General features: G+C 41.7%; 4 protein-coding genes and 1 non-coding gene across 9 annotated transcripts in view; 3 read left to right on the forward strand and 2 right to left on the reverse strand.

The window, feature by feature from the left end:
* The window catches only part of LOC139411380 (B-cadherin-like), a 21020-nt gene extending 16947 nt beyond the window's left edge, over positions 1-4073 (forward strand). Inside the window, exons 17-21 of one of the 2 annotated variants that reach the window (XM_071157665.1) lie at positions 1599-1843; positions 1973-2115; positions 2219-2443; positions 2530-2726; positions 3675-4073. In XM_071157665.1, the coding sequence (XP_071013766.1) occupies positions 1599-1843; positions 1973-2115; positions 2219-2443; positions 2530-2708 (792 nt within the window). In that variant the 3' untranslated portion in view covers positions 2709-2726; positions 3675-4073. The remainder of the gene's footprint in view (positions 1-1598; positions 1844-1972; positions 2116-2218; positions 2444-2529; positions 2727-3674) is intronic. The other variant, XM_071157664.1, reaches the window with a different exon arrangement.
* A 23070-nt stretch (positions 4074-27143) lies between these two features.
* trnam-cau (transfer RNA methionine (anticodon CAU)) lies at positions 27144-27215 on the reverse strand. The gene has a single exon. It is a non-coding gene; the product is annotated as a tRNA-Met (tRNA).
* A 310-nt stretch (positions 27216-27525) lies between these two features.
* LOC139411392 (cytosolic iron-sulfur assembly component 2B-like) lies at positions 27526-30236 on the reverse strand. Of its 2 annotated transcripts, XM_071157697.1 has the most exons (6): positions 30118-30236; positions 29142-29470; positions 28929-28998; positions 28671-28796; positions 28501-28546; positions 27526-28080 (listed from the first exon to the last, which is right to left on the reverse strand). In XM_071157697.1, exons 2-6 carry the CDS (start codon positions 29186-29188, stop codon positions 27974-27976), a joined length of 396 nt encoding a protein of 131 aa, XP_071013798.1. In that variant the 5' UTR covers positions 29189-29470; positions 30118-30236; the 3' UTR covers positions 27526-27973. The 2 variants fall into 2 exon arrangements, with proteins under 2 accessions (XP_071013798.1, XP_071013797.1); XM_071157696.1 differs by lacking the exon at positions 30118-30236 and having other exon boundaries at positions 28929-29007; positions 29152-29424.
* A 4519-nt stretch (positions 30237-34755) lies between these two features.
* On the forward strand, positions 34756-56859 carry LOC139411381 (B-cadherin-like). 3 transcript variants are annotated; one of them, XM_071157666.1, is made up of 17 exons: positions 34756-36950; positions 37348-37612; positions 38021-38132; positions 49301-49542; positions 49763-49903; positions 50002-50157; positions 50254-50398; positions 50498-50670; positions 50781-50909; positions 51022-51207; positions 52687-52931; positions 53059-53201; positions 53305-53529; positions 53616-53834; positions 53966-54096; positions 55615-55755; positions 55938-56859. In XM_071157666.1, exons 2-17 carry the CDS (start codon positions 37562-37564, stop codon positions 56142-56144), a joined length of 2646 nt encoding a protein of 881 aa, XP_071013767.1. In that variant the 5' UTR covers positions 34756-36950; positions 37348-37561; the 3' UTR covers positions 56145-56859. The 3 variants fall into 3 exon arrangements, with proteins under 3 accessions (XP_071013767.1, XP_071013768.1, XP_071013769.1); XM_071157667.1 differs by having other exon boundaries at positions 36758-36852; XM_071157668.1 differs by lacking the exon at positions 34756-36950 and having other exon boundaries at positions 37328-37612.
* Positions 56860-57967: 1108 nt separating this feature from the next.
* LOC139411388 (zinc finger protein SNAI2-like) lies at positions 57968-60424 on the forward strand. Its single transcript, XM_071157685.1, has 3 exons — positions 57968-58186; positions 59073-59684; positions 59819-60424. The coding sequence occupies exons 1-3, from the start codon at positions 58099-58101 to the stop codon at positions 59998-60000; spliced, it is 882 nt and encodes a 293-aa protein (XP_071013786.1). The 5' UTR covers positions 57968-58098; the 3' UTR covers positions 60001-60424.
* The last annotated feature ends 524 nt before the right edge of the window (positions 60425-60948 follow it).

The raw sequence follows: 60948 nt of genomic DNA on the forward strand, positions 1-60948 counted from the left end.
CAGTTGTTAGCTACAATGCTAACGCTTATTGATATAGACTGTAGCAAAAGCTAGCCAAAGAGCCATTTTACTGGTTGAAGTTTTAAGTGTTTTAAAAAAAAGTATAATGCAGTTGATTTGCGATGATGACACAAACATATTAAGCAGGAATTCCTACGAGTCCAATTATAATCCAAAAGTAGTGTGAATTGCACTCGTAAGCAACATGTAGAGACGCTTTTCTTTTTCTGTCGTTCGATAAGAACTCCCCCTTGTTCTGCCACCAATTTGCACGCATCGCGCTTGTGCAAAAATGTTTGCAAACACAGAGAGGGAAAGGGGGATACTAGTCAGTTGTACAACTGAATGCATTCAACAGAAATGTGTCTTCCGCATTTAACCCAACCCCTCTGAATCAGAGAGGTGCGGAGGGCTGCCTTAATCAACATCCATGTCTTCGGTGCCTGGGGAACAGTGAATAAACTCCCTTGCTCAGGTGCAGAACAGCAGATTTTTACCTTGTCAGCTCAGGGATTCAACCTTTTGGTTACTGGCCCAACGCTCTAACCACTAGGCTGCCTGACGCCCGAAAGGGTCTATTGAAATGAATGGTAAGTAATGTATTGTCATTTGGGAGTCTATTTTATTGTAAATGAGAATAGAACGCTTCTACATTAACGTGGATGGTACCATTATTGTGGATAATCATGACTAAATCTTGAATCACGTTGAGTGAGAGTTTGATATCATACCCCTCACACTCCCCTCAAAAAAAGTATAACCTCCCCTGTTATTATTGGTAATGGTGAGACGTTAAAGAATAGAAAGGAAAAGGGGGATGCCGAGTCAGGTTAGAATGTTTTGGGGGTATGATCTTTATGTTTCTCACTCATATCATTATTCACGATTCATTCAGGATTATCCGTAATCATGGTAGCATCCACATGAATGTAAAATTGTTCAGAAACATTTTTATTTACAATAAAAGTGATTCTCATTGACCATTAACTTATATTGGGCACAACATAATCCAAAACAAAACCAACACTGAAAATGCATCCAACAAGTTTGTAGTCGCAAGCTTGATGTAGTCATTGCGTGCTAGGAAATACTACCAAATAGGAAATACTACCAAATAGGAAATACTACCAAATAGGAAATACTACCAAATAGGAAATACTACCAAATAGGAAATACTACCAAATAGGAAATACTACCAAATAGGAAATACTACCAAATAGGAAATACTACCAAATAGGAAATACTACCAAATAGGAAATGCTACCAAATACTATACATTTGACAAGTTTTATACACTGTGAATTTGTCCTTACACCTATGACACCTTCAATTGGGGGGACTAGATACATGAAGTGCTTACATTTTATAAACGGTAAAACATATTTATGGAAAGACACTAAAATAAAAGTTACAGTATGTACTGTCGCTTCATATGAAACATTTGATCTAAAATGCTGGAGTGTAGAGCAAAATAAAGTTTTGGCTACGCTGTCCAAATGTGTAGGGGGAGAGTATGCTTGTAGATATAAACGCAATTATCCTGATTCTATGTCTGAAGGATTCCAATGCTGATGGGCTTTTCTGTTCTTTCAACACAGCCGCTTGACTTTGAGAAGAAGAACAAGTACACTCTGCTGGTCACTGTGCAGAATGAAGTCCCATTCGCAATCAGCCTGCCCACCTCCACTGCTACTGTTGTAGTGAATGTGGAGGATGTGAATGAAGCTCCAGTCTTCACCCCAGTGGAGAAGATTATCAGGAAACCTGAGGACCTCCCTGTTGACAGTGACCTGGTTCTGTACACCGCCACAGACCCAGACACTGCAAGGCATCAGAAAGTCACGTAAGATTAGAACTTAATTTACAATTTATTATGTTTGTAAGATTTGAAGAGGAAAACATTTTTCAAATGACGACTGTACAGGTTGTAAGCAATGTTTTTTTAAATTTATTTTTTACATTTACTACACAGATACAAGATACGCAATGATCCTGCTGGATGGCTAAGTATCAACAAAGACACTGGGTTGATCAAAGTCAAGAGCCTCATGGACAGAGAATCCACTTTTGTCCAAGACAACAAATACTCTGTTGTTGTTCTGGGCATCGACAACGGTATTTAAATGTTCCCTTTTTCTAATGTTAATATTTAACATTTTGTAAATGACCACACCCTAAACTTGACCCTGAGTGACAGTGCTCTAATTTGGATATGCAGATGAAATCCCGGCAACTGGCACTGGCACCCTTATCATAGAGCTGGAGGATGTGAATGATAATGCTCCAACCATCGACCAGAGTGTGATCAGGGTCTGCAACAAGGAGTCCTCCCCACAGCTGCTGTCAGTCACTGATAAAGACAGCGCGGGCTTTGCTGCTCCATACACCGTACAGCTTCAGGGGTCGTCCCATTCTAACTGGACTGCCAGAATGAACGACACAAGTATGTATTGATTTTTCCCAGAACTACAGTACTTTCCCCCCTTTAAAACAATTGCGTTGTTAAATGTTACCCGTTTTCCATTTCAGAGACGGGCATTATCCTGACACTGAAGACTGTGTTGGACAGTGGAGATTACATGGTTGTCCTGAGAGTTTCTGACAACCAGGGCCTGCACCATGACAGCACCATCCAGGCCTCCGTGTGTGACTGCAAAGGAGCGGATGTTCAGTGCACCGATAAAGCTGTAACAGGCTTCGGCCTCTAGCAGTCTTACTACTCCTATGTAAGTTGTTCATTTGTTTAACCCGGCACTAAAGTGTTTAGTCAGTGCTGTCCTCGACGCGTACATATGTAATTGTTAATACACAGTGATGTACTAGTGTGTTAAGGCCCTGTGTTTAAATCAAATCAAATCAAATTTTATTTGTCACATACACATGGTTAGCAGATGTTAATGCGAGTGTAGCGAAATGCTTGTGCTTCTAGTTCCGACAATGCAGTAATAACCAACAAGTAATCTAACTAACAATTCCAAAACTACTGTCTTGTACACAGTGTGAGGGGATAAAGAATATGTACATAAGGATATATGAATGAGTGATGGTACAGAGCAGCATAGGCAGATACAGTAGATGGTATCGAGTACAGTATATACATATGAGATGAGTATGTAAACAAAGTGGCATAGTTAAAGTGGCTAGTGATACATGTATTACATAAGGATACAGTCGATGATATAGAGTACAGTATATACGTATGCATATGAGATGAATAATGTAGGGTAAGTAACATTATATAAGGTAGCATTGTTTAAAGTGGCTAGTGATATATTTACATAATTTCCCATCAATTCCCATTATTAAAGTGGCTGGAGTTGAGTCAGTGTCAGTGTGTTGGCAGCAGCCACTCAATGTTAGTGGTGGCTGTTTAACAGTCTGATAGCCTTGAGATAGAAGCTGTTTTTCAGTCTCTCGGTCCCAGCTTTGATGCACCTGTACTGACCTCGCCTTCTGGATGATAGCGGGGTGAACAGGCAGTGGCTCGGGTGGTTGATGTCCTTGATGATCTTTATGGCCTTCCTGTGACATCGGGTGGTGTAGGTGTCCTGGAGGGCAGGTAGTTTGCACCCAATGATGTGTTGTGCAGACCTCACTACCCTCTGGAGAGCCTTACGGTTGAGGGCGGAGCAGTTCCAATGTTGTCTCTTCTGCTGCTCATGTTCCTGCGAAAGAGAAGTGGTGAGAAGGAGCCTCAGGAGGACGATGTCATCTACTACTATGACGAGGAGGGAGGTGGTGAGGATGACCAGGTGAAAGGGACTCACCAGACTAGCTCAGAACAAGCCCATTAGGTTCTCCCTATAAAGACTATCCTTAAGCATGACCTTTATTTTACTGAAAGCCTAATCAGCCTTAGGATTTTTTTTGTTAAATGAGATTAATTAACAAGCTCAATAATTGCTTTTAAAAATGTTTGATAAACATCTAAGTTTGGGTATTTTTTATTATAATCAAATTGTTTTTCCTTTCTTGCTTCTGAAGAGTGAATTATGTATAAAGGATATCCCTTTAGTACAATGATGGACATGTGATGGGTTGTCATTTATTTAATAAAACTAACATTTATTCACTGCTGAGGTACTAGATGGCGATGATTGACTGGAAGAGGTCTGGGTCGATGAATGATGGCATTTCCTCATACCCACAGAACAGATTGTACAAGCTGTAGTTAAGCAATAAGGCCTGAGGGGGTGTGGTATATGGCCAATATACCGCGGCTAAGGGCTGTTCTAGACCTCAGCTGAATCTGGCGGTGAATGGTGTGGCTGTTGAACAAGTTGAGGAGACTAAATCACTTGGCGTTCGCTTAGATTGTAAACTGTCATGGTCAAAACATATGGTTGTAAAGATGGGGAGAGGTCTGTCTGTAATAAAGAGATGCTCTGCTTTTTTTGACACCACACTCCAAAAAGCAAGTTCTGCAGGCTCTAGTTTTGTCTAATCTTGATTACTGTCAGGTTGCGTGGTCGAGTGCTGCAAGGAAAGACAGCTAAGCTACAGTTGGCCCAGAACAGAGCTGCGTGTCTTGCTCTTCAATGTAATCAGAGGGCTGATATAAATACTATGCCAGTCTCTCTTGGCTAAGAGTTGAGGAGAGACGGACTGCATCACTTCTTCTTTTTATAAGAAACATGAATGTGTTGAAAATCCCAAGTTGTTTTGCGTAGTCAACTTACACACAGCTCTGACACACACACGTACCCCATCAGACATGCCACCAGGGTTCTTTTCACAGTCCCCAAATCCAGAACAAATTCAAGAAAGGATACAGAATTATATAGAGCCATTATTGCATGGAACTCTGTTCCATCTCATGTTGCTCAAATAAACAGCAAATCTGGTTTCAAAAAACAGAACGCAAAACCTCACGGCACAATGACTCTTCCCTATTTGATCTAGATAGCAATACATACAAACTGTGTGTGCATTTAAAAAAATCTATGTATGTAGTTCTGTTGTCTATTAATGTTCTGTGTTGTCATGTTTTGTGTGGGCACAAATATAAGTAGCTACTGCTTTTGCAACAGCTAATGGGGATCCTAATAAAATACCAATCAGCGGGGCTCGAACCATCCAGTTTATAATGGAGATTATAGGTTACGTTTAGACTCGTGCATGGCACAATATGCAATTTGTTTAGTCTTACACTGTCCCATGGGGCAGGGCTTTGGTACCACCGATCCCTGGGGTGTTGCTGGGGGATCTTAGTGGAGACTGGCAGATGCATTTCTCAACATATCCTGGCTGGAGCCGTCTCGGCCCATCCTTCACCTTTCTGATACACTCAATTTATACCAACAGAATTCTTTAGCAGCAGGACACCATGGACCCGGTCAACCATGGACAACTTCTACAACTACTTACATTGTGGAGATCAATATGAATGTAACCGTTTCAGAGGTTTGGTAGAAACGTTGACCTGACCAGCCTTTACTGGACAGACCCAGAGGATGAGGATGGTAGACAAACACAAGGCTCGGCTCCAGACGTGATCTTGACCTCTGTCGCCGTTCTCCATGACGTGTGCGTCAGCTGACGCCGCAGCAGCTCCTAACTATAGCCACTGTGACACCACAAAAGACTCCTCTCACCCTATAAATACCCTGTAGCCAGAGCAAGAGAGGCATGGACCTGATACCCATACAGCAGCAGACAGGTCAAAAATAGAGGCAGTGGGGCTATTTCTGACCCAGTGTGAATTGGCCCTGGCCAAACTCTAGCTCCTGGGTTGGGCTGACGAGGGCCTACAGCCCCTATCAAATCAAACCTTATTTGTCACATGCGCTGAATACAACAAGTGTAGACTTTCGCGTGAAATGCTTACTTACAAGCCCAGAACCAACAGTGCAGTTCAAGAAGAAGAAAATATTTACCAAGTAGACTAAAATAAAAAGTAATAATAAAACGTATGTCTGCGCGAGTGAGTTGGTTTTCTCCAATTCCATAGAGCTGTGCCTCTCTATTTCCCTTTGGAACAATCCCTGGGTCTGATCCAGGGATTCACCTGCCATTAATCCTCCCTTAAATATAAGAATGAGTGTGAGTTGTTGTCTCAACCTGGCTCGTGGGAAGAGACAAAGAGCTCTTATAGGACCAGGGCACAAATAATAATATAATAATAATCAATCATTTTGCTCTGTATTTAGCCATCTTACATATAAAACCTTATTTGTTCATCAAAAATGGTTAATACCTTTATTTAACTAGGTAAGTCAGTTAAGAACAAATTCTTATTTTCAATGAAGGCCTAGGAACATTGGGTTAACTGCCTTGTTCAGGGGCAGAACGACAGCTCGGAGATTCGATCTTGCAACCTTTCAGTTACTAGTCCAATGCTCTAACCACTAGGCTACCTACCTCACCACAGATTAATGAGAAGGGTGTGCTTGAAAGGATGCACATAACTCTGCAATGTTTGGTTGTATTGGAGAGAGTCTCAGTCATTTTCCACACACAGTCTGTGCCTGTATTTAGTTTTCATGCTAGCAAGGGCCGAGAATCCACTCTCACATAGGTACGTGGTTGCAAAGGGCATCAGTGTCTTAACAGCCGATTTACCAAGGCAGGATACTCTGAGCGCAGCCCTATCCAGAATTCTGGCAACAGCTTCTGATTAAATTCAATTGTCATAGAACCGCTTGTTGCAATTTCGATGAGGTTCTCTTGTTCACATATCGGTAAGTGGACTGGAGGCATGGCATGAAAGGGATAACAAATCCAGTTGTTTGTGTCGTTCGTTTCGGGAAAGTACCTGCGTAATTGCGCACCCAGCCAGGTCAGGTGCTTCGCTATATCACATTTGACATTGTCCGTAAGCTTGTTCATTTGCATACAAAAAATCATACAATGATGGAAAGACCTGTGTGTTGCCCTTGTTAATGCAGACAGAGAAGAGCTCCAACTTCTTAATCATAGTCTCAATTTTGTCAAGATTCAGATCATTCAGGCGAGAAAAAATGTCACCCAGATAGTCCAGACATGTGAGAAACTTGTCATCATGCAAGCGGTCAGACAAGTGAAAATGATGGTCAGTAAAGAAAATTTAAGCTCATCTCTCAATTTAAAAAAATGTGTCAATACTTTGCCCCTTGATAACCAGCGTGCTCCTGTATGTTGTAAAGGCATTACATGGTCGCTGCCCATATCATTGCATAATGCAGAAAATACAATAGAATTCAGGGGCCTTGCTATAACAAAGTTAACCATTTTCACTGTAGTGTCCAAAACACCTTTGAAGTTGTCAGGCTTCCCTTGGCAGCCTCTCGTGGATGCTGCAGTGTACCCAAGTGGTGTCAGGAGCAACTGCTTGCACGCGCGTTACCACTCTACCATGTCTCCCTGTCATGGTTTTTGTGCCATCAGTACAGATACCAACATATCTTTACCACCAAAGTCCATTTGATGTCACAAAGATGTCTAGTACTTAAAAAATATCCTTACCTGTTGTCCTGGTTTCCAGTGGTTGGCAGAAGAGGTTGTCTTCCTTAATTGACCCCCCATAAACGTAACGAACATATACCAGGAGCTGGTATAAGCCACATCTGTTGACTCATCCAGCTGTAATGCATATAATTCACTGGCTTGTATGTGAAGCAGTAATTGTTTCAAAACATCTGCCATGATACTGATACGTCGTGAAACAGTGATGTTTGATGAAGACATTGTCTATAGTTTTTTGGGGCCTTTCCCCCCAGCATTGACCCAGCCATATCCGCGGCAGCATAAAGAATTAAGTCCTCCACAATAGTATGGGGCTTGCCTGTCCTAGCCACTCGGTAGCTCACCATATATGACACTTCTAGCCCATTCTTTTTAAGGGTATATGTTGCTTTTATACATGTCCTACTACTCAAAAGTCATCTTAATTCTCGCTCAAAAAACTCCTGAGGCTCATTTTTCAAATTGGCATGTTTCGTTTCTAAATGTCTGCGCAAGAGTGATGGAAGGTTTCATCGATTTGTGAGATAGTTATTTTGCACATATAACACACTGTGGCTTAGGAAAGGCACTACTCCCAATATAAGTGAACCCCCAAATCAATGTAGTTCTCAACATACAGTATTTGCGCCTCTTCGATGGTCCAACGTCCCTGTCTGTTGTTCGGTGCTTTCCCAGGTAAGGGGGCAGTAGCTCATCGGCTGCATCAGATTCACAACTGTCAGTGTCCATGCTAGCCGGGCTAGCAACAAATGTAGAATTACTAATGCTAGCATTGGATGTGCTCATGGAAGCAGAACAACTTGTGTCATCGACAGGTGCAGGTGTAGTACTGCTGGTAGCAGCAGTTCGAGCAAACGGAATGAGCAGCTATGTTTGGCTACATACCGACGGTTAGTGGAATTCCAGCTAGAGAAAACGGTTAATGTGATTGGATGTTAATTATTTGACTAGGCTACCTGTATTTGACATTGTGTTATTTCGCTGAACACTAGATGGTTTAATTTGATTTTTGGCAGTGAAAAGAGGATACTCAGGTGAGAAAAAAACAATACCCAAATGTATAGCCCTGTTGGAAAATCTAAATGGACTGTGAAAATGTGAATCACATTTTTATTTGGCGTACCCATAGGAAAGGAATACACTTTTTGGCCTAAATGCAAAGCCTTTTGGGCCAATTCAACGCATCAGTGAGTAACTGCCTCATTATTTTCAAGCATGGTGGTGGCGGCGACATGGTATGGGTATGCTTGACATCAGAAAATACTGGAGTTGGTCAGGATTAAAAAAAAACAGGATGGAGAGAAGCACAGGAAACAGCCTAGAGGAAAACTGCTTCAGTCTGCTTTACACCAGATACTGGGAGATGAATTCACCTGTCAGCCAGACAATAACCTACAACACAAGGCCAAATCTACACTGGAGTTGCTTACCAAGAAGGCAGTGAATGTTCCTGAGTAGCCAAGGTACAGTTTTGACTTAAATCTGCGATAAAATCTATGGCAAGACTTGAGTTGCTGCCATGATCCCCAACATCTTGACATAGCTTGAGAATTGTTTAACAAATAATGGGCAAGTATTGCACAACCCAGCTGTGCAAAGCTCTTAGAGACTAACCCAAGAAGACTCACAGCTGTAATCAATGCCAATTGTGTTTCTAATGTATTGACTCAGGGAGCTGAATACTTATGCAACAACTATATTTTAGTTATTTAATTTGTCTGAATCTTTAAAAGAATATTTGAATTCTTCTTCCACATTGACATTAGAGTATTTTGTGTAGATTGTTGACAAAAAAAGAAAATTCAATAAATTTTAACCCCATTTTGTAACACATTAAAATGTAAGGAAATCCAAGGGATCTGAATAGGCACTGTATCTATCTATTTTCAAACTGGTTTCCAATAGGCCGATGTGGCATGGGGTCATACAGTATCAGTCTATTGGAAAATCTGTATCAATGAAAAGTGTTAAAGACCATCTGGTAATAGATCCATTTAGAATAGCACTGTACATTAGGGATAGTACCCACAGCCTTTAGACAAAAGAGGAATCCTGTATCGGCACCAGATTTAAGATTAGTGAGTTGGTCAAAGTTGACATTTTTCCAGTGTATGTTGGCCTATCAGCGCGTCATGGACATACCCCGACTACCTACACCCACATGCCGCCATGGCAACATTGTCAAAGCATGAGTGCATGCAAGCTCAGCTTGACTTATCCAGCCGGGTTGGGATATCCAGCCGGGTCATGTCTATATGGATATTAATACAAACGTTTAGGCCTATAAATACTGGCTAACCTGTTTATAATAAGCATGCCACTACTCCATTGCTAGTATCATAGTAATACAATCCCATTTGCCACTTATAGCCCCTGTGAAGACAAAGTGGGGCTATTTTTAGTCTATCCAGCGGATGCAATCTGGCCTGGTGGGATATTTTTATGAACGACCTCAGCACAGCCTTGCACCGATTCAGATTTGTAGAATATTTTCCACAGTGAGTGTTTATAAATATATCTTGCTCCTGTAGCTCCCTGACACACTGCGTATGAATGCTATGTGTTGCACTTGATACCAAAACCCTGCCACTATGCTGCTGTGGATTAGGGTGGAAGGATTCAGGGGGGTAATTATATCTGTCCACTTGTTGTGGGAAAAAAAAGCCCTGAAGTCCTCGAAAGATGCAGCTTGGTAAGATGTAGAGGCCCATCAAAATCAGCCAAAGCCCCCGTCCTATTTTCTATCTGTTATCTGAGATTGTTTTCAACCAAAGGGACTTGCTTGTTCACCACATTCACATTCCATGCCCTGACCTTTAACCCCAAAGTACAAGTTGTCCCATTATTTAAAGGAGTCCATCTTCAGAGTGATAGTAACTGTGAAACACCTACATCATTTTCAACATTTGATTAATGACCAGCCAACAGTAAAGTTCATGAGGTTCCAAAATCATATGGCTTGCCATGCTAATTCTATTGTACTTACAAAACATTTTTATTTGTGCCTGAAAATTATACATTAACATGATCTGAAATATAGTATCATTGCTAAAGATTGAGTATGTGTGCACTTTTGATGATAATCAAATGCAGCTTTGTTCAAATTCATTGTTCCATATGAAAGCTCACCAGACAGAAGGGTATTTCTGCATGATCCCTCACCATACCCTCCATTTAGCCTGTTTCTTTTTTTAAATGTCACCTTTATTTAACCAGGTAGGCCAGTTGAGAACAAGTTCTCACTTACAACTGCGACCTGGCCAAGACAAAGCAAAGCAGTGTGACACAAACAACACAGAGTTACACATGGAATAAACAAACATACAGTCAATAACACAATAGAAAAAAAAGTATATATACAGTGTGTGCAAATGAGGTAAGATAAGGGAGGTAAGGCAATAAATAGGCCATAGTGGCAAAATAATTACAATTTAGCAATTAAACACAGGAGTGATATATGTGCAGAAGATGAATGTGCAAGTAGAGATACCTGGGTGCAAAGGAGAAGAAAAAAAATAACAGTATGGGGATGAGGTAGTTGGATGGGCTATTTACATATGGGCTATGTTCAGGTGCAGTGATCTGTGAGCTGCTCTGTCAACTGGTGCTTAAAGTTAGTGAGGGGGATATGATTCTCCAGCTTCAGTGATTTTTGCAATTCGTTCCAGTCATTGGCAGCAGAGAACTGGAAGGAATGGCGGCCAAAGGAGGAATTGGCTTTGGGGGTGACCAGTGAAATGCACCTGCTGGAGCACGTGCTACGGGTGGGTGCTGCTATGGTGACCAGTGAGCTGAGATAAGGCGGGGCTTTACCTAGCAAAGACTTATAGATGACCTGGAGCCAGGGGGTTTGGCGACAAATATGAAGCGGGGGCCAGCCAACGAGAGCATACAGGTCGCAGTGGTGTGTAGTATATGGGGCTTTGGTGACAAAACGGATGGCAATGCGATAGACTGCATCCAATTTGCTGAGTAGAGTGTTTGAGGCTATTTTGTAAATGACATTGCCGAAGTCAAGGATCGGTAGGATAGTCAGTTTTACAGTTTTATGTTTGACAGCATGAGTGAAGGATGCTTTGTTACGAAGTAGGATGCCGATTCTAGATTTGATTGTGGCTTGGAGATGCTTAATGTGAGTCTGGAAGGAGAGTTTACAGTCTAACCAGACACCTAGGTATTTGCAGATGTCCACATATTCTAAGTCAGAACCGTCCAGAATAGTGATGCTAGACGGGCGGGCAGGTGCTGGTAGCGATCGGTTGAAGAGCGTGCATTTAGTTTTACTTGCATTTAAGAGCAGTTGAAGGCCACGGAAGGAGAGTTGTATGGCAATGAAGCTCTGTAACGGCTGTTGGAAGGAGAGGACCAAAGCGCAGCGTGGTAAGTGTCCATGTTAAATTTATTGACTGAAACACAAAGTAAACAAAAGAACAACCGAAACAGTCCTGTCTGGTAGAGACACAGAGACAGAAAACAACGACCCACAACTCAAGTGGGAAAAACAGGCTGCCTAAGTATGGTTCTCAATCAGAGACAACGAATGCCAGCTGCCTCTGATTGGGAACCATACCAGGCCAAACATATAGAAATAGAAGACATAGAACACAAAACATAGAATGCCCACCCCAACTCACGCCTGACCAAACTAACATAGAGACATAAAAAAGGAACCAAGATCAGGACGTGACAGTACCCCCCCCCCCCAAAACCTAAACCCATAGGGCATCTCTGTCCGAGGTGGTGGCTCTGGCGCGGGACGTGGACCCCACTCCACCATAGTCTTGGCCCACTTAAGTGGCGCCTTTGGAGCGGTGACCCTCGCTGCCGACCTCGGACTGGGGACCCTTGCAGCGGGCCCCGAATAGACCGGAGTGAAGGGCGACTCTGGCAGCGCCGGAGTGACGGGCGGGAGACTCTGGCAGCGCCGGTGTGACGGGAGGGAGACTCTGGCAGCGCCGTGTGACGGGAGGGAGACTCTGGCAGCGCCGGAGTGACGGGAGGGAGACTCTGGCAGCGCCGGAGTGACGGGAGGGAGACTCTGGCAGCGCCGGAGTGACGGGAGGGAGACTCTGGCAGCGCCGGAGTGACGGGAGGGAGACTCTGGCAGCGCCGGAGTGACGGGAGGGAGACTCTGGCAGCGCCGGAGTGACGGGAGGGAGACTCTGGCAGCGCCGGAGTGACGGGAGGGAGACTCTGGCAGCGCCGGAGTGACGGGAGGGAGACTCTGGCAGCGCCGGAGTGACGGGAGGGAGACTCTGGCAGCGCCGGAGTGACGGGAGGGAGACTCTGGCAGCGCCGGAGTGACGGGAGGGAGACTCTGGCAGCGCCGGAGTGACGGGAGGGAGACTCTGGCAGCGCCGGAGTGACGGGAGGGAGACTCTGGCAGCGCCGGAGTGACGGGAGGGAGACTCTGGCAGCGCCGGAGTGACGGGAGGGAGACTCTGGCAGCGCCGGAGTGACGGGAGGGAGACTCTGGCAGCGCCGGAGTGACGGGAGGGAGACTCTGGCAGCGCCGGACAGGAGGGAGACTCTGGCAGCGCCGGACAGGAGGGAGACTCTGGCAGCGCCGGACAGGAGGGAGACTCTGGCAGCGCCGGACAGGAGGGAGACTCTGGAGGGAGGAGACGGAGAGACAGCCTGGGCCTCGGAGGAGGCATAGGATAGACCGGGCCGTGGAGGCGCACTGGAGGTCTCAAACTAAGGGCCTGCACAACCCGTCCTGGCTGGATGGTGATTTTACCCCGGCAGATGCGGGGAGCTGGGATGTAGCGCACTTGGCTAAGAATGCGTACTGGGGACACCGTGCGCTCCACCGTGCGCTCCATAATTAGATAGGTTGATTTTGCAAATACACCAAAGCCTTCTTTCTTCATTATAAGAAAGGTTACTGTAGTGTCACTTGTCATTTCTTTCTCTTGGGGTGAGTGAAGTGTTTTTTCTTGACTGTTTTCACACACTATGACCCCAGTCACCTTTAAACCTGCAGAGGGGAAACACAAACAGAGGATCTTAGAGATGACAACGGGTCATGAGGAGAATGTTTTCAACCAGTCAACCACTGTGTGTGGAGTTTGAAAGGTCTTTATAACTTTGAGATATGCTTTGAGATATGCAGTGCATTCATGTTACTAGGATATTATAGTGACAGTACTAGGATATTACAGTCACATTATTGGCAACAGAACTGCTCTAGTTCTATCTAAAGAGACTGCCTTTGTGGTGCTTGCAACATCGCCCAATTAAATTGTGTTTTGGAATGTGGTAAAAACAACAACCTTGAAAACCGAGAAAAGACACAAGATATGCTGTTCTGTGTTCACCCGTGTGTTCCAGGTGGTCACTATGGACGTCACAAAATGTGATCAGAGTACTCTTCCTCAGACTCTTCCTAGTAACTCAGTGCTTCTAGTACATGTTGGGAGTGGGACCTCTGGCTGAGTTGTTCACAGACCCTCCAGACAGAAAGACCCTCCCGACAGACAGACCCTGCAGACAGAGAGTTTCACGTGACTTGATAAAAATAGAGGCACTGAAAGGGAGGGAATGAACCGATTCCGCTTTGAAAAGCTAATTAACTGCCTTTAAAATTCAACTCACATGACAAATATAACTTATTGCTTTCTTCATTCACACCTGGACTGGAGGTTAGGACAATAGAATAATATATTTTTCCAAAACATGGCCAAACCCCCATTACACATTATTCATGTCCTCATTATCATGGCCAAAGTACAAGTACCCAGTTTCAGGTAAAAATGACTGCAGGTGACAGAATGAAGTGAAATCTCTCATAGTGGAATGCAGTGACTCACTCAGGTTGATCCAGTGAACGGTACGGATCCCCATATTTATCTAGTAGCCGAGCGACTGACGTCACCATGGGGCAGGGTTTGCCTCCGAGTTGGCCTGACAAGGTTTCCATGCTTTGTGATGGCATGCGACAAAATTCATCTGGACAGGTGAGGTGTTCCCAGCCATTCGCAAGGTTTACCATTTTCAATCAATCTTTTAAATAACACAATGTGTTTGTAATTGATAAGTTACCTCCTACACTTTGTGAAATAAAATTGTATTTGTCGCATACTCCGAATTCACCCTACAGTGAAATGCTTACTTATAAGCCCCTAACCAACAATGCAGTTAAAAAAAATACAAATAAGAATAAGAAATAAAAGGAACAAGTAATTAAAGAGCAGCAGTAAAGTAACAATAGAGAGACTATATACAGGGTCATTGTCCTGCTGCAAGGTGAATCTCCATCCCAGTCTCAAATCTCTGGAAGACTGAAACAGGTTTCCCTCAAGAATTCCCCTGTATTTAGCCCCATCCATCATTCCTTAAATTCTGAACAGTTTCCCAGTCCCTGCTGATGAAAAACATCCCCACAGCATGATGCTGCCACCACCATGCTTCACTGGGGTGATGAGGTGTTGGGTTTGCGCCAGACATAGCGTTCTCCTTGATGGCCAAAAAGCTCAATTTTAGGCTCATCTGACCAGAGTACCCTTTTCATATGTTTGGGGAGTCTCCCAAATAGCCTTTAGGCGAACACCAAACGTGATTGCTTATTTTTTTCTTAAATCATCATTGGCTTTTTTTCTGGCCACTCTTCCATAATCCCAGCTCTGTAGAGTGTATGGTTTAAAGTGGTCCTATGGACAGATATTCCAATCTCCACTGTGGAGCTTTGCAGCTCCTTCAGGGTTATCTTTGGTCTCTTTGTTGCCTCTCTGATTAATGCCCTCCTTGCCTGGTCTGTGAGTTTTGGTGGGCAGTCCTCTCTTGGCAGGGTTGTTGTGGTGCCATATCCTTTCCATTTTTTTTAAATCATGGATTTAATGGTGTTCCTTGGGATGTTCAAAGTTTCTGAATTTATTTTCAAAACCCAACCCTGATTTGTACTTCTCCACAACTTTGTCCCTGACCTGTTTGGAAAGCTCCTTGGTCTTCATGGTGCCGCTTGTGTCACGTTCGTCATATTGATGAGACCAAGGCGCAGTGTGATAAGCATACATTCTTCTTTTAATTAACAAATAAACACTTAACAAACTAACAAATAAACAAAACGACGTGACACTATATAACACGAGTGCTGACAGGCAACTACACATAGACAATAACCCACAAAACCTAAATGGAAAATGGCAACCTAAATAGGATCCCCAATCAGAGACAACGATAAACAGATGCCTCTAATTGGGAACCAATTCAGGCCACCATAGACCTACATTTACCTAGACAAACCAAAACCCCATAGATATACAAAAAACCCTAGACAAGACAAAAACACACATACCACCCTCGTCACACCCTGACCTAACCAAAATAATAAGGAAAACAAAGATAGAAGATGCTGAGTGATGTTGCAGACTCTGGGAGTTTACATACACCTTAGCCAAACACATTTAAACTCAGTTTTTCACAATTCCTGACATTTAATCCTAGTAAAAATTCCCTGTCTTAGGTCAGTTAGGATCACCACTTTATTTTAAGAATGTGAAATGTCAGAATAATAGTAGAGAGAATGATTTTTTCAGCTTGTATTTCTTTCATCACATTCCCAGTGGGTCAGAAGTTTACATACACTCAATTAGTATTTGGTAGCATTGCCTTTAAATTGTTTAACTTGGGTCAAACGTTTCGGGTAGCCTTCCACAAGCTTCCCACAATAAGTTGGGTGAATTTTGGCCCATTCCTCCTGACAGAGCTGGTGCAACTGAGTCAGGTTTGTAGGCCTCCTTGCTAGCACAAGCTTTTTCAGTTCTGCCCACATATTTTCTACAGGATTGATGTCAGGGCTTTGTGATGGCCACTCCAATACCTTGACTTTGTTGTCTTTAATCCATTTTGCAACAACTGGAAGTATGCTTAGGGTCATTGTCCATTTGGAAGACCCATTTGCGACCAAGCTTTAATTTCCTGACTGAGGTCTTGAGATGTTGCTTCAATATATCCATATAATTTTCCTTCCTCATGAAGCCATCTATTTTGTGAAGTGCACCAGTCCCTCCTGCAGCAAAGCACCCCCACAACATGATGCTGCCACCCCCGGTGGGATGGTGTTCTTCGGCTTGCAAGCCTCCCCCTTTTTCCTCCAAACATAACGAAGGTCATTATGGCCAAACAGTTCTATTTTTGTTTCATCAGACCAAAGGACATTTCTACAAAATGTATGATCTTTGTCCCCATGTGCAGCTGCAAACTGTTTTGGAACAGTGGCTTCTTCCTTGCTGAGCGGCCTTTCAGGTTATGTCGATATAGGACTCGCTTTACTGTGGATACAGATACTTTTGTACCTGTTTCTCCAGCATCTTCACAAGGTCCTTTGCTATTGTTCTGGGATTGATTTGCACTTTTCGCACCGAAGTACAATCATCTCTAGGAGACAGAACCTCCTTCCTGAACGGCCTGGTCCCATGGTGTTTATACTTGCGTACTATTGGAAGCAAAGAGGCACTGAGTTTGAAGGTAGGCCTTGAAATACATCCACAGGTACACCTCCAATTGACTCAAATTATGTCAATTTGCCTATCAGAAGCGTCTAAAGCCATGACGTCATTTTCTGGAATTTTCCAAGCTGTTTAAAGGCACAGTCAATTTAGTGTATGTAAACTTCTGGAATTGTGATACAGTGAATTATAAGTGAAATAATCTGTCTGTAAACAATTGTTGGAAAAATTACTTGTGTCATGCACAAAGTAGATGTCCTAACCGACTTGCCAAAACTATAGTTTGTTAACAAGAAATTTGTGGCGTGGTTGAAAAACAAGTTTTAATGACTCCAACCTAAGTGTACATATGTAAACCTCCGACTTCAACTGTATATAGGTGGACAGGTTTATGTAAGTAATTATGTGACTTATGAAGGTAATTGGTTGCACCAGATCTTATTTAGGGTCTTCATAGCAAAGGGGGTGAATACACTTTTAAGTTCTTTATTTTTTTGCATTTTTTTAAACAAGTAAGTTTTTTCATTTCACTTCACCAATTTGGACTATTTTGTGTATGTCCATTACATGAAATTCAAATAAAAATACATTTAAATTACAGTTTGTGATGCAACAAAATAGGAAAAACGCCAAGGGGATGAATACTTTTTCAAGGCACTGTAAACTTCTTTCACAACTCCACACACATAATAACGTTATGCATCAAATTCTACTGATAAGACATGTTATCCTCAAATAATCCAAAGTCATGATATCCTCGTTCCCAACGAGACATGCTAATCTCGACGTTAACGAGACATGTTATCCTCGTTACTAACGAGACATGTTATCCTCTGAAACATGTTAGCCTTCTGATTATTGAGACATGTTATCCTGTACTGTAGAACCAATGGCGGTGTCGGAAAAACCCTAGATAACATTACAGAACTGGTTGGGGCATTCATTCACCTCTTTCACACATGAGCTGCATCCTCAACAATTCTCTCTTTGGGGTAACTTGTTTTTTTACTTATTGTGTTCATAGTGTTGCTGCTACTGTCTCTTATGACCGAAAATAACTTCTGGACATCAGAAAAGCGATTACTCACCACGGACTGGAAGAAACTTTTTCCTTTAACGAGTCAGACAAGAAGGATATCCTGCTTTCACTGGAACAGGCCCGTGTCACGGATCCCCCCGGTACTGATGCTCATTCTGTTCACCAGTTCCGGAGGTCTACGTCACCGGCTTTCTAGGCTTCACTGAACGGGATTCATTATCATCAACCCCGGACTTTCTTGTCTGATTACACACACCTGGTTCCCATTTCCCCTGATTAGTATGTTATATATGTGCCCTCTGTTCCCTCTCTCCGTTATCGTTTCCACGTCCGTTGGTGGTGCGAGTACCTATGCGTTGGTGCAGCTGTTATGCTGCGTGCTATATATATATACAGTGCCTTGCGAAAGTATTCGGCCCCCTTGAACTTTGCGACCTTTTGCCACATTTCAGGCTTCAAACATAAAGATATAAAACTGTATTTTTTTGTGAAGAATCAACAACAAGTGGGACACAATCATGAAGTGGAACGACATTTATTGGATATTTCAAACTTTTTTAACAAATCAAAAACTGAAAAATTGGGCGTGCAAAATTATTCAGCCCCTTTACTTTCAGTGCAGCAAACTCTCTAGAAGTTCAGTGAGGATCTCTGAATGATCCAATGTTGACCTAAATGACTAATGATGATAAATACAATCCACCTGTGTGTAATCAAGTCTCTGTATAAATGCACCTGCACTGTGATAGTCTCAGAGGTCCGTTAAAAACACAGAGAGCATCATGAAGAACAAGGAACACACCAGGCAGGTCCGAGATACTGTTGTGAAGAAGTTTAAAGCCGGATTTGGATACAAAAAGATTTCCCAAGCTTTAAACATCCCAAGGAGCACTGTGCAAGCGATAATATTGAAATGGAAGGAGTATCAGACCACTGCAAATCTACCAAGACCTGGCCGTCCCTCTAAACTTTCAGCTCATACAAGGAGAAGACTGATCAGAGATGCAGCCAAGAGGCCCATGATCACTCTGGATGAACTGCAGAGATCTACAGCTGAGGTGGGACAACAATCAGTCGTATATTGCACAAATCTGGCCTTTATGGAAGAGTGGCAAGAAGAAAGCCATTTCTTAAAGATATCCATAAAAAGTGTTGTTTAAAGTTTGCCACAAGCCACCTGGGAGACACACCAAACATGTGGAAGAAGGTGCTCTGGTCAGATGAAACCAAAATTGAACTTTTTGGCAACAATGCAAAACGTTATGTTTCGCGTAAAAGCAACACAGCTGAACACACCATCCCCACTGTCAAACATGGTGGTGGCAGCATCATGGTTTGGGCCTGCTTTTCTTCAGCAGGGATATGGAAGATGGTTAAAATTGATGGGAAGATGGATGGAGCCAAATACAGGACCATTCTGGAAGAAAACCTGATGGAGTCTGCAAAAGACCTGAGACTGGGACGGAGATTTGTCTTCCAACAAGACAATGATCCAAAACATAAAGCAAAATCTACAATGGAATGGTTCAAAAATAAACATATCCAGGTGTTAGAATGGCCAAGTCAAAGTCCAGACCTAAATCCAATCGAGAATCTGTGGAAAGAACTGAAAACTGCTGTTCACAAATGCTCTCCATCCAACCTCACTGAGCTCGAGCTATTTTGCAAGGAGGAATGGGAAAAAATGTCAGTCTCTCGATGTGCAAAACTGATAGAGACATACCCCAAGCGACTTACAGCTGTAATCGCAGCAAAAGGTGGCGCTACAAAGTATTAACTTAAGGGGGCTGAATAAATTTGCACGCCCAATTTTTCAGTTTTTGATTTGTTAAAAAAGTTTGAAATATCCAATAAATGTCGTTCCACTTCATGATTGTGTCCCACTTGTTGTTGATTCTTCACAAAAAAATACAGTTTTATATCTTTATGTTTGAAGCCTGAAATGTGGCAAAAGGTCGCAAAGTTCAAGGGGGCCGAATACTTTCGCAAGGCACTGTATATTGTGTATTACGGGAATCGTCCCATGGCGTTCAACAAGGTTTACCCTCGCTCTTTTGTTTGGGTACAGCCCAGTGTTTTTGAATACGTGTTTGTTTTGGGTGTATTAAAAACCCCTATTGTGTAATCCTGCGCCTGTCTCCAAAATCATTTATTCCGGCGTGACACCCAGATCCACGCCTTTTGTGTGAAGAAAAGACGCCAGAAACTAAACCGCATATCGGGCACCCTTATGAGAATCCGGAGTAAACTTCCATTGCCTTCCATTCTTCTTTCTAACGTGCAATCATTGGAAAATATGATAGTGCACGATGTCTAATATTACATTAAGATTATCCTACCAGCGGGACATTAAAAACTTTAGCATCTTATGTTTCACAGAGACATGGCTGATCGAAGATACGGACAATATAGAGCTGGTGGGATTTTCCATGCACCGGCAGAACAGAGATGCTACCTCTGGTAACAAGAGGGATGGGGGTGTGTGTCTTTTTGTCAATAACAACTAGTGCACGATGTCTAATATTAAAGAAGTTTCAAGATATTGCTCACCTGGGGTAGAGTACCTTATGATACGCTGTAGACCACACTATCTACCAAGAGAGTCCTCATCTGTATTATTCATATCCGTCTATTTACCACCATAAAGCGAAGCTGGCACTAAGACCACTCTCAACCAACTCTATAAGGCCATAAGCAAAGAAGAAAATGCTCACCAGAAGCGGTGAGCATTCTGGACTTTAATGCAGGCAAACTTAAGTTTTACCAAATTTTTACCAGCATGTCACATGTGCAACCAGGGGGGGAAAAAAATCCTAGACCACCTTTACGCCACACACAGAGATGCATACAAAGCTCTCCCCCCTCCCTCCATTTGGCAAATCAGACCATAATTCTATCCTCCTGATTCCTGCTTACAAGCAAAAACTAAAGCAGGAAGTAACAGTGACTTGCTCAATATGGAAGTGGATAGATGATGCGGATGCTACACTACAGGACTGTTTTGCTAGCACAGACTGGAATATGTAGATTCATCCAATGGCATTGAGTAATACAGTCAGTCATCGGCTTCATCAATAAGTGCATCGATGACATCATCCCCACAGTGACTGTATGTACATATCCCAACCAGAAGCCATGGATTATAGGCAACATCTGCATCGAGCTAAAGTCTAGAGCTGCCGCTTTCAAGGAGCGGGAGCCTAATCCGGAGGCTTATACGAAATCCAACTATGCCCTCACACACACCATCAAACAAGCAAAGCGTCAATAAAGGATTAAGATTGATTCCTACTACACCTTCATCAAGTTCTGACGACACAACAGTGGTAGGATCACAGACACCGATGAGACGGCCTATAGGTAGGAGGTCAGAGAACTGGCAGTGTGGTGCTAGGACAACAACCTCTCCCTCAATGTGAGCAAGACTAAGGAGATGATCGTGGACTACAGGAAAAGGCGGACCGAACAGGCCCCCATTAACATCGATGGAGCTGTAGTGGAGCGGGTCGAGAGTTTCAAGTTCCTTGGTGTCCGCATCCCTAACAAAATATCATGGTCCAAACATACCAAGACAGTCAGGGCACCACAAAACCTTTTCCCCCTCAGGAGACTGAAAAGATTTGGCATGGGTCACCCAAATCCTCAAAAGGTTCTAGAGCTGCACCATCGAGAGCATCCTGACCGGTTGCATCACCGCCTATTATGGCAACTGCTTGGCATCTGACCGTAAAGCGCTACAGAGGGTAGTGCGAACGGCCCAGTACATCACTGGGGCCAAGCTTCCTGCCATCCAGGACCTATATAATAGGCAGTGTCAGAGGAATGCCCATAAAATTGTCAGACTCAAGTCACCCAAGTTAAAGACTGTTTTCTCTGCTACCGCATGACAAGCAGTACCGGAGCGACAAGTCTAGGACCAAAAGGCTCCTCAACAGCTTCTAGCCCCCAAGCCATTAGACCGCCGAACAATTCATAAAATCGCCACCGGACAATTTATATTGACCTCCCCTCCCCGCATCCCTTTTGTACACTGCTGCTACTCGCTGTTTGCTTGTTACCTATGCAGTCACTTCGCTCACCTACATATACAGATGACCTCAATTAGCCTGTGCCCTCGCACACTGACTCGGTACCGGTGCCCCCTGTATATAGCCTCGTTATTGTTCTTCTTATTGTTACTTTTTTATTATTACTTTTCATTTTAGTCTAATTGGTAAATATTTTCTTCTTATTGAACCGCACTGTTGGTTAAGGGCTTGTAAGTAAGCATTTCCCGGTAAAGTCTACACTTGTTGTATTCGGCGCATGTGACAAATAAAGTTTGATTTGAAATGTAATTTTAATGGTAAAATTCTTGAATGCAAAATTCTCTTAACATTAGCTGTAAATGTGGAAATGGAAAACAAAGTGGTAATGGAAATGAAAAGGCCTTATGGTTGCGCTTGAGGAAAGGTCAAGTGGTCACCAAATCAATAGGTTTCTTCCACTTGGGGTATTGATTGTGCACAACAAATTTGATAGAAATCCAGCCATTACTTTGAGATAGATCTTGTTCTCAGCCTGTGGGCATCATGTATGCAGTGATCCAATATCCATAGCCATTCAAAAGTTATAACTGGCCCTTGCTCAGCCTTACTCACCAAGAGCCCAGCGCCGAGCCTTCTTGCTAGGAAAGTCACTGATCAAGTGTTTGAAGTTCAGCTTTCTAGCTAACTGACTTTCAATGGACAGCATGGCAAGACTGCAAAGCCTTTCCTGGGACATAGTGGACCTCAAATCGTTTTTTTTAATCAGTTTTAGCTTACTGAAAGCTCTCTCGCCACCAGCACCAGTCACAGGTTGTGTACAAAATATACATAATGCAATGCACACTTCTCCAAAAATGCTTTGCAGCTGCATCTTACCAATTGCATTCAGCAGACCAAGAGGGGAGGAAAGTAGCAGCATATACAGTGTTCAGGTGTCTTACTTCATTTTGAAACTCAGGTGTGAGATCTCTGTAATACTTCATGATCAGTGGTTGGCATACAGAAGGGACTTTTATCCTCACTAATCTGCCCAACATTCAGAACAACAGAAAATTATTCTACAACTTTTGCAGTGGTGTGGAACCTGGTGTCCAAGTCACTTATGATATTGTACATATCAGTAAAAAACACTGTTCCGAAACACCGTTGCTACACTGTCCTGAGCTGTCTCCTCTTGAGAGGTCTCATCATGGAATCTCTTCCTTTTCCTCTGGCGGCTGTGTTTCTTGCTATATTGAGATACAACATCCATTTGCGTAGCAATCAGTGTTGCCTCAGACAAGAGAAACTCCCATCCATCTCTAAGAGTCTGCATATTTCCTTTAAGGCTCTGATATTGGCTGCCTCTGTGTCAAGTGAGATTTTTCCTGACTGGAGAATCACATTCCTTTAATCAACACATCGCAGTACCTGCAATTATGCCAACTGACATGCCATTCAACACAATGCTGCTCATCTCCTTCTTCAGTTGGGAGTAGAGCTGGTTCAGGGGGATGGGTAGAGAGGGCTGTTGAGCCTGAAGCTGCATCTGTTGGGCCTGGGACAACTGATTTAGTATGAATAGCTTGCTAAAAGTTTGCCTGCATTGATTAAATGTCAGCTAAAAGATAAGCAAAATATTAAGGGCGCAAAAGTAGCCTATTTCACTATGGACTAAGCTAACAGGTTCATTTCCACCACTCGCAGACTACACCCACCTTCCTTTGTGAATAATTGGGTAACATACCGTTGCCCTTTATTTTCTCTCTCCTGTCTTCTTCTCGTTGGAAGACAGATTTTTCTTTAGGAAGCAGAGACATGATGCTCCACTGGCACTCCTTACTCACAATTCACTGCTTGCAAGTACCGTTCGCGCCTGGTTTGGGGGCAGGACCGATTAAACTAAAGCTGATTAAACAGCATGATCATAACACAGGTACACCTTGTGCTGGGGACAATAAAAAGCATCTCTAAAATGTACAGTTTTGTCACACAACACAATGCCAGATATGTCTCAAATAGAAGCGTGCAATTGGCATGCTGACTGCAAGAATGTCCACCAGTACTTATGGGCAGGCATAAACTACAGACAAGGAACAGAATTGCATTTTATTGATGGCAATTTGTATGCACAGAGATGCCGTGACAAGATCCTGAGGCCCATTGTCGTGCCATTCATCCTCCGCCATCACTTCATGTTTCAGCATGATAATGCAGGGTCCCATGTAACAAGGATCTGTATACCATTCCTGGAAGCTGAAAATGTCCCAGTTCTTCCATGTCCTGCATACTCACCAGACATGTCAACCATTGAGCATGTTTGGGATGCTCTGGATCGACGTGTCCGACAGCCTGTTCCAGTTCCCGCCAATATCCAGCAACTTCACACAGCCAGTGAAGAGGAGTGGGACAACATTCCACGGGCCACAATCAACAGCCTGATCAACTCTATGTAAAGGAGATGTGTTGCGCTGCATGAGGCAAATGATGGTCATACTGACAGGTTTTCTGATCCACGCCCCTACTTTTTTTTTTTTAAAGGTATCTGTAATGCTCCGGGTGTCGTGGGTGTGGAGTCAAATGCAGGAGACAGAGAGTTCAATGCTGCGCGTCTTTTAATCGCACCAACGCACCACAGGGTGCTCACAAAAACGTTACGTTCCCAAAACACAGGGAATCAAAATGTACAATGGGAAACAATCCCGACCGGACACTAACACGTGCCTATACCACAGAGCCGAAGGTTACATAGAAATAATCCCGCACAACAACCAGGCGGGCCGGCTGTCTAATAAAGACAAACTAATTAAACATCCACAGGTGCTACCACTCAACATACAAGGAGGGGAAGGAAAAACAATCAGTGGCAGCTAATAGGCCGGTGACGACGACCGCCGAGCGCCACCTGCCCGGGAAAGGGAAACACCCTCGGTCGGACTCGTGACAGTATCTGTATTCCCAGTCATGTGAAATCCATAGATTAGGGCCTAATGAATTATTTTCAATTGACTAACTTCCTTATATGTAACTCAGTAAAATCTTTGAAATATATTTTGGTTCAGTGTAGTTTATACAATGGAGCATGAATTGATTAAAATTTAATTAGAGCATCCAGATAAGGGCTTTTGTGCTCAGAGTGAACTAAGAGGAAGGGGAGAATGCTGTTGAGTAATACATCAATGTAAAATGATGCTGTATGAGCTTGAAAAATAGTAATACAGTTAAATAAACACCACAGAGCGACAAACAAATTGAAAACAAATAATTACAATGATATATAATTAAGTGTAATTAAGTGTAATTAATTGTTTAGGCTACAAATGTTTCATCACAAATGAAATGTGTAAAGTAGTAAGTGACAAGACATGTCGCTAGTTTTGCTAGACATTTTATAGATTAAAGGATAAGTAGCATATTGTTTTAAAATATGTGCGTGCTGTTCTCCTCCCAGTAAACAACAGCTGATTCAAAGGAGGTGTGGCAGATCTCAAAACTCTTCCGCAAAGGACTCCGGTAGGATAATCTTGTGCTCCCTCTCCGAGCAGAGGCTATCAAGCAGGCGAGGACACTCCTCCATTCGCCTAACTAATTGGTCTTTTCTCATCTCTCCTGCGTATTCTCTCCCCTCATTTTGAAAAAGGCCAAACGTAATCGAGGAGAAGCGACAAGGAGAGTCAACTTGGATGAAAATGCGCTTATATGAAATAACAAGCTCCTTTTCCACTCGCGTGTCATCAGAAAATTTACGTTTACAGTGTTGGATCCCAAAATAAATGTGTAAAGTCATGACAACAAATTAAGTCAGTTGTGTAAATCAAATTGGAATTAGTAACATCATACGTTTTGCAAAATCTTAACATATTGTACATTTTGCTAATTCGTAACATCATACGAATTGTAATTCATAACATATCAAACGAAATGGATAATGGACATCCACAAATAAAACATACACCATTTAGTATATGTTACATTTCATATTCTATCTTTGATATAATTACTGAATAATATGAAATGCTCTGAGACCAGGTTGGGTCACAGACGAAGGATAGAGGAGTTGAGGATGGTATTTTGTCCAAACGAGAATCTTCCTACAATCTCTCCACACCAGATTTTCTCTTTGAACCTGGGATTCAAACCAGCAACACTGTTTTCTGGCTTCAGTTAGAACTGTCTAAGAGTGCCTGCCGAAACCAGGGACCTTTAGATCTTTGGACACTGTGTTAACTAACCTCCAGACGAGCTTCAATGCCATACAAGTCTCCTTCCGTGGCCTCCAACTGCTCTTAAATGCAAGTAAAACTAAATGCATGCTCTTCAACTGATCGCTGCACGCCCGTCCAGCATCACTAGTCTGGACGGTTCCGACTCAGAGTATGTGGACAACTACAAATATCTAGATGTCTGGCCTGACTGTAAACTCTCCTTCCAGACTCACATTAAGCATCTCCAATCCAAAATGTAATCTAGAATCGGCTTCCTATTTCGCAACAAAGCATCCTTCACGCATGCTGCCAAACATACCCTCGTATGGCTTGTTCTCAACTAGCCTACCTGGTTAAATAAAGGTGAAATAAATAAAAAAAATCAGTCTAACGCTCTCCCAACTGAGCTATTTCGGCTGCATTTGTTAAACTGGCCCCATATCAATTACTCATACTTTTCTAAGGTCTTGGATTGGCTGCCAGGACGATTAATGTTTTCTACTCATTTTTCTCCAACAGGGTGACAAATGCCCCCCGCTAGAAAGACAATGCTGCCAGCTGCTGGTCCCCTGGCAAACTCACACATATCTCGTGTTAGAATTTGTATACTTACTACAGGTACAAAAAGGAGCCTCAGTTGATCTGGAGTCATCTTGCTAACATACACAGGGTCTCAATGTGTAATGGAAGTTCGAGGACTACTAGATGTTATTTTATCCATTGTCCATGAGAGGGTGGTGGTAGTGAACACATCAAATTTGCACTTACCCTTCGGGATGACGCAATATTCATGTCGTCTATAACTCACCCATTCATTCTGTATAGCTGATATATTATATAAGTTAAAGTATTGCTTACAAACACCATTTTAACGCATTCATTGTAACAATGCTCTCCTTTTATTTTGTCTAACCATAACTGTATGTAGGTATCATTTCTACTGCATAAAGGCATTTTACAATAAAAAAAATTCTGCTGAATTGTCGAAATGTAAAAGACATAGCAGAGGATGGTTTCGATCCATCGACCTCTGGGTTATGGGCCCAGCACGCTTCCGCTGCGCCACTCTGCTGACTGTTTCAATGTGGAGGAAGTGTAGCCTTTAACCCTGTGGGACCAACTCGTTGCATATGCAATGAAGATCTGAGGCTCTCTGATGAGAATTTGAAAAGAACAATACTTATTTCACTGCCATAGTAAAATAAGTATAGACAAATCTAACGAAAAAATGCATATCATTAAACTTATTAAATTTATATCAAGTCATTTATTTACAACCACATTTAAGTGAGAAAAACAACTCAAATGCTATTTCACATATTTTATACTATTTTGGACAAATATAAAATAAGGCATCTGATGGAATTTTTTTTTTTTAAATTCCAGACGTATGTTATAAACAATGGCCTTTCTTATTCAGTGTCAGGGCCACTTCCCCAGTCATTAGGTTTACATTTGATTTGAGAAACATTTTCTCTGTTCTCTTTGCAAATGCCATTAATATCAGGTATACTTTCAATGAAATAAGATATGACCTTGTGTTTTATTGCTTTACTTGTATAATAAATGATACAATGCTTGTTTATTATAGTGCAAAACTGAAGATCTAGTGAAGATATAACTAGTGTGTGTTTAGTATTTCTGCCTACAACACAGACTCAAACATGATACAAGGGATTTCTGTTAGATGAAAATACAATGGCAGCATAGGAGATACATTTGCCATTTACTCAACATAAACAGAACAACCAGTCCAGTTAATATGTCAGGAGAGAAACATTAAGCCTACTCCTAGACTAAGGAGAACGTTCTATTGATCCATCAGGACGGTCAGCTTGTCCTTGCATTGGATATCAGACACTGGTTGACCACCTCCAGAAGCTGCGAGTTCTCGAGTGCAGCGGCCACTCTCTCTTTGTCTGCCAGCTGTTTGTTGACTGGAACAAAAGCAAAAACAAAGGGTTTAGTTCGGGGCAATTCCACAATAACTGAGTGATGCTGACACTCAGATATTTCACTTTAAAATATGTAAAACAAGCCTCCCGGGTGGCACAGTGGTTAAGGGCGCTGTACTGCAGCGCCAGCTGTGCCATAACAAAATGACAGCATAAAGCACAAACTGTCATTCGCCGGGAGGTCCGTGGGGCGACGCACAATTGGCCTAGCGTCTGCTTAACTTTGCATTCATTGGTTTTTGTTTGACATGGTTTAAAGTGAAAATTCAGTCTCAGTATCACCGTTACTGTGGAATTGATATTAGGGCTTCTCAAAAGGGGTAGTCTACAATAGTCGTCTTGAAGGCGTGATTGTTTGTCTCAGCCTCAATGTTGAGTTACTTCAGAGGCATGTCACTTTACCTGCATCTTCTGAGGTATGAGTCCCAGGAGTGATGTGCACATCAATCTGCAGAGATATGATTAGGCATAGACGGTACATGACCCACTATATTAATGTTAAATGTTCAGACAATTAAATAATATTAAAGCTTGCTCTCACAGCTCACAAGCACTTAAATTCTTTCACCCACCTTAAACCTTTCTGGTAGGGATCGCAGCAGCTTGACTTTGATGGACAGGCCTATGAGAGTTGCCATGCTGCAGTGGGGTATAGTGGGGGTGAACTCCACACCCACAGTGTTCTCTTGGTCATCTACCTGTAAGGAAAAATAAAGTTGGTTTTATTAGGCTAACACAGTATAGGCTATCTGCTTTCCTTAGTAGCTACACAGGTATGTCTGTGTCGAACTTCTACCTGGGGGAAAAGTTGTGAAAGAAGTTTAACTCACGCGCACTCGCACTTGTTCCACGACATTCAATTCTTCGAGGGACAGTGGGTGTTCAGGATCATTAATGGATCTGATGAGATGTAGCACGGGTTAAGGTGAAATCTGACAACACAATGTTGAGTAATTAGCTTTAATAAAGAATGAAGCATCATATGCCAAGTTGATTGGTATGACATTGAAATCTCAATGGATGTATATTTTAACTAGCTACACCGAAAGGATTTCAAATATTTCTCTGTCGTCGATGGGATCAGCAACATCTTCGTCCTCGTCCTTTGCGGTCTGAAGTCTCTCGCCTGTTCGTTGAAAAATCAAGGGATTTGCGTTCTCTAAACGGGTCCCCACTGACATTTGTGATGTTGCAATTACAGAAATACGGTATACTTGTTTGCGCTATCGTTTTTTACTCTGGACCACGGGAGTGAACGATCGACTTCCGGAAACGGTAGACGTCAAAACGTACGCAGGCGCATCCCTGCAATTTAGTGTCATCTTGGATTTCCAGATGTATCCAGCAGATGGCAGTATTCTCATCTTAAATTCTGTATTGCGTGAACTATAAGGTTAATTTATAAATGGTAAAGTTACACAGAAGCAAGAAAATAATGATCCAAGTAAAACAATGTTCATACTAAAATGTTTCATAAATAACAGTAATTCAATTAGCCCTCTTACACGTGTATTGTGAATCCCAGGAAAGCAGCTTTTTACCATAGACTCAAATGTTAAGCTCTAGGTAATATCTTTAGTAGCAGTATACATAACATATGACTCAGAATACCAACTGCAATGCACCATTTCAAAGTCAAGCCTAACCCATAATTGTACAATTAATCACCTGTGTCTGTGTGCGTTGGAACATGTTTGAAAATGTTTAAAGTCCAGTTTAAACTGTACTTTCACTATGTATGTTTATAGTATTAATAGCAGTCGACAAATTGAATGTTGTTATGTCCAGATTTGGAGTGATACATGGCATAAATTACCGTCTTGGGTGATTCCTTTTACTGTGCCAAATAATCTAAATAGCTTAAAGACATTAGCTCTTAGAAATAGTGGGCACACTATTGAAATACCCCAAACCCATTTGTTGAGTGTCACCAATGCAAACAATAACATTGAAAACCACTACTGAAAAACCTTGGTAATATATCACTAAGGACTTCCTTTAATCTGAATGCAAACTGACCTTCTCTCTGTCCATCTTGTCAACAGTTGTTGAAAAAAACTTTCTGGTTTGCTAGCTCCAGTAGACAATGAGCCTCCCTTGTACCCTAAAGCCTGTCTCAGGCTGAAATACCTGTTTAGATGGAACCTGATAACACACCTTCCTTATATAATTTGCATGAACCCAGCTTGGCTGTGAGCTCATAGGAGGCAGCAGTATCTTGTTGAACTTTATTCAACCCCTGTAAATGATTATATTGTATCCTAAACCAACAAAACACGTTCACCTGAATTACAAGAACTGTGATTATGCAAGTATTTCAGTATCAAAGCCTGTAAAGTAAAAGTACAGTCTACTAACTTACATTCTCAAGCTAGTCCTCATCCCCTTTTGTATTTAAGTTACTCATTCATCAGCAGTGTCAGAGGGATTAGTTCAGTGAGACAGTTAGCTGAACAACCCACATTGTGTCAACAATAACAATTAAGGTAAAGGCAGGCAGGAGTCTTGGGTGTGGTTAGTTTGCTCTAGGCTAAGTGCTGGGCTGCTAGCCATTCCTCCAGGGACACTTATCAGCATGCTATCCTTGCCCTAGTCTTTGCTGACCCAGGCAATACTATGTACAAGTAACTTTTCACCTTATGCAAAGAAAGAGAGGAGTCAGGAGACTGCCAAAAAGGTGTGCCATCTCTCTACAGGTGGAAGGAAGGCCAAGACAGACAGAGAGGATAAAATCCTTTTAGCCCTAGAATGTGGGGTCAGGTAGCATGTGAGGGATTTTTTTTCATCCCACTGAACCCACCCTTTCAGTAGGTAAAGAGAGACTTTCAACACAGTTTCTGCATGACACTCCACAGTGACATCACAGCAGCTTTGAGAACTGGTTGAGAGTGCCTCGGGGCTGAAACACCTGTGAGCCTGGAGTCCTGCAATTGAGACAGCGTGGGTCCTGTCTGGGTGCACTGTTGCAAGAGTGCCATTTCATCTCAATACTCCGTGTGGAGCAGAGTAGATTCACAGACACCGTCATCATGCCTGAAGCAGTGAAGCTTAATGTAGCTCTCCTGGAGACAGGAGGTCCCATCCACACATTCCAGGAAAACAAAAACCCGGGCACAACACAATACACGTCTGGTCTATCCCCGGCCCTGGCCGTTGCTCTAGACAAATCTGAAAATTCTGTAAAGCTTGGGGCTGGTTAATCCGGGAAATAAAAGGATGGCTAGCTATTTAGAAACATGATTCCATAACCTAATGCGATTGTGGAGGTTATGCATAAACATTTTATAGAGTCTAAAAGCCTCACTCTGCGTTGATGGGCTTTTAAGGGCCAATGGTGTAGAGAGGAAGTCAATCACTAGACAATGGAGGGATATTGGCTGATCACAGCATTTAAATTGATGTACACTGACTACTTTAAGTCAATGGGTGAGCTCATTAGGAATGTACAGTATACAATTGCCAGAGTACTGCGCGTAGGCCTACACTGAAAAAGTGTCATATCTCCATAGAGCATTTCTCTTTAATCTTGATCTAAGGTGTGAGGGGGTTGAATAAGGCTATTATCATGCTATATCTTTGATGTGAATGAGCACAGAGACAGATGAGCATGTTGGCTGCTACCTTGGAGACTAAATACAGGAAGTGGTTGTAATACCGAACCAGTTGCTCTTTGAACATATACCCCTTCCCCATCGCCCTGAGCCTCACCTTGTTAATTTTTTTTGTATTTAACTACGCAAGTCAGTTAAAAACAAATTCTTATTTACAATGACGGTTAACTGCTGTCGCCCAACAGGCTCTATCAGCTATCTTTCTAAAACCACAAAACACAACAACCCATAACATGTATAATTCATGATCAACACACTGTAGCTAGTTTGCTCTCTAGCTTTCAGGGTTGAACTGAAATGCGGATAACAAATGCTTAAAACGTTGCTGTTATATTAACCCTAAGTATATATTAACCCTAAGTGCCAAACATATCCCATTAGACGGATGGATAATCATTGAAGATACAGTGCCTTGCGAAAGTATTCGGCCCCCTTGAACTTTGCGACCTTTCGCCACATTTCAGGCTTCAAACATAAAGATATAAAACTGTATTTTTTTGTGAAGAATCAACAACAAGTGGGACACAATCATGAAGTGGAACGACATTTATTGGATATTTCAAACTTTAACAAATCAAAAACTGAAAAATTGGGCATGCAAAATTATTCAGCCCCCTAAAGTTAATACTTTGTAGCGCCACCTTTTGCTGCGATTACAGCTGTAAGTCGCTTGGGGTATGTCTCTATTAGTTTTGCACATCGAGAGACTGAAATTTCTTCCCATTCCTCCTTGCAAAACAGCTCGAGCTCAGTGAGGTTGGATGGAGAGCATTTGTGAACAGCAGTTTTCAGTTCTTTCCACAGATTCTCGATTGGATTCAGGTCTGGACTTTGACTTGGCCATTCTAACACCTGGATATGTTTATTTTTGAACCATTCCATTGTAGATTTTGCTTTATGTTTTGGATCATTGTCTTGTTGGAAGACAAATCTCCGTCCCAGTCTCAGGTCTTTTGCAGACTCCATCAGGTTTTCTTCCAGAATGGTCCTGTATTTGGCTCCATCCATCTTCCCATCAATTTTAACCATCTTCCCTGTCCCTGCTGAAGAAAAGAAGGCCCAAAACATGATGCTGCCACCACCATGTTTGACAGTGGGGATGGTGTGTTCAGCTGTGTAGCGTTTACGCCAAACATAACGTTTTGCATTGTTGCCAAAAAGTTCAATTTTGGTTTCATCTGACCAGAGCACCTTCTTCCACATGTTTGGTGTGTCTCCCAGGTGGCTTGTAGCAGACTTTAAACGACTTTTTATGGATATCTTTAAGAAATGGCTTTCTTCTTGCCACTCTTCCATAAAGGCCAGATTTGTACAATATACGACTGATTGTTGTCCTATGGACAGAGTCTCCCACCTCAGCTGTAGATCTCTGCAGTTCATCCAGAGTGATCATGGGCCTCTTGGCTGCATCTCTGATCAGTCTTCTCCTTGTATGAGCTGAAAGTTTAGAGGGACGGCCAGGTCTGGGTAGATTTGCAGTGGTCTGATACTCCTTCCATTTCAATATTATCGCTTGCACAGTGCTCCTTGGGATGTTTAAAGCTTGGGAAATATTTTTGTATCCAAATCCGGCTTTAAACTTCTTCACAACAGTATCTCGGACTTGCCTGGTGTGTTCCTTGTTCTTCATGATGCTCTCTGCGCTTTTAACGGACCTCTGAGACTATCACAGTGCAGGTGCATTTATACGGAGACTTGATTACACACAGGTGGATTGTATTTATCATCATTAGTCATTTAGGTCAACATTGGATCATTCAGAGATCCTCACTGAACTTCTGGAGAGAGTTTGCTGCACTGAAAGTAAAGGGGCTGAATAATTTTGCACGCCCAATTGTTCAGTTTTTGATTGGTTAAAAAAGTTTTAAATATCCAATAAATGTCGTTCCACTTCATGATTGTGTCCCACTTGTTGTTGATTCTTCACAAAAAAATACAGTTTTATATCTTTATGTTTAAAGCCTGAAATGTGGCAAAAGGTCGCAAAGTTCAAGGGGGCCGAATACTTTCGCAAGGCACTGTAGGTGTACTATAATAAACAAATACTTGAATCAGGAGACGTACAAGACTTTGTTTATTATAATGTTTTCAAAAGGATTTCCTTAACGTTTTGTGTACGTTTCAGCCTCTATCATTTCAATAGGGACAATAAGGTCGAAACCAATTACATTCTTTACACATTGACAGTGGTTAATAAATGACAGACAGCCAATGGCCTTGACAGAACCCGCCATGACAAATCAGCTAGACTTGTTGAAACCATTACGCATCTGTGGAAAAACCCTGTTTCATTGCTTCAAAAAGATCATGTTAGATTCTTTACACTCATAGAATAAGGGAGACAACGTTCTTATGGAAAACCTGAAACAAACTGTTTTTCGATTAATAATTCAAGCTTCTTAAAATGGTCATTCAGGATATTTTCTTCAAGGATTCTAAACAAAGTAACTGTGTGACTTTTGCTTCAGTACATCTTTAACCATTAGTCACTGGCTCTAGCAGGATAGAATTCCCCGAAGAGATTTCCTGTTAACAATATGACCACATTAACAAGTCAGGGCACAGTCAGTCTCCCAGCCATACACAGTAAAATAAACAGATGAGACCCTGAATGTCAGACTGTGTTATGGGATGACAGTCTAAATGCAAAATTAAGAAATAAAAGTTGTTATCTTGTTAAAATATAGGCTACACTTTCACTCCTGTGAGACCATCTGAAGGGAACCTGTGAACTGTGCAACAATTTTGCTATCAAAATGGATGGCCAATCCAATTAAGGGGAACATTAAAGTCCAATGTACTGGTGATGATGATAGAATGAGCCTTCACTGACACATGCAGTACTGAGTACAGCAACACAGGCTCTCACTCTGGCGAAGTTTGGGAACTCTCTCACAGTCACGTGTTATAGCACAGTTTACTTTACCACACTCACGGGAGTATTTGTCCTTTGGGGTTAATATACAAGCACACAACTAAATAATGATTAACAAGATTCCCATAGCCTCCTGTCCTCTCTGACTGAAGAGTTGGGAGTCTTCCTCCTAATTAGCACAAAGTCAAGTCCAGCTAGGGAGTGTAGTTCTGGAGAATCTATTATACATTCCAGCAAAGATAAGGAAAACTGAAATAAATACTGTCCTTCAGTGGAGGCGAAGACATTGTAATATTTACAAGGACGTCTCATATGAGACTTGAGTCTCACACAACGGATAAAAAGTGCATGATACGTCTATCTAGGACTGCAGTAGCAAATTACACTGTAGTGTGTTAATGTATTCATTATGAGCAAGAGGTTTTAATGATTTGTGATGTTCTGAGTCCGAAATGGGATGAAAAGCCTAAAAATATATTCCATCAAACAATACGCTACTGTATCTATCTGCTGGGTCATGAAGTGAGGCATGTGATTAAGTCAGTTGTTAGATATGGACTACTTACCATGTAATTTCTGATTGACCTCCACTGTTCATACTTACTATGACAAAACACAGACACGATTTGATTTATCATACAATACCAGCTGCTGTTCATTCAGATTGTGGATTCAGAGACGACGAGATACAACACAAAGAAGGGAACCGGAAGAAAGAAGATAAGATCATAAAATTGCTTGACTCACAATTTCCCACTTTCATGTCAAGTGACTGTGGAACTGTGAGCATCAGATTAATTGTAAATGGAGGTTCTGAAGACTGTCAAATGGTTTGAGTGGAGACAACTGGACTATATTTCACATGGCGTCTTTACCTCTTTTTACACCACTTTATGTGAGGATAATTTCCTATTCAGAAACATCACAAACTGTCCAATATTACTTATAAAGCAAGTATAAAGCAACACATTACTTTTCAATTGAATTATGGGGCTATCGAGGCCTAGTCAGTCAGTAAGATATACACAAACAAGCAGGGAAATAGAAACAGACAAAAAACAACATGGGGCAAAGAGATATTTAGATTTCAAAATACAGTAGCTTAACATCTGAATGGATATGATAGTGCGCGCATTTATCACATTGGCATGCGCCAATCTAAATTCTGTGTGCTACTGTCTTGCTTTGCAGTTAAATATTCAGCAATTGTAGCTAGTGTAATAGCTAATGAGAAGAATAGTACATTATTCAAGCTAGTGGTAAGTGAATTTCAAACCAAAACCATATTCTCTACATTATTTTGTTTTATAGGGTGAACGCTAGTAATTAGGTAGATAGTTGCCCCATGTCAAATGGGACATGGCTAACGTTAGCTAGCTAGTTAGCTTGTGGCTCAACTACATTACAGCATGTTTCTGACCTTTTCAAAACAGATGTCAGAAATGTAATGGTAGTTTTCTGTAGGCTATTTAGCTTCATTATACCGCATTCACGTGATCAACTCATCAGATGGCGTGCAAAATATATTGGCTAGCTAACATTAACTCGTTTGAAAAACATGCATTCGTGTCCAAATACAGCGCTTAACGGCCTCAAACATTCAGTTTGAATCTTTGTGATATTACTAAACATTTCCTGATAATAAAGTTGCAAATGACTTACAGTTTTGTTGTTTTAGTGAAGACTAGTCAGGAGGGCAACAGTAACATACAGTTTGGCTTTGATATTTCAACTTTCGGCGCCAAAAGTTGTTTTGAAAACAGCATTAGTTAAATTTCCGTCAGTCGTTTTGTGCCTTTGTTTCTGCCATGGCAATCATGGATTAACAGGTAGGGACTGCTAAAACTACTTTGGAGGTTATGATTATGCTAGCTAGCAATGCATACCAGTATTGTGGATCATGAGTAGAAAAGCCTTTAATGTGATGTTTGGATGTGGGTCATGAACTGATCACATTTGAAACTCATGATCCACAATATTCTCTGTACTCTAAGGTCACTGATTGAATGGATAAAGAAATATATTGCATGTCATAACTTCCCTTCCCTTTGGAACCCTCAAAGCACCTTTATTTTCTCCAACAGCCCAGTCTCTCCATATTTTAATAATGTAATCGAAACGTTACTTACTACTAAAGACTAGGTATATAGGACGTCTTTGGTTCTACAAGGTGACATCATAGACTTATCATTCAACAAATGCTTCACAAGGCTGCTGGGTCTCCAAAGCAAGCAGAGGATTTAATGTTGTTCTGCCACGACGTCTGAGGTGAGGATGATGGAGATGTGATAAAGAAGATGCATGGAGGACATCCTGCTGCAATTTTTCCTGTATTTGTAGCCAATCAGGTCCACAGAAAACCTCAGGTGGTAGAGTAAAGCCCATCTACAATACATAATTTTAGTACTGATATGTTATGCTGACTGTAAATGTTTAAGCTACTCCTTATTAATATGTTTTATCATGATTAAACTATATGTATTTATCAGTCATTTGTTAAAATGTAAAGCTTATTTTGACAAATTATAGCTTTTGACAAATATAGACTGCTCCAGTCTGTGAAATTGTCAGTGTTGCTGTGTTTTGTTTGAAACGACTTTGATCATGAAATGGAATGACTGACACCGTGTTTGATCCTGAACCCATTCTTCCTCATCAGTGCTTTTCCTCTCGATCGGAATTCTCACATTATTGTGTAATAATTTGGCACATAGGACCCTGCTGTGGGTTTCTGGATTATGACAATTTACCTGTGTTTCATAGGTGCGGGTATAAGGAGCCGTTCTTCTTCCATGCCCATACATGGAGCGAGCGGATGGGCGAGGTCACTCCCCAGAAACTACCTGCTGAAGCTCATTTCTCACTTAACCGACAACCCAGAAAGCACACGTTTGAAGAATAGACTTTTCTCCTCTACACGTAAAGGGATTACTTTTTACTGTTGGTGGAACGACTATCCAAATATTATTGAAAACAAATGGGGGCATTTTGGTTCGTGGAATTGGGCGTATTAATATTATTTCTCCAGGTAAGAGTTTTTTTAAATTTCACTCTAAAGTAGCACGAAATGTAGGCAACGCCATTTACCTGGGAATACGTTGGCTAATATAGTCTGAACCCGTATCTGGTTCAGCCTACAGGTCTTATTTAAAAACTTATTTATGATACATTTTCATGATTTGTCTGGTGTTTTTGTTTTAGTCAGCGTTGCGTTAGTCGGTTATTTGCTTAATTACCAGTTTAACGCACCCGGATATGTTTTTATACATATGCCACATTTCGCAATAGGGTGCTGTGCTATTTGTAGAATATCAACAATAGTAGTGAGTGGTCATTATGATAGTATAAATGCATTTCTATGGTAATCTGGTGAATATTTACTTTATGACCGTGTGCCGTTTTTATAAATACAATTCCTTTTTTTTCCTTTTGTAAGGCTTTCAAACCAGGGTCGTCGGAGTCAAAATGTCTACCAGGTTTCAATTCAGAAATATACATTTTCAAAGTGGAAAGATATCACTTACAAAGTGGCCGGAGACTAGGAAAAGGTAAGAACTAACTGATGGTAGCTTCCTCGCTGTCACATTTTTGCCCGGTCATACGCTAACGCCTTGTTCAAAACAACTGGGAAATATCGAAGCTCGGTGCGTTCAAAGCTAAAGGCATAAAACGAGCTCCGACTGGGAAATATCTATTTGAAATGTCTTCCAACTCAAAATTACAATTCGGGCCTCTTTCAAGAGCTCCGACCTGAAGATCACTGGCATCATGATTTGACCTCGTATTTTTCCGAGTCCCAGTTGTTTTGAACGCTGCATAAGACCGTGTGTCATCACTTCAGAATACATTTTAGTTTCATTCACAGCAGACGGTGTTCTGTTTTGAATATTTCAGTACACGTTGATAAATGTGTATCCATTGTTCAATTTGTCAGAAGTGGTTCAATTGGAAGTATTTTGTGTTTAAATATTTGTTCAGTTGCCCCAGAGAGCCTTCGTGATTCCTAATCAAACTGTGCACAGCTGTTTATTGTACAGACAATCCACTGAGCACACATTGTTTTCATGTTTTGCTATGACTGTGGGCCTTGTCTCTGGCTTCTCTATGAAATTACACTGATTTCATAAAATTAATAGAGCAATTTGGTGAGTGAACTTGCTGACAAATTTATTTTTGATTTGGTGTGCCCAATATTGTCAGCTGTTTAACAGCACAACATATCAAGAAATACAAGGCTGGTTAGTTTTCACATTCGAGTGTTGCTTTGGTTCTATGTAAAGAATTGACTTGTGTCTAGGACCGCCAGTAACTCCCTTTGATAAGCCTTTGAGGTGCGGCTGGCAAGACGTACATTACTTGGCAAATATGGCATTGAACTTTTCTCAGTCATAGTTTGTTTACAATAGCATTGTGGTTTGTCTGATCCGCATTGGGGCTAATGGAGGGATTTTTCACACATTTGCTAAGAAAGCGAAGTGTCACTTACAATTCACTTACAATTGTGTAATTGTGTGACCAATTTAGTGTGCTAGATTTGTATTGTTATGGCTTTTAATTATGCTTCGAACAAGTTGACTTAATTGAAGGCTGTTTTTTCCTTGTAAGGAGGTTGACCAGACTGAGTGAGCTCATCGATGAGACATGCTAAATCTCTGGTAGTTTAACTGGGCGTGTAGGCATAAGCTCTGATCTGATCAGTAGAGTGAAACTGGTTAGACTTCCTGGAATAACCATTAGGCCCGCCTAGATTCCTCTGAGTGATTTCTGACATTGATTGTCATTCGCGTCAACTGACAGCATATTACAAATGAATAATGCATATCAATGAGAAATGATGCCTCAATCATTCCCTTTTGTGTAGCAACCTATCATTAAGCTCTTAATTGAAACATGCAACATTAGCAAGCCTATCATCTCATAGCAAAAAGGCTATATTATTGAACATGTAACTCCTGTAACGAAGCAGCCAATGTAAATTGTCATTTGCAAGGAAAACCTTGTTCTAAACAGTGCACCTGATGCGAGCGGTTCCATATGGGACCGAGATCATCTGTTAAACTTAGAAAGGGGAAATCTAAAGATTTAACAACTAGGATGGGTTTACTAATATGACTAGGATTGTGCCTTTTTGGATTCTCGACAAAGAAAGTTGATATGAAAACCAATAGAACAGGGGAGAAATGCTGGTTTCGATGAGGAAGTCTTAGAAACATGGAGGCAATTATTTTACAATGGTGGGACTTTGGCAAGGCTACTTTGAAACAAGGTAAGACATGGCTCATAATATGAAGACTGCTAAGATGGCGCCGAAGACTTAGAAACATGGAGGCAATTATTTTACAATGGTGGGACTTTGGCAAGGCTACTTTGAAACAAGGTAAGACATGGCTCATAATATGAAGACTGCTAAGATGGCGCCGAAGAGGATGGCTGACATTTTACATGCTCCTGACCAATTGTGCTATTTTGAAAAGTTTTTTTTTTTTTTTTTTTTTTTGCGTTAACTTATTTTGAGCATGATTTTGCTGCTACTGTCTCTTATGACCGCAAATAAATTCTGGACATCAGAACAGGTATTACTCACCATGAACTGGAAGAAGCTTTATCCTTTGACGAGTCTGAGAAGGCTATACTGTTCTCTACTGGGCACAGGTAGGTAGCCAAGTGGTTAGTGTTGGGCCAGTAACCGAAAGGTTGCTAGATCGAATCCCCGAGCTGACAAGGTAAAAATCTGGCAGTTAACCCATGGTTCTTAGGCCGTCATTGTAAATAACAATTTGTTCTTAACAGACTCACCTAGTTAAATATATTTTTAAAATCCCCGTCATTTGCGTGAAGAAGAGGGTGCAGATCGGGCTGCGTTCTGAGAATCTGTAGGTGAGTGAGTAAACTGCCATCTGTTCTACTGGCTAACATGCAATTATTGGAAAATTTAAATTAATGACCTATGATTATCCTACCATCGGGACATTAAGAACTGCAATATCTTTTTCAACGAGTTGTAGCTGAACGACGACGGAGCTGGCGGGATTTTCCATGCTCCGGCAGAACAGAGATGCTACGTCTGGTAAGACGAGGGTGTCTTTTTGTCAATAAAAGCTGGTGCACGGTGTCAAATATTAAAGAAGGCTTGAGGTATTGCTCGCCTGAGGTAGATTACCTTATGATAAGTTGTAGACCACACTATCAACCAAGATTTCTCATCTATATTATTCGTAGCTGTCTACTTACCACCACAGACCGATGCTGGCACTAAGACTGCTCTCAACCAACTCTGTAAGGCCATAAGCCAACAAGAAAATGCTCCTCCAGAAGCAGTGCTCCTAGTGACTGGGGACTTTAATGCAGGCAAACTTAAATCAGTTTTACCAAATTTTACCAGCATTTCACATTTGCAATCAGAGGTGAAGAAATCCTAGACCACCTTTACTCCACACACAGAGATGATACAAAGCTCTCCCCCACCTTCCATCTGGAAAATCGGACTATAGTTCTATCCTCCTGCTTACAAGCGAAAACTAAAGCAGGAAGTTTCAGTGACTTGCTCAATACGGAAGTGGTCAGATGATGCGGATGCTACGCTACAGGGCTGTTTTGCTAGCACAGACTGGAATATGTTCTGGGATTTATCCAATGGCATTGAGTCTACTACCTCAGTCATCGGCTTCATCAATAAGTGCATTGACGTCGTACCCACAGTGACCGTACGTACATATCCCAACCAGAAACCATGGATTACAGGCAACATCCGCATCGAGCTAAAGGCTAGAGCTGCCACTTTCAAGGAGCGGGACACTAATCCGGATGCTTATAAGAAATCCCGCTATCCCCTCAGACTAGAGGTCGACCAATTCTGATTTTTCAACACCGATTATTGGAAGACCAAAAAAAGCAGATACCGATTAATCAGCCGTTTTTATTCATTTATTTTTTATTTGTAATAATGACAATTACATACTGAATGAACACTTATTTTACACTTATTTTAACTTAATACATCAATAAAATAAATGTAGCCTCAAATAAAAACATGTGTTCAATTTGGTTTAAATAATGAAAAAAGTGTTGGAAAAGAAAGTAAAAGTGCAATATGTGCCATGTAAAAAAAGCTAACGTTTAAGTTCCTTGCTCAGAACATGAGAACATATGAAACCTGGTGGTTATTTTTCAATATTCCCAGGTAAGACGTTGTAGGAATTACAGGACTATTTCTCACTCTACCATTTGTATTTCATATACCTTTGACTATTTGATGTTCTTATAGGCACTCTAGTGTTGCCAGTGTGACTAGTAAAGCGTCCATCCCTCTCCTCGCTCCTCCCTGGGCTCGAACCAGGAACACAACGACAACAGCCACCCTCGAAGCAGCGCTACCCATCGCTCCACAAAAGCCGCGGACCTTGCAGAGCAAGGGGAACAACCACTCCAAGTCTCAGAGCGAGTGATGTTTGAAACGCTATTATCCCGCACCCCGCGAACTAGCTAGCCATTTCACATCGGTTACACCAATCTAATCTCTGGAGTTGATAGGCTTGAAGTCATGAACAGCTGCTGGCAAATGCACAAGTGCTGTTTGAATGAATGCTTACGAGCCTGCTGTTGCCTACAATTGCTCAGTCAGACAGCTCTATCAAATCATAGACTTAATTATAACATGATAACACGCAGATATACGCGCCTTAGTTTCTGGATTCTACCATATTAATTACCTATCATCTAAAAAAAAAAAGATGTTTATTCTTTCAGTGAAATACGGAACCGTTCCGTATTTTATCTAACGGGTGGCATCCATAAGTCTAAACATCCCTGTTACATTGCACAACCTTCAATGTTATGTCATAATTATGTAAAATTCTGGCAAATCAGGTGGCCCAAACTGTTGCAAATACACTGACTCTGCGTGCAATGAACGCAAGAGAAGTGACACAATTTCACCTGGTTAATATTGCCTGCTTACCTGGGTTTCTTTTAGCTAAATGTGCAGGTTTAAAAATATATACTTCTGTGTCTTGATTTTAAGAAAGGCATTAGTTTATGGTTAGGTACACATTGGAGCAACGATACGCACCGCACCGATTATATGCAACACAGGACACGCTAGATAATCTATCATCAACCATGCGTAGTTAACTAGTGATTATGATTGTTTTTTATAAGAAGTTAATGCTAGCTAGCAGCTTACCTTGGGTTACTGCATTTGCATAACAGGCAGTCTCCTTGTGGAGTGCAATGAGAGGCAGATGGTTAGAGCGTTAGACTAGTTAACTGTAAGGTAGCAAGGTTGGATCCCCCGAGCTGACATGGAGAGACTCTGTCGTTCTGCCCCTGAACGAGGCAGTTAACCCACCGTTCCTAGGCCGTCATTGAAAACAATGTTTTCTTAACCTCTTTGATCTCTAGGGGCGCTATTTCATTTTTGGATAAAAAACGTTCCCGTTTTAAGCGCAATATTTTGTCACGAAAAGATGCTCGACTATGCATATTCTTGACAGTTTTTGAAAGAAAACACTCTGAAGTTTCAAAATCTGCAAAGATATTGTCTGTAAGTGCCCCAGAACTCATTCTACAGGCGAAACCAAGATGATGCGTCAACCAGGAAATGAGCAGAATTTCTGAAGCTCTGTTTTCCATTGTCTCCTTATATGGCTGTGATTGCGCAAGGAATGAGCCTACACTTTCTGTCGTTCCCCCAAGGTATTAGCAGCATTGTGACGTATTTGTAGGCATATCATTGGAAGATTGACCATAAGAGACTACATTTTCCAAGTGTCCGCCTGGTGTCCCTGCGTCGAAATTGGAGCGTAAAGCCAGGTGCAATTATTTTTCCATTTGAGAGCAAGGAGAAACCAGGCTTCCACGAAGGATATATCATTGAAGAGATATGTGGAAAAACACCTTGAGGATTGATTCTAAACCACGTTTGCCATGTTTCAGTCGATATTATGGAGTTCATTTGGAAAAAAGTTCGCGTTTTGAGGGCTGAATTTTCGTTTTTTTTTTTTATATATTTTTTTTTTTTGGTAGCCAAATGTGATGTACAAAACGGAGCTATTTCTAATACACAAAGAATCTTTTTGGAAAAACTGAGCATCTGCTATCTAACTGCTATCTAACTCCTCATTGAAAACATCAGAAGTTCTTCAAAGGTAAGTTATTTTATTTGAAGGCTTTACTTGTTTTTGTGATAGTTGCCTGCTAAATGCTAACGCTAATGCTAACACTAAATGCTATGCTAGCTAGCTACTGTTACACAAATTATTGTTTTCCTATGGTTGAAAAGCATATTTTGAAAATCTGAGATGACAGTGTTGTTAACAAAAGGCTAAGCTTGAGAGATAGCATATTTATTTCATTTCATTTGCGATTTTCATGAATAGTTAACGTTGCGTTATGGTAATGAGCTTAGGTCTATAAATAGAATCCCGGATCCGGGTTTGGTCGTCGCAACAGGTTAACTAACTTGCCTAGTCAAATAAAGGTGTAAAAAAAAAAACATTGGCCCAAATCGGTGTCCAAAAATACAGATTTCCGATTAATTAGGGCTGATTTCAAGTTCTCATTTTAATCGGTCGACCTCTACCTCAGACGAACCATCAAACAAGCAAAGTGTCAATACAGGATTAAGATTGAATCCTACACCGGCTCTGATGCTCGTCATATGTGGCAGGGCTTGAAAACTTTTACGGACTACAAAGGGAAACCCAGACGTGAGCTGCCCAGTGACTCGAGCCTACCAGACAAACTAAATGCCTTATGTGCTGGCTTCGAGGCAAGCAACACTGAAGCATGCATGAGAGCACCAGCTGTTCTGGATGACTGTAACGCTTTCGGTAGCCGACGTGAGCAAGACCTTTGCAGGTCAACGTTCACAAAGCTGCGGGGCCAGACGGATTACCAGGACGTGTACTCAAAGCATGCGCGGACCAAGTGTCTTCACTGACATTTTCAACCTCTCCCAGACAGTCTGTAGTACCTACATGTTTCAAGCAGACCACCGTAGTCCCTGTGCCCAAGGAAGCAAAGGTAACCTGCCTAAATGATTATTGCCCTGTAGCACTCAAATCGGTAGCCATGAAGTGCTTTGAAAGGCTGGTCATGGCTTACATCAACAGCATCTTCCCGGTTACCCTAGACCCACTCCAATTCGCATACCGCTCCAACAGATGACGCAATCGCACTCCACAGTGCCCTTTCCCATCTGGACAAAAGGAACACCTATGTGAGAATGCTGTTCATTGACTACAGCTCAGCGTTCAACACCATAGTGCCCAGGAAGCTCATCACTAAGCTAAGGACCCTGGGATTAAACTCCTCCCTCTGCAACTGGATCCTGGACTTCCTGATGGGCCTCCCCCAGGTGATAAGAGTAGGCAACATGTCTGCCATGCTGATCCTCAACACTGGTACCCCTCAGGGGTGTGTACTTAGTCCCCTCCTGTACTCCCTGTTCACTCATGACTGCACGGCCAGGCACGACTCCAACACCATTAAGTTTGTCGATGACACAACAGTGGTAGGTCTGATCACCGACAACGATGAGACAACCTATAGGGAGGAGGTCAGAGAACTGGCAGTGTGGTGCCAGGACAACCACCTCCCTCAATGTGAGCGAGACAAAGGAGCTGATCGTGGACTACAGGGAAAGGCGGGCCGAACAGGCCCCCATAAACATCAACAGGGCTGTAGTGGAGAGGGTCGAGCGCTTCAAGTTCCTTGGTGTCCACATCCTCAACAAACTATTTTGGTCCAAACACACCAAGACAGTTGAGGCGGGCACGACAAAACCTTTCCCCCTCTGGAGACTGAAAAGATTTGGCATGGGTCCCCAGATCCTCAAAGATCTACAGCTGCATGGTTGAGAGCATCCTGATCGGTTGCATCATCACCTGGTATGACAACTGCTCGGCATCTGACCGTGAGGCGCTACAGAGGGTAGTGCGTATGGTCCAGTACATCACTGGGTCCAAGCTTCCCAATGCTCCTTAACAGCTTCTACACCTAAGCCATTAGTCCAGTTGCCATTTTATTAATTGTTCTAATTGTTAATCTATTATATTGACCCCCCCCCTCCCCCATCCATTTGTTTTGTGCACTGCTGCTACTCGCTCTTTATTATCTATGCGTAGTCACTTCACCCCTACCTACATGTACAAATTACCTCAACTAACCTGTACCCCCGCACACTGACTCGGTACTGGTACCCCCTGTATATAGCCTTGTTTTTTAAATTATATATTAATTTAGTTTATTTGTTAAATATTTGCTTAACTCTTGAACTGCGCTGTTGGTTAAGGGCTTGTGAGTAAGCATTTCACCGTATCTATGGATTTCACATGACTTGGAGTACAGATACTGTTATATTTTTTTAAAAGAATTAAGGTATTGATCAGACAACCAGTCAGACAAACCTTTAGAATGTCTTAGAAATCCAAATATTACACTACTGTTTAAAAGTTTGGGGTGACTTAGAAATGTCCTTGTTTTTGAAAGAAAAGCACACTGTCCATTAAAATAACATCAAATTGATCAGAAATACAGTGTAGATGTTGTAAATGACTATGGTAGCTGGAAACTGGTTTTAAAAAATTGAAAATTATGGGATATCTACAGAGGCCCATTATCAGCAACCATCACTCATGTGTTCCAATGGCATGTTGTGTTAAACTTGGATTAGCTATCATTTTAAAAGGCTAATTGATCATTAGAAAACCTTTCTGCAATTATGTTAGCACAGCTGAAACTGTTCTGATTAAAGAAGCAATTAAACTGGCCTTCTTTATACTAGTTGAGTATCTGGAGAATCAGCATTTGTGGGTTTGATTACAGGCTCAAAATGGCCAGAAACAAAGACCTTTCTTCTGAAACTCATCAGTCTATTCTTGTTCTGAGAAATGAAGACTATTCCATGCAAGAAATTGCCAAGAAACTGAAGATCTCGTACAACGCTGTGTATTGCTCCCTTCACAGAACAGCGCAAACTGTCTCTAACCAGAATAGAAAGAGGAGTGCGAGGTCCCGGTGCACAACTGAGCAAGAGGACATACATTAGTGTCTAGTTTAAGAAACAGAGGCCTCACAAGTCCTCAACTGGCAGCTTTATTAAATAGTACCCGCAAAACACCAGTCTCAAAATGTCAACTGTGTAGAGGCAAGTCTGGGATGCTGGCCTTCTAGGCCAGCAGATTGTGCTTAATTTGCACATCTCTCCTCTGAGAATTCACGAACGGGCATTTGACTGTAAAGCTACTCCAGTACTTTTCTCAGTGTAGCCCATTTTTCTCTGGAAAAAAATGCAAGATTGACTTTGAGCAAAACAGTAGGAAATGTAGCATTCGAAATATGATGACCATGCGTTGTTTTTGCCAAAAAGTTCACTGTAAGCTCATTTACTTATATGGCTGCTAGCCAAATAGCGTTGCACTTAGACATCTGAAAATGAAGCTGTTCTCTGCCAAATGTGACTAATGTGTTTTGTGTGATTAATAATAACTATAGTTGCACGTCCCTGATCACTCTATTGAAGCAAAAAACAGGACTTTCAAAATAAAATGCAGATGTCGTGGTTTAAAATGCATATTTCTGATCTCTAAATGGACCCCTGATGTGACTATAGGCTATTGAATATTTGAAAGTCGCAAAAAAAGCTTGCTTCAGGCTACACGCGCTTTTCTCTCGCTCATATTTTCACCCTTCAGACTATTCTCAATTTAATCTTGTCTTTACTAATATGTCATTTGTTTTTATTTAGAATGGTTCATTATCAAATTTGTCAGGAGTAAAAATACATGTCGTCCGTATGCACATGAATAGCGACAGTTCGTTTTTCACTCCTGCCAGGTAGTCTACTCCGGCTTAATATCAGCATCTGGGAAATAAATATAGTAGCAGCTGAGAAATAAATATAGTAGCAGCTGGGATCCTGTTTTTAGTGGCAACCAACTCTCCTTTCACATGGGATTGCATATAAAAATGTCTGGGTTTATAAGAACAATAGTTTCACTCTGCAACAGTCACTGTTCGAGGAGCATGCAGCCTTTTGCTGTGCAACAGGTGATATTCTGCCCAAACTCTATGCCATGGGCTCTCCAACCCAGCTCCTGCAGCTACCCAGTGCTTAATTTGGGAAACAAGTGAAATCTGTTCGGGAACAACGCTTGTAACATGTTTTCACAAAACGTATATCATTAAACTGTTGACGGGAGGAGATGGAAACGCACAGTGAGATTCTGTAGCGAAAGTTAATGTCAGCCTTTTTAATTATGAAAATGCCCTTTTACTAAGCTATTCATCACCTAAGCCTATACGTTCTCTCCTTGAGTCATGGATAGAAAGTTTGGAGTGTAGCATAATGGAACAGAACATCCAGTTTGCATAATAATACAGTCCACAGGCAATTACTAGAATTTGTTTAATTGGAGTATAGCCTAGCTAGATTAATTGTGTATCCAATTTTCAGTTTATGGTCAGTAGGCTATACCTAGGGCTGTTGTGGTTACCGTATTACTGCCACACCGGCAGTAATGAGGCAGAACCGCAGTCAAATACCACCTGACCGTTGAGTCACGGTAATCTCTATTTATCCCCCTCCTGTTCACCCATGACTGCGTGGCCAACCACATCAAGTTTGCAGATGACACAAGTGTTAGGCCTGATTTACCACCAACAACGATGAGACAGCCAGTTGTAAAACAAATGTTTTTGTTACAAGTGGCCTGATTTTCTTTTTGTTGCTCTGGACTTAAGCTTTAACACCTACATCTTTCTTTAATTTGTTCAACTCTTTGACAGCCACCATCTTGCCTAAAGAGTGGTAGTCGCTGTACCTCTACCTACCTGATTCTCTAGTACCTAACTCTTAATAGAATGAGCAGAAAGCAGAAGTGGGTACTGTGGCATACATCTAGTTCAGTTTTTACTTCTGAAAACCACACTTCCATATCTTTCTCAACCACACATTTCTTGTTTTGTGTCATTGCACAATTTCTGCATAACATTTAGCCAGTTCATTAGGCTGGAAAGAGGTGTATTGATTTGGGGTTTCTAAATAATACTTAATCAACTTCTTTTGTAAGCTAATAGGAGCATAATGATACATTCAGACCTCTTTGTAGAGCTAGGTCTATGCCTCAGGATGTTTATAGTAGTCATGTGAAACCAGATGTTGCTGCCTGCCTGTCCTTGAGTCTCAACCCAGGGCTGGGCAAGTCAACTCTGCTCTCTGTCCACACAGGATGATTCTAGTAGACTACTTGTATACCATGGCAGCTTAATCTCCACCTAGTACATTGTATATTGTTCTAAGTTGTACAGTACTAGTTATACATGTCATGTTAATAGTTACATGAGGATATGGGTCAATTTACTCTTTTGCAAGTCTGACATGTTGTGGGTTTTTACATTGTGCATGTAATAAGCCCTGCATAATGTCTTTGCAGCAGATCAGAGCTGCGATCATGAGGCGACTAGGCCTAGGTGTTTTAGAAGGCCATTTTGCTGCTTCGTTAGTATGACCAGTATTCCATTTATACATTTACGGAGAGAGTCTGTGGTGGCTCTTATCAGTTCATCAAGAACCCACTGATGTTATAAATTTGAGATTGGGATGGTGCTTTAAATCTTTTCCTGTTACTGAAGTGCTTTCAATGGTTACTTTTTAAGCCCACATGCATATTACTTTTAAAATATCCTCTGACCACCTTTCTCTTTGACCTTGCAGTGGTTTTTGATGACTGCACCAGCCGTACCAGCTTTCTCTTTCACTCCGAGGATTCACGCTTCAAAGTAGATGGCGACGGGACGCTGAAACTGAAGAGGGGGCTGACTCTGCATAATGGACATAAGGAGTTCTATGTCTCTACCCATTCCAAGGGCAAGAAGATCACGGTTCCAGTCAGAGTGCTGCATGAGGCCAGACATGGCCACCACCACAATCACCATGAGATGACCACCCAGCCCAAGGTATATGACTGGTTAAATTAATGAGACTATGGTGTCCTCTAGTGGATAGATGGGCAACTGCATCTCTGGAAGGGTTTCAATGACTTAGCTGGAAATATTCTAATTCTGTCATTTTCAAGTCAATTGAAGTTTGATGGCAGTTTCTGTAAAATGCTCTATGTATTTGGGTGCTGTAAAACCATAGACTTGATATTTCATGTTTTTTGTTTCAATTCCACAGCCAGAAGAAAGTCTGTCTCTACCTGTTCTGAACTTCCCTAAGTCTTCAGGAGGTCTGAAAAGAAGGAAGAGGGACTGGGTCATTCCTCCCATCAACTTCCCAGAGAATGACCGAGGCCCGTTCCCCAAGAATATGGTGCAGGTAAGTGTCTTGTAGGTTAAGGATCGTTTTTCCGTTACTCTAATATCAGTGTTGGACATTTCTTCATTGACGTGGATTCTATTATCCTTGTAAACCAGATCAAGTCCAGCAATGATAAAGAGGTGAAGATCCAGTACAGCATCACTGGCACTGGGGCAGACCTACCTCCTGTGGGACTCTTCACTGTGGACAAAAACTCTGGAATACTCTATGTGACCCAGCCTTTGGACAGGGAGAGAAAAGACCAATACATTGTACGGTTTGCGTATCCTAAATTTCCTCCCTTGACTTAATTGAAAACTGATTATATGTAGTTTTAAAGTAATGTTTGCCGTTACTTTTCTCTCTAGCTCCTAGCCCATGCTGTTGCAGTGGGTGCAGGTATAGCTGAGGAGCCCATGGAGATCATTGTGAAAGTCATCGATATGAATGACAACAAACCTGTATTTACCCAAGATCCATTTACGGGAACAGTTCCTGAAGCATCAAAACCAGGTATGTTCACACACACTTAGTATTTACGATGCTTAACAATGTTCTTTTTTAAGGAGAATTATGCCAGGACGATTCAGATTTTTTCTTCACTCTGTTCAGGTGATGAGGTCATGCAGGTAACGGCCACTGATGCTGATGAGGAGGGCTCTGCCAATTCTGATGTCAGATACACCATTGTCAGTCAGGAGCCTCCACTACCAAGCCCCAACATGTTTGTCATCAACCCTGTGACTGGAGGGATTCGGGTTAACGCACCTGGGTTGGACAGAGAGGTTGGTCTCTTTTCAAATCAATAGTCTTGTCGATCACATATTCATTGTGTACATTCTACATCCATTACACTTGTGATTCTGATTTTAATTTTCTACTTAATTTGTGTCAGAAATTTACCAAATATACTTTGGCAATCCAAGCTGCCGATACGGAGGGAAATGGCCTTACCAGCTTTGGCAAAGCCATCATTACAGTAACGGACAGCAATGACAACGCGCCACAGTTTGTGACGCCTTCGGTAAGCACATTTCTGAAGGCAAAATTTAAAATTGCCACCTTACAATCGTTTTAACACATAATGGAATTGCCCTCTCTTTGTAGCTTTATAATCATGCGTCTCTCCTTTGCAGTACACTGTGTCAGTCCCAGAGAATAAAGTGGATGCCTTGGTGGTGAAAATGCCAGTGACTGATGGAGATGAGCCTCACTCCTCTGCCTGGGCCACCACCTACAAGATAGTTGACGGGGACCCTCAAGGCCTTTTCAGTGTGAGCACAGGCCCTAGCAAGCTGGAGGGCATCATTACAACCGCTAAGGTATGTTGAAATCCTCTCCTATAGATATATTTGAGCTGCTACTCTGGAGGTGCAGCAAAATGTAGCTTTTTAGCTGCTTTCCTGGAATGATATCCTGGAAGAAGTCATTTTCACTCCCCTTTGTATTTATTTGGACAGTGACACTAAAACATTTTAAGATGACTCTATACTCTAGTGTTTTTTTTAAATTAGAGATCCAATATTTCATATGAGCCGACAGTACACAATATCCCATTTTTATTTGACTTTGCGCTAAGATGCTCACAATTTTGGCGGCAGTAAGAAAGCCATCGCCATCTGCACCCGTTCGACATGGCCTAGTTTCACCTTTTTATTACTTCTAAACTAACTTTTTGGGGTTCTCGTACACTTACAATGTTTTGATTCTTCCTTGAACAGTCACTAAGATTATATTTGGTTGAACTTTGCAAAATAACAATTTTGGATGCAGCAGTTGTTCGCTAGAATACTTACGCTCTATGATATGCTGTAGCAAAAGCTAGCCAAAGAGCCATTTTACTGGTTGACGTGTTAAGTATAATGCAGTTGATTTGCAATGACACAAACATTATATTAAACAGGGCATTCAAATCAGTCTTAAAATCCAATGTATTATCTATAAGAAGTGTGAAATGCACTCATAAGCAGCATGTAAATATAGGCATTTTTTGCTGGAGTTCTATAAGGCCACCAACTGTCTTTGCATATTGCCCTCGTGCAGCAAACACAGAAAGGGGTCTATAGAAAATACATAATTTGCCATGCATGTCTCTTATTGTAAATACGAATGTTTCTAAACCCTTCTACATTTGTGTGTATGCTACCATTTTATTCTGGATAATCATGGATGACTTGAATCACGATGAGTGAGAGTTCAAGGGATGAATTGCATACCCACAAAAAATGTTTATTGGGAATGGTGAGAGGTTGGCATGTTTTGGGGGTATGAACTTTTTGCCTCCAACTTTCTCGCTAATCATTATTCATGATTCATTCAGGATTATCCGTAGTCATGGTAGCATCCACATAATGTAAAGTTGTTCAGAAACATTCTTATTTACCATTCATTTCTATTGGGCACAACAAACTGAAAATGCATCCAAGTTTGTAGTTGCAAGCTTGACATGGTCATGGCGTGCGAGGAATATGGAACCAAATACTCAACTTTGACTACTTTAATACTCTGAATTTGTAGAAATACCTATGACTAAGAAGGGGGCAAGATGCATGAAGTGCTTTTATTTATAAATGGTAAAATGGATATCTATGAAAATACCCTCAATGAAAAGTTACATTTTGTACCGTTGCTTCATATGAAACAAATTATATAAAATCCTGGATTAAGGAGCCAAATTAAAAGTTTTTGCTACGTTGGGTAAATGTGTAGGGGGAGAGTGATTGTAGATATAAACGCAATTATCCTGGTTCTATGTCTGAAGGATTCCTATGCTGATGGGCTTTTCTGTTCTTTCAACACAGCCGCTTGACTTTGAGAAGAACAACAAGTACACTCTGCTGGTCACTGTGCAAAATGAAGTCCCATTCGCAATCAGCCTGCCCACCTCCACTGCTACTGTTGTAGTGAATGTGGAGGATGTGAATGAAGCTCCAGTCTTCACCCCAGTGGAGAAGATTATCAGGAAACCTGAGGACCTCCCTGTTGACAGTGACCTGGTTCTGTACACCGCCACAGACCCAGACACTGCAAGGAATCAGAAAGTCACGTAAGATTAGAACTTCATTTACAATTTCTTATGTTTTGTAAGATTTGAAGAGGAAAACATTTTTCAAATGACGACTGTACAGGTTGTAAGCAATGCTCTTACTTATTTTTTTACATTTACTACACAGATACAAGATACGCAATGATCCTGCTGGATGGCTAAGTATCAACAAAGACACTGGGCTGATCAAAGTCAAGAGCCTCATGGACAGAGAATCCACTTTTGTCCAAGACAACAAATACTCTGTTGTTGTTCTGGGCATCGACAACGGTATTTAAATGTTCCCTTTTTCTAATGTTAATATTTAAAATTTTGTAAATGACCACACACTAAACTTGACCCTGAGTGACAGTGCTCTAATTTGGATATGCAGATGAAATCCCGGCAACTGGCACTGGCACCCTTATCATAGAGCTGGAGGATGTGAATGATAATGCTCCAACCATCGACGAGAGTGTGATCAGGGTCTGCAACAAGGAGTCCTCCCCACAGCTGCTGTCAGTCACTGATAAAGACAGCGCGGGCTTTGCTGCTCCATACACCGTACAGCTTCAGGGGTCGTCCCATTCTAACTGGACTGCCAGAATGAACGACACAAGTATGTATTGATGTTCCCCAGAACTACAGTACTTTCCCCCCTTTAAAACAATTGCGCTGTTAAATGTTACCCGTTTTCCATTTCAGAGACGGGCATTATCCTGACACTGAAGACTGTGTTGGACAGTGGAGATTACATGGTTGTCCTGAGAGTGTCTGACAACCAGGGCCTGCACCATGACAGCACCATCCAGGCCTCCGTGTGTGACTGCAAAGGAGCAGATGTCCAGTGTACCGATAAAGCTGTAGCAGGCTTCGGCATCTCTAGCATTCTGGGAATTCTAGGAGCAGTCTTACTACTCCTATGTAAGTTGTTCATTTGTTTAACCCGGCACTAACGTGTTTAGTCAGTGCTGTCCTCGACGCGTACATATGTAATTGTTAATACACAGTGATGTACTAGTGTGTTAAGGCCCTGTGTTTATGTTGTGCCCCAGTGTTGTCTCTTCTGCTGCTCATGTTCCTGCGGAAGAGAGGTGGTGAGAAGAAGGAGCCTCTGCTGCAAGAGGACGATGTCAGGGACAACATCTACTACTATGACGAGGAGGGAGGTGGCGAGGATGACCAGGTGAGGGGAGCGCTCCCTAGACTAGCTCAGAACAAGCCTACTAGGCCAGGGTTCCCCAACTGTCTCAAATTGTTTTTTAACAGAACATACTGTCAGCGTGACACGTATATGTCCCTGGATAAGCTCTCACAATATTAGCATTTATTAAATGCAGTCATATAGGCCACTAAGTTACTTATTCAATGAGAAGTTGTCTTTCCCCTCGGACACAATCTTGTGGATGTCTGGTTTGATGGATTAATGCGATTTTGATGTGCAGGCAGTCTTCGATTGACTTTGTGATAAGCCGGTTCCTGTCATGAGTATATTGCCTTCATGGAGGAAAATGAGGACTCTCATTAAGTCGATCCAAACATTGTTAGCACAAAAAAATGCACGTTTCTTTATTGTGCTGTATTCCTCTGAGCATGCCACCCAAAACTCACACAGGGACTCGGCACTCCTGAGCGCATCCCTTATATGGCTCGATGTCTGGAATTCAATCAGGTTATTTTTTTGCCTCATCCAGCGAGGGTATCATTTTTTTTAGCAAGGGAGGAGAATTCTCCACCTGGGTGGACTGAGAGGATTACGTACAAACGCAATGATATCCTTTGGCTTGCTGTGGTCTTCAAATCTGGTGGATAAGTTCTCTCAGCTGCTTGGTGAAATCTTCCATCACCTCTGACAATGCTGCGGCCTGGTCCCTCTGCTTGTCGTGTCTTCAGTGTGCTGAAGTGCAGTAGCCTACCAGATGATAAGTCCAAATCCAACAACTCAAGCTTCCTAGTAAAGAACTCAAATTTCTCCATGTCCACGACTGTTTCCCACTTCCCACAGATTGAACCTGTTTTATTTAAGTTACAGAATATGTCTGCAAAAAGCTGTGTACAGCTTACAGTTAATAATTAAATGTTTCTGCGTCTGGCCTCTATGGGGCGGAAGGGCACTGAGTTTTATGCTTAGATTCATAATTATGTCAGATTTAATTATTGGTAAACAGCAATATTTTCATTGCAAATAAGGCATTGGGAAAAGATGGAGCGATGAACGCATCTCTGTACATTCTTATCAACATCGATTTTCATTAGCCACCTTCTGGAGACTTTGAGAGGTACCTTTTTATCTTGCTATCAAGTAAATTGTTCTGAACAAATGGTAATGTTAAAATAAGTAGTGTAGGCTACGTAGACTTGTTTTTTTTCCCCACCAATCAACGCACAGAAATTGACTAATTGAATAGACAAATTTTGAGCTTAATCAGATAAATTATTGTCACTGAGTTTATTATGTACTAATCATGTGTTAAACATGTTAAATTTGTTGTGTAGGCCAATTGTGCTAATATTATATATTTACTATGTTCTGGCCCGCTGACTGTTGGCTCAGAATTTTTTTTGCCCGGGACCAAACCTGTTTTCTTTTTATTGTGATGTACATGTTATTGCAAACCATTGCATCTGTCACTCAATGTTTTTATGTTTCTGTGTCTTCTGGTCTTGTAATATAATACATGTCTGTACATCTTTCCACCTTCAGGATTTCGACTTGAGTGTCCTGCACAGAGGTCTGGATAACCGTCCTGATGTTTTCCGTAATGACATCGCTCCAACCATGGCCCGGCCAGAGTATCGTCCACGACCCGCCAACCCAGCCGACATTGGCAACTTCATTGATGATGTGAGTCAAGTCTTGAACTGATTTATACTATGAGTAGAATGCACAGTTAATGTCATATCTAGGTCTTCTGGAGATGATTTGTCATGGAAATAACTGGATTTGACATGGATAATGTCAGAATGCATGTTTAGAATTTGTGCTGTATGTTCAAGGTGGTAAAATGTAATCTTTCTGTTGACCAGAACCTGAAGGCAGCTGACAACGACCCCACTGCCCCTCCCTACGACTCCCTCCTGGTGTTTGACTATGAAGGAGGTGGCTCTGAGGCCGGCTCCCTCAGTTCCCTCAACTCCTCCAACTCAGGAGGCGACCAGGACTACGACCTCCTTCAAGAGTGGGGCCCGCGCTTCAAGAAGCTGTCTGACATGTACGGAGGAGGAGAGGATTGAGAAGTCAGTCAGCCACTAAACCTTTTTGCTTGGAAACTGTCCGGTTCTCCACACTTGGGTCTGTAGACTGAGGTCATTTCTTTATTTCCCCTTTTTTATGCGTTTCGGGCACATCTACAGTTTGGCAATTTGATTTGTGCAGACATGGGACCATTTTAGAAAAATGTGTTCAATGCTCGTCTTCAGCATGGGGAGGGTGGCACACTCTTGGCTCTGCACTAGCAGGATGTTGACATGGATTTTACACAGTTCAGCAGTTCTTTCTAATGGACTCTTAACAACCCCAGATTGTACTTGAATTTAATATGCTTTGTTTGCTGTTTTTTGCTTCTATGTTGGCGTTGTATCGAAGTTATTTTTTAAAAATGTGTGTGTATATATATAACACGATCCTTTGGCATGAAATTGAAGTTACTGGAAGCCAAATGAGCCTTACGATTTTTGTTAGCATTTATTGAGCTTGATAATAAACTTAAGTTTGGATTGCTTTATTCCTTTTCATTTTAATCATATTAATCACTAAGTATATATATTTTTTTCCTGAAGAAGCTCCGTTCTGCTTTTTTAAATTAAAGATATCCCTTTGGTACAATGATGGATGTTAATATTTGTATTAAATACATTGTAATTTGTCTTATTTTGAATTAAATTATTCAAATTCACAGCTGAGACACTAGATGGCGATGATTGAATAAAACCGGTATTGGTCAATGAATGATGGCATTTCCTTGTCCCGCAGAACAGATTGTACAAGTTATAGTTAAGTAATAAGGCCGGAGGGGGTGTGGTGTATATGGTCAACATATCTCGGCTAAGGGCTGTTCTTATCCACGATGCAACACGGGGTGCCTGGACAGAGCCTTTAGCCGTGGTTTATTGGCCATATACCACAAAACCCTGAGGTGCCTTACTGGTTACAAATGTAATTAGAGCAATAAAAATGTATATTTTGTCATAGCTGTGTCATATCAGTCCGTATACCATGGGTATCAGCCAATCCGCAGGGCTTGAACCATTTATAGGCTACCTTAGACATTTAGACTCATGCATGTGATTTTTAAGGCACAATGTGCAATTTTAAACACATTTGTTTTGTCTTAGCCTTCAGGAGTAGGTGGTTGAGGTCATTGTATTTCTTTTATTTTCCAGTCATCTGTTCAAGCAAGTGAATTCTTGCCCACATCATAAATGAACAGTTACGGTTGCTTTTAGTTGTCTACCCCACGGACCTCCCCTCCTTGAATGCTAGTTTGGTTGCCTCAATAGGATGCACTTCATGGAATAGAACATGACTGGTCCAGGAATACGCTTTGCTTTCAAATGAGACATGGAAAGAAACAGAATAATAGACAAGGAACCTCTCACGTAACACTTCAAGTCTGTCTTTCTTTTCAAGTAAGCATAGGATACAAATAAAAGTACATTCAAATTTACACTGTCATTTGGCCTAATCATAGGTCTGGACTTTGAGCACGTTTTATGAAGGTGTAGAAAGGTTTTGTAAGCTAGTTCAACCAACAACAAAACATTTATTTGGCATTTTTTGCTATACCATGTGATAGGTTTGTAGAATAAAGAAAAACGAGTATAGAAAAAATAAATACTGGTTAGGTAATATTTTGACTAATTATAAAGCCAACCAGGCAGGGCCAATTCAGGTCGCCTGTCTACAGGCTTGCAGACTACTGTGTTGCGATGCACCTGTTTTGTTGGGGTATACTGATCGACGCAGAGGTGCCGCCCACATGCACTTGTCCTTTCATTCTAATTGGTCCGACAGGGTGTGTATGCTAATTCTCAGCGACCGCTGCACCTGACTCTCCACTCCACGGAAGAATGCAAGGCAAAAGACAGCCTCCAAGTATCAGCTATTTATTCTACAGGTCATCCTCCTCAACGAGCACTCACTTGTTACATTATTGCGGCGCTGCAGACTCATCAATAACAGAGCTATATGATAAAGATGCCACGGTCTTTTCTGGTGAAGAAACATCTCACTAATAAGAAACCAAACTATGGAATTCTGGATTCAAAATCAGACGGTACAGTTAAATTTTAAAATCGACTGAAATTATACGTTTCTATCGTTGTGTTATATATAGAACTTCTCATCTAGTTCTATAAAAAAAAATACCAATGTATACCTTTGCTATTTTGTCTGTTGGCTATTTCTTGCATTATTTCATAGAAAAAAATATGAATTTATCGTTATCTTTATTCCATTCATAGCTCATTTTAAAAAGGAATTGTATTTTTGCTTTGAGTAGTTGAACACACTAGGCCTATAACTCAAACAATATGATTTCAGCATAGTCTAAAATTATGTTCGTTATAGGAAAGTAAATAATGATGGATTGAACTGATACCTTGGAATAGAATACAACAAATGCGCTTTTGGAGTTTAGCAGGTGCAAAATCTGTCACACAAAAGAAGAGATTAATAGTCCCTCCTCCTGGGATCTGAAGGGTCCTATTAAGCGCGTTCAAGAGGCTAATGTAGTGCCCTTCGAGGCTCCTTTTACCCCCGAAATGTGCCTTCGGTCTGTGTTTTTGTTCCAATTCACCCCTTAAAGCGAGCTAGCCTCCCACCCTCCTGTATTGAACTGTCAAGATTACCATTATAGAAGTGGAAAAGAAAATGTATGTGACTGAAATCAGATTCGTTTTGTAAGGAAAGTAAAATAGTGCCAGTTGGCTATGCTATGGGAATGCATTGGAGCTTTGGAAGTTATGCAAATCGATATGCACAATACAGTCCCTCAGTACTTTGAGACTGCTCCTAATATTGTAAATTAATGTCAAATGTTTAACTATACATTTTAACGTATTACTAAATGATACCTAATTATTCTCATAGAGTATGATTAAAACATTTGAGTGTACTTGTAAAAAAAGTTTTAACATAAAATTGTGTTTGTGTCATTACAGCTCTCCACACCAGCCTGGTCTATCTTGAGGTACCCTGTTACATCCCCAGCACTCCTCAGCCCCTGGAGGGTTGGCTGCCAGGGCCAAGTCTCATCCCCACACCAGCCTCCATGCACTCTCCCAAGGTAGACAGGCTGCCTTCAAGGGACACCAGCTTGTCCCTGCATAGCTCAACACAGGAAATCACCTACCCCCTGTCAGTGTCTCACAACAATCCGCTAAGAGACTCACAGTCCGGATTTAAGTCCCTGGGAACCATGGAACCCCAGACCTTCCTGCTCTCACAGGACTTCAGACACCCGGAGGAGAGGGGCAGCATGCCTAATCCCCTCCTGGGCCTTGTTCACTCTAGTGTTAGTCAGGAGCGCTTTGAATGCTTTGACTGTCACAAAGCCTACTTCACCTTCTCTGGGCTGGCTAAGCACAGGCAGTTGCACTGTGAGTGGCAGTGTCACAAGTACTTCTGCTGCAGGTACTGTGACAAGGAGTACGTGAGTCTGGGAGCTCTGAAGATGCACATCCGAACACACACACTGCCCTGCGTCTGCAAGCTCTGTGGGAAGGCCTTCTCCAGGCCTTGGCTGCTCCAGGGACACATTCGCACACATACAGGTACGGACAGAGTAATGTACAGCTGGCAACACTTTTTACCTTTATTCACCTGCTTCATGAATTGAGCTTGACTTCACACCATCCCGTATTCAGTTACCCACTAGGGCTCTGAGGTTATCAATTTATTTTTTCAGGTGAGAAGCCCTTCTCCTGCCCACACTGCAGCCGGGCGTTTGCTGACCGCTCCAACCTCCGAGCACACCTACAGACACACTCTGACATCAAGAAATACCAGTGCAAGAGTTGCTCCAAAACCTTCTCCAGGATATCTCTGCTCTGCAAGCATGAAGAGGCTGGCTGCTCCCCACTGTCCTGATTCCGTTTACTGCCAGTGCTGCCCACTCTGTGCCTATTGCCTACTTGCCTAGACTATGTCTGGTTCTACTAACATCAGACTTCCCTCACAAAGCACTGGAGATAGACTACTATTGGTGACACGGAGCTCTGACTACTGTATGTTTTTGTTCTCTGACATTTCAAGCTCATGAAATAAGCACAATGGACTGTGTCCAAAGACGTTCTTATGTCATATATTTGACATATGAAGTAGTTGTATGACATCAAGACAAATAGAGAAAAGTTGTTATCGCATGCTGCCAAAAATACTTGAAATTTAAAGCCTTGAAGTTTTTGATTGTGTTATTGATGATTACCTGTGCCTTTTGAGGAAATGTATAGCTGGAGTATACAATTTTGTATGAACTTTGTTTGTTTAAAGACAATAAATACCTATTTTTGTACAATTGCCTTGTATTATGCCTAAATATGAAAACATGCATAATCATGTGAGACACGAACCACTGAGATGAAAACACAAGCCCCAGTCTAAGTCAGGAAATATTGAAGAAACCCACTTTTCTAAAATCAAAACAAATGCTGAGTGTCTGCTGTATAGTACTAGGACTACATGTTATCACTTTGCTATCATTGCCTCAGCACGTTCCCACTTTACGACCATTTCTTGGCATTGTGAGATCACTGGCGAACTGTAAAAATCATCATGGGCGCACAGGAAACTGGAAAATAAAGTGATTAGGATAAACGGAAAACAGATAGTGTCTGGCAGTGTTCTTGTGACACCCCTATCCCCAGGCAGGATCTCTCAGGGGTCTCTGAGACGGGAGCATTTAAATCCCTCTGCTAAGGAAAGTATTTTTGGAGGGCAGCTGGTGAAAGAGGATATTTTAAGAGTCTAAATAAAACTGTGATGTTTCCCATTTGTAAAGGTGCATGGAAAATTTGTATTAAATATATCTGATCATTG

Source organism: Oncorhynchus clarkii, chromosome 6 (assembly GCF_045791955.1).
Source record: "Oncorhynchus clarkii lewisi isolate Uvic-CL-2024 chromosome 6, UVic_Ocla_1.0, whole genome shotgun sequence".
Lineage (NCBI taxonomy): Eukaryota > Metazoa > Chordata > Actinopteri > Salmoniformes > Salmonidae > Oncorhynchus > Oncorhynchus clarkii.

What these genes read in the sequence shown, in the direction of transcription:
- LOC139411392 (XM_071157696.1), bottom strand. Translation starts at nt 29,279, where the DNA reads ATGTCAGTGGGGACCCGTTTAGAGAACGCAAATCCCTTGATTTTTCAA. An exon ending in TGGAACAAGTGCGAGTGCGC is followed by an intron (nt 28,797 to 28,928) that starts GTGAGTTAAACT and finishes TTTTCCTTACAG; the next exon opens with GTAGATGACCAAGAGAACAC. An exon ending in TCATACCTCAGAAGATGCAG is followed by an intron (nt 28,081 to 28,500) that starts GTAAAGTGACAT and finishes CTTTTGTTCCAG; the next exon opens with TCAACAAACAGCTGGCAGAC.
- LOC139411381 (XM_071157666.1), top strand. Translation starts at nt 37,562, where the DNA reads ATGGGGGCATTTTGGTTCGTGGAATTGGGCGTATTAATATTATTTCTC. An exon ending in AGATGACCACCCAGCCCAAG is followed by an intron (nt 49,543 to 49,762) that starts GTATATGACTGG and finishes TCAATTCCACAG; the next exon opens with CCAGAAGAAAGTCTGTCTCT. An exon ending in GCATCATTACAACCGCTAAG is followed by an intron (nt 51,208 to 52,686) that starts GTATGTTGAAAT and finishes CTTTCAACACAG; the next exon opens with CCGCTTGACTTTGAGAAGAA.
- LOC139411388 (XM_071157685.1), top strand. Translation starts at nt 58,099, where the DNA reads ATGATAAAGATGCCACGGTCTTTTCTGGTGAAGAAACATCTCACTAAT. An exon ending in TCTGGATTCAAAATCAGACG is followed by an intron (nt 58,187 to 59,072) that starts GTACAGTTAAAT and finishes GTGTCATTACAG; the next exon opens with CTCTCCACACCAGCCTGGTC. An exon ending in ACACATTCGCACACATACAG is followed by an intron (nt 59,685 to 59,818) that starts GTACGGACAGAG and finishes TTATTTTTTCAG; the next exon opens with GTGAGAAGCCCTTCTCCTGC.